Consider the following 71,922-nt stretch of genomic DNA (forward strand, 5'->3'; position numbering starts at 1 on the left):
AGGTAATGCCCCTCTGGGTGCCAGCGCGACGCCGCGCTAAGCCGAGCAGGCCCTCCAACTGTCCCTGTCTTCTTCTGCCCTGAGGGTGGCATCACGACGAGGTCGGGTGGGACTTCTGCCCTAATCACCTGGGAGCTCTCTGCTGTGTCCAGTGTGGGGAGAGAGCTGGGGATTCTCCCTCTGCCATAGCCCAACCCTGTCTTAACACTTTATGAGTAATGGTTAAGCTTTGGGGGCCTAGGTATGTGAGGTATTGGAATTCGGGTGTGTCTTTAGATCTTTCCACTCTTCTCAGGTCGGATATTAAGGAGGTTGGATACCACTTCATTCTCTCTCTTACAGCTCCTGACTATGATAAAAGCCAGTGGCTGGATATGAAATTCAAACTAGACCTGGACTTTCCTAACGTAGGTGGCTTTAGGAGAAGAGGGTACAGAAGGGAAGGCCTTCAAGTATATCCTTGCTCTTTTCCTCTCTATTCTAGGGGGATCTAGAATATGGGCTCTTAACCTGGATAGAATAGATAGAATTCAGGGGTCCTTGAACTTGGATGGAGAAAAAATTACATTTTTATTTCCACTAACTACTAACTAAAAGTTAACAATTCCTTCTGTTGTGAGTATAGGCAATCAGTGACCTTGATTATTAGCCATGCCTGTGACTTTGTCACTAGTAGAAAATGGATATTTTTGTATTATATTAATGTGTTGTAGATATTATAAATATTACTTGCACTTATCATAATTTGAAAGTATGATAGTTATTATCTCTTGTTATTTAATGCATTCATAGACACATATTGCTCTTACAATTTTGTTCTTTTAATATTATATAAATCGTGTAAATATATGTAATTTGCTTTATGCATTTAAAAACCTTATTCTAAGAAAGGGTCCAGGGCTTCCCAGGTGGCGCAGTGGTTAAGAATCCGCCTGTCAATGCAGGGGACATGGGTTCGAGCCCTGGTCTGGGAAGATCCCACATGCCGCGGAGCAACTAAGCGCGTGGGCCACAACTACTGAGCCTGTGCTCTAGAGCCCATGTGCCACAACTACCGAAGCCCGCATGCCTAGAGCCCGTGCTCCAAAACAAGAGAAGCCACCGCAATGAGAAGCCCACACACTGCAACGAAGAGTAGCCCCCGCTAGACACAACTAAGGGAAGCCCGCGTGCAGCAACGAAGACCCAATACAGCCAAAAATAAATAATTTAAAAAAAAAAAAAAGAAAGTGTCCATGGCGTGCACATACGCATACACACTCACACACATACACACACAGATTAAGCACCCCTGTCTAGAATCAGGTGCGGACCCAGTTACTAACTTTTACTTACTCTCTTCTTTCTCCTGACACAGCATCTTCTCTCTACTGTTCACTTCCCTGCAAGTCTTATCTTTCCTAGGAGAGAGAGGCAGGTAGGCAAGAGAGAGTCGGGTCGTTCATTTGGCCTGTCCTTTTCCTTCCAGCTGCCCTATCTCATGGACGGTAAGAACAAGATCACCCAGAGCAACGCCATCTTGCGCTATATCGCCCGCAAGCACAATATGTGTGAGTGGGGTAGGGCTGGTGAGGTGAGGGCTGCTCACCTGGGGGTGGATAAGGCCACATGACAGTTTGGCCTACAGGTGGTGAGACTGAAGAAGAAAAGATTCGAGTGGACATGATGGAGAACCAAATAATGGATTTTCGCATGCAACTGATACAACTCTGCTACAACCCTGACCACGTGAGTTTCCTTAGCAGGAAGGCATCAAGAAAAAGGAGCATTTAGGAACCCAAGGGTTAATTCTGCTCCATTCGCATACAGATGATGACAGCTAGTCTCACTTTCCCTTTTACCTCTCTCCCAGGAAAAACTGAAGCCTCGGTACTTGGAACAGCTACCTGGACAACTGAAACAGTTCTCCTTGTTCCTGGGAAAATACTCATGGTTTGCAGGGGAAAAGGTAGGAAGAAAGGAAAAGGAGGGGATCCCTTTCTATCTCTGCAGGTGTTAATGAACTCCCCAGACCTGATGATCTTATCGTCCCTCTAGCTCACCTTTGTGGATTTCCTCACCTATGATGTGTTAGATCAGAACCATATCTTTGAGCCCAAGTGCCTGGATGAATTTCCAAATCTGAAGGCTTTCATGTGCCGTTTTGAGGTGATGCTCCCTGTACCTTTCTCTTACAAAAACAGACTCCCCCGGGCCCCGAGGGACCCCATTGTGGTAGATTCTTGCCCAACACCAGCTTTTGCCTAAAGGGATCAAGGTTGGACACCTCTAAGCCTTTAAGTCTTGGGAAGGCCCTGGCTTCTATACCTTGAAGGCACTGTCTACAAGAAATGGCAGGGGTGAGCGGCTTGGGGGTGGAGTCAGGCAGCATGTGAGTGTTGCTGTTTTGGAATGGGTCTTTTGGCTGGGTTAGAGTCTTTATAAGGTTTGGTGTGCTTTTCCTTCAGGCCTTGGAGAAAATAGCTGCCTACATGCAGTCTGACCGCTTCCTTAAGATGCCCATCAACAACAAGATGGCCCAGTGGGGCAACAAGAGAATATGCTGAGCAGGAGGCATACTTGCACTGCTTGTTTTGTTCCATCCTGTCCCTAGGGGACCTGTACTTTCTCTTCTCTGCTCTTTTCAATAAATAGCACTGAGGCTACTGGTGTCCAGCTGGATGTCTCTTGGGAGTAAAGGCCAAAGGAGAGTAAGGACATGTTATTTCAATCACTGCAACGTTGACATTCCCCCACCCCACACCTGAGTTTAAGGGCTAGAGGTTCTTGCCCAGCCCTTCAGAGTACTAGAAATAAAGGTGAGATTGCACAGCTGTAGATGACAAGTGTGTTAAATGAGACTAGAGCCCCTGTGAAGACCTGGTGAAGATAAGTAAAACTGTGTGGTACTATGAACTCAACAGAACTGGAGTTCAGAAACAGACCCTTATATATGTGATAAAGATGATATTTCAAACTGGTAGACTAACCAATGTATAGGAGTGGGACAGTTACTTAGCAATTAAAAATAATAGACCCTGGGCTTCCCTGGTGGCGCAGTGGTTAAGAATCCGCCTGCCAATACAGGGGACATGGGTCCGAGCCCTGGTCCGGGAAGATCCCACATTCCACGGAGCAACTAAGCCCGTGTGCCACAACTACTGAGCCTGCGCTCTAGAGCCCGTGAGCCACGACTACTGAGCTCACACACTGCATCTACTGAAGCCTGTGCGTTCTAGAGCCCGTGCTCCGCAACAAGAGAAGCCACCGCAATGAGAAGCCTGCGCACCGCAACAAAGAGTAGCCCCCGCTCACCACAACTAGAGAAAGGTCGCACGCAGCAACGAAGACCCAACACAGCCAAAAATAATAAATAAAAATAAATAAATTTATTAAAAATAATAATAATAGACCCATACTTCATACCATTCACTAAAATTAAGTCATCTGGAGTTTAAGGCCCAATGTTAAACACAAAGCTCTAGAAGTATTAATGAAAATGTATGAATGTTTGTGATCATAGGGTAGGAAACATTTCTCTAAGACATTTTAAAAAGCTATAAAAGGAAAGATTTACAAATTCAACATTATTCCACGTAAAAATTTTTTGGGACAAAATGAAATGACAAGTGAGATAAAGGACCAGTATAGAGACTATATAAAGAACTCAAATCATTAAGGCAACTCAGGGTTTTTTTTTTTAATTGAATATAGTTCCCTATGCTATACAGTAAGTCCTTACTGTTTATTTTATATATACTAGTGAGTGTCTGTTAATCCCAAACTCCTAATTTATCCCCTGCCACCGCCTTTCCACTTTGGTAACCATAAGTTTATTTTCTCTGTCTGTGAGTCTGTTGCTGTTTTGTAAATATGTTCATTTGTATCTTTTTTTAGATTCCACATATAAATGATATACATGTCTTTGTCTGACTTACTTCACTTCGTATGATAATCTCTAGGTCCATCCATGTTGCTGCAAATGGTATTATTTCATTCTTTTTTATGGCTGAGTAATATTCTATTGTGTCTGTATTACCACATCTTCTTTATCCATTCATCTTTCAGTGGACATTTAGGTTGCTTCCATGTCTTAGGTGTTGTAAATAGTGCTGCTATGAACATTGGGGTGCATGTATCTTTTTGAATTAGAGTTTTCGTCTTTTCTGGATATATGCGCAGGAGTGGGATTGCTGGATCATATGGTAACTTTATTTTTAGTTTTTTGAGGAACCTTCGTACTGTTCTCCATAGAGGCTGCACCAATTTACATTCCCACCTTCAGTGTAGGAGGGTTCCCTCTTCCTCACATCCTCGCCAGCGTTTATTATTTGTAGACTTTTTGATCATGGCCATTATGACTGGTGTGAGGTGATACCTCATTTGGAGGCAACTCAGTTTTTTAAAAATGGACAAAAATCTATGAACAGATGATTTATGGAAATAGAAATATTGATGGCCAAAGAAAGTTTAAAAAATGTTTATAATCCAATAAACTGCAAATTATACCAGTAAGAGGACCATTTTTCAGCTGAACAAATTTAAAGTTTGTGAAGTGTTGGCAAAGCTTGGGAAATTGATAAGGATTTCTTGCTGGTGAACTTGTGAATTGGTATAGCTACTTTGGAGGACAATTTGTCAATATCTTCTAAAATTCAAATATCCTGTGGCCCAACAAAGATGACCTTGCTTTCCCAAACCCAGTAAGGTAGAAGGAGTCTCCTGGAAAGAGGGACACTACAGTCCTATGTAATATAATCAAGGAAATGACATCCCATTACTTCTGCTGCAGTTTATTAGAAGAAATCATAGGTCCTGCCTACACTCAGGGAGAGGATTTCACAAGATTGTGAGTACCAGAAGGTGGGATTATGAGGGCCATTTTAGAGTCTGTTCACCACAGGGAAGAGGCAAGGAAATGAGAAATTGGCCTTGCAGTCCCCTGAGAAAAGAACCCTGGGAAAAAGTGATGACAGAAGAGAGCACCATGGCAATTGTAAAGGAGAGCTTTTAAAAGCATAGGTCCATATTGCACCTGAATTACAGATAGACTGTAGAAAAATCACATGTTCCAAATTTTTCTAGTTATTATGTTTGTTAGGGAAAATCCATTTAACGGTTATCCAAAACCAAGAAAGCAGAGAAGGTCACTGAGGAACAGATGCATTCCACAGGAGATGTGGCTCCCCCAGGTCCCAACTGTCCCTAACTAATTCTAAGACGGACAAGAAGAGAACACTCTCGCAGTGGTTGCCTTCAAGGAAAGAAGGGAAGTGGATGCCCTATCATCCCAGAGGCACAGAGATCGCACAAGTGTGAAACTAGTAGACTAGTGATGGGATTGTGCAAGTAGCATCAATAAGAACTTTTTAAAACAAAAAACTTGTGATAGCTGAATTGAATTTGGTGGAGGAGTTCCCCAGAAAGTATTAGGGAAATTCATTTGTATTCATTGTTGAGCAACTGGATTAAGGCATTTCCAGTTCAGAAGGAAATAACTTATGTGATTCAAGAAAAATTTGTAGAGTTATTTCGTTGATGGGACGGGTGGAGTGAGGAACTCTGATGTGTATGGGCATGGATCTGCCTTTAAAGACAGTTTAAGGGCTTATGAAAACACCTGGACTTGGTACAGAAATTGCATTTTCCTTATCCTTCAGCTGCAGGACTAGGTGGCACAATGAGCCATGTGGATACAAAGGGATTTAAGGAGTTCAGGTGGATGGTAGGGGGGAGGGAAGGAAGTGACATTTAGCCAGTGATTTTTCTAATGTGCAAGCTTGCTTATGTCACTCCCCTGCTTGAATATGGCTAATGGCTTCTTAGGCCTCGGGAAAAAGACAATCTCCTCCAGTTTACAAAATTCTTCATAATCTGACCTCTGCTTCCTTTCCAGCTACATCTCTTGGCAGGCGCCCGCCCCTTTCCCTACCCTGGAGCACTGGGTTCTAGCTTTTCTGAATTCCCTAGACTCTAGAGTCAGGCTACCTGGGTTCGGGTCCTGGCTCTGCTACAGTAAACTCTGGCCTCCTGTGCCTCTGTACCTTCTCTGACAAATGAACCCTCCGTCACTGGGACCTTGTAAGGAGTAAGCCAGTGTTTTTAAAACATTTAGAATGGATGGATGCTATATAAATTTGTAAATATAAATTATCCAGAAGCACCATGTTCTCTTTTATCTTCACGCTTTTGGACTTGCTGTGCCCCCTGCCTGGAATGCTTTTGCTCTGGCCAACTAAGCCTGCCTAATGCCTATTCATTGTGTAAGGTAAGCTGAGAAGCCCCTGCCTAGAGGAGCCACAGCTGATAACCCTTGTGGGAAGCATTAGTGATGGTCACCAAAGATTTCTGATTGTTTTCCTTTTAGGGAAGCTTCATTACCCTCTTGAATTTACGTGTAACATTCTGACTTGCTTTGGCCAATTAAATGCAGTGGAAATTACACACGTTTTCCAGGCAGAAGCTTTAAAAGCCAGTGTGGGAGTGGCCATATCTGCTTCCGACTGCTGTCACGACTGAGAGCAGGTGCCAAGCAGAAGCCTCTATCAGTTTGGGTCTCTGACAGACCACAAAAACCAGGGCCTGTTGACCACAGTGGACGTGAAGCATAAGCAAGAAATAAATACTCATTAAGCCACTGGGGTGTGGTTTATCCTGCCCGACATTCCTCCACCTCCCCCCGCTAATTTAAATGCACTGACTTTTAAAATCCCTGTTCCTACAGGATTCAATGTTCTCCTCCATCAGCACTTTCCACACTGAACTCTAATTGCTGGTTTAAATGTCTGTCTCTGCCGCTAAACTGTACGTTGCCTGAGAGCAGGGACTGTGACAAGCCTTTTTTTTTTTTTAATTTGGAGCTTGTATAGAGCCTGACACAAAGTAGACACAACAATGCATTGATTCCCTTCCTTCTAATGAGAATGGAAGGAGAAAAGAAGAGGTTGCTTCAGAAAAGTGCTTCATGCTCTCAAGGAGCTTTAAAAATTTCTCTCTGTTCTGGTTGGGAGACAACACGAAATGCCCTGTTCTTGAAGCAGATGGCCGAAGTGTTTGGAGTCAGCACAGAAGTTCAGGCTCAGGTAGGTCCCGGGGATCTGCAAAGAACTCTGAGTCTGGAGGGTGGGTGATGAGATTTCGTGGTCTGGCATGCTCCTTGCTTAGGCCAAATTGTAATGAAACATTGCTGAGGACCAACAGGCATGAGCTCTTAGTGTTTTTTGGGGATTTTCAATAGAAATAACTATAGGTGCTTCACACGTGAGATTTAAATCCAGAAGGAAAGATTATATAGATGTGAGTATGTTTGAATTTCAAATGAATAGGTGCTGCGGTGCAGAGGACACATGGAGACCCAGGGCCAACCTGAGGTTACTGTCATTAGAGCGGGTGTTTACAGTGGTGGCAAGGGGTGGGAATAGAATAAAAAGGATAATGTTCATGCTGTGTGAGAAGTTGGAGGGAAAATGAGGAGAGATCTGTATCTTCTGTGGTGTAATGTTTCCAGCTGTATTAACAAATTTTTTTTTTTTGAACTGTGACTGAAACCGTATCTGCTTCCTTCCAAAGTTATGTTTAAAATGGGAAGAAAAGTAGAAGAATGTAGGAAATGCAGAGTGGTTGTTGGGCCTTTTAGACAGGACTATGCTTTTTCAGGAGGTGTGGCTACCCCACCAAGGGGAGTCTGGGAAAAGCCAGATCTCATTAAATAGGAATAGGACAATGGGCATGTTCTGGAATCCACCAGGACTGGACCCTCTTCTTTGCTTCCAAGTCTTGAGTTACCATGTAGAGCAGGCTGGTCTCTGTGTCTGTCATCAGTCAGGTGGTAGACTAATGAAGTGGGACGATCATGAACCTGGAAGTGGGGTCACCAGAGGGATGGACACAAGAGCCGATCCAGGGAGTAATTTTAGTTTGCAGGTATCAATGTTTAGTATAAAAGCCTTATTATGCATCTCTTTGGAATCCTCTCACCAAAGGGCGTCCTATAAGCATTGTAGATAAATGCAAAACAGCTTATCTGCAAATCTGAGTGAAGGCTGTTTTCTATTAAATTATAGAGCTCGCTTAATTTTCCCTGTTTTACACCTCCCATTCCTTTACTATTTCATATGGGATGAACTGGAAGTCACTGACGTTATGCTTTAGTCTGTCATTTTCAAAATATCAATCTGAATGTCACCCCGAGATGCCAAACTTGGAACTGGATGCAGTAGTTGATGACACTTTGGGTGGTTCCTGTTTTGGGTGAAAGAGGGTGCACGTGTTTTTGTTTGTACAGGGATGGTTGCATGAGTGTCTTGTGGTGGCTGTAGGGATGATTGTTTGGAAATGCACGTGTGGAAAAGGTTATGTTTCTGTTAGGCATCTATCCTCTGCATCTTTTAAACATCATTCTTATAGGCGGGGAATTTCTCACATTATAGGTCCCAACTCCCCAAGGTAAAAGATTGCTAGTTGACACTCGATATCCCATCTCCCCATCTTCTGTTGTCACAGAATCTCCACTTCTGCTGGGCATGTTACTTCCCAGGCGGAAGACGTCATTTCCAAAATGATTAAGTTCTAGCCAATGAGATATAAATAGAAGTGTTATACGTTACTTCCAGGAAGTTTCTTTAAGAGGGAAAGAGCAAGCCTCATTCCTCTTTCTCCCTCCTGCTGTCTGGAACACAGATGTGACAGGGCTTTAGCAGCCGTTTTGTGTCTATGAGGTGACATAGAGAATGGAAAACACCTGCTGAGGATGACGAAGCATAAAGTTAAGAAACTCATTAAACCTACTATGAAGCCAACATTCTCAGTGCTTAACTATCTACCTCCAGATCTTTTTTCACATGAGAAATAAACTTCTGTCCTATTTAAGCCACTGTTATTATTTAGTTATATACAGCAGAACTTAACCCTAACTAATTCACTTGCTCTTCCAGCCTCCCTTGTGGCTGAGTCATGGGCCTGTGACCCAGGCTCTGTTAACTGCACACGGTGGTACGGGACCTCAGTTCCAAAGAGGCAGGCCCTGAGAATTTATCTGGCATGGGTAGTGGTGGAGGGATCAGGATTTTGGAGGCAACAGTGGTGACGCATTCGCCTCCAGTGCCACATATCAGGGTTAGGAGCCCCAGTGTCTGTGCCCAGCAATGGCTGTGGGGTTGTCTCTAGGACAGTCCCACTTGTGGTTAGGCACACTTCCTAGCTACCCAGCTTCCAATGCCAACTCCTTGGCCCTCCCAGGGATTCAGTGAGCTACCTGATACCTCTAAAAAATTATTTTCCTGTTTCAGCAACAAGGAACACTAAAGGATATGCCACTCCCCTTAGGTCTATCTGAAGATAAACATCTTTAATACCTTAGTCTCTATCCTACCTGCTTGAAACCACTGGCTTAAACCCAAGGTTTCTCCTTGTCTTGAGTTTAACCTTTAATCCTCACTCTCCTGGGTGTGGGAGAAACTGCACCTGTCCACCAAATCTATTCTTCTGTTGAAATATGTGTCTACCCTTGTGACTAGGTAAAGCCACACAACTGATCACAAATGGAATGTGATCAGTTGTGATGTTTGCAACTTCTGCCTCACTTGTATAATGGGAAGTTGCTTCCTTGGGTTTGTTCTATTTTCTTTCCCATACTCATCATATACCTGCAACCAAGGAAATGAGGAAGCAACCTTACGAATGGCAGAGCCACAGGATGGAAGGAGCCTGAGTTCCTGAATAACTTCATGGAGCAAAACTGCCTCAACAGCCTGGACTATTCCCCATGGGACATGAAGGAAGACTAAACTTCCATTTTCTGTAGGCTGCTGGCTTGGGGTCTCTGTATCAGCTTCATCTTTCTCTGCTGATACAATGATAATGGAGGAATACTAGGCATGAAACTTGTAATTAACAGCAGGTAATTACAGGTCAATGCAGGAGACCCCAATGCAGGCAGCCATGTTCTCAGAATGTGTCTTATTTTCTCGTTCTAGAGGGAAAGGTGCACATTGAATGGTGTCGGAGCACTGCCATGAGGTGCCAAAGAATCCCAAGTCTTGAGAACTCTGCCAGATCCCAACCACAAGAAAATTCATCTTTTTTGGTTGCCTCAGTTTGAAGTACATACATTCTACTGCTTCTACCCCAGACTTTAAAATGTATGTCTTTACCTTTTATAATTTTGACCACAATGATTAGAAAAACTTCATTTGCAACTGACTTCATTATCACATATTCTCTCTTTTTTAAGGATTGAGTTATGTTTCTCCTTTTTTCCTTGATAATCACCTTTTACATTTCAAATCTAAGATTTAAGCTTTAACGTAGCTATGCCCTTTTAACTTGAGCTTCTAAATCATGAGTAGGGAAATTAAGGCCACCTGTTTTTGAAGTTCTATTGGAATACAGCTCCATCCATTCATTTATGTATTGTCTATGGCTGCTAAGGGGACCAACTGTCACAGAGACCATATGGCCTGCAAAGCCAAAAACATTTATTGACTTATCTTACCAGTTTCATTAACTTTTAGCTCTACTAGACTTTTTTTTCTTCATGTCAGATTTATTTTTGATCTGGGCATTTTTTCCCGCTCTCTCATGTCTTTTTTTAAAAATTGAAGTATAGTTGATTTACGGTGTTGTGTTAGTTTCAGGTGTACAGCAAAGTGATTCAATTATACACGAACACACATTCTTTTTTTTCAATTATTTTCCATTATAGGTTATAAAAAGATAATGAATATAGTTCCCTGTGCTATACAGTAGGTCCTTGTTGTTTATCTATTTTATATACGTAGTGTGTATCTGTTAATCCCAAACTCCCTAATTTATCCCTCCCTGCCCCCACCCTTACCCCTTTGGTAACCATAAGTTTGTTTTCTATGCCTGCGTGTCTGTTTCTCTTTTGTAAATAAGTTCGTTTGTATCATTTTTTAGATCCCACATATAAGTGATATGTGGTATTTATCTTTCCCTGTCTTACTTCACTTAGTATGATAATCTCTAGGTCCATCCACATTGCTGAAAATGACATTATTTCCTATTTTATGGCTCAGTAATATTCCATTGTGTGTGTGTGCGTGTGTGTGTGTGTGTGTGTCACATCTTCTTTATCCATTCATCTGTTGGTGGACATTTAAGTTGCTTTCATATCTTGGCTGTTGTAAATAGTGCTGCTATGAACATTGGGGTGCATGTATCTTTTTGAATTAGAGCTTTCATCTTTTCTGGATATATGCCCAGGAGTGGGATTGCTGGATCATATGGTAGCTCTATTTTTAGTTTTTTAAGGAACCTGCATACTGTTCTCCATAGAGGCTGCACCAATTTACATTCACAACAACAGTGTAGGAGGGTTTCCTTCTCTCCACACCCTCTCAAGCACTTAATATTTGTAGATTTTTTTGATAGTGGGCATTCTGACTGGTGTGAGATGATACCTTATTGCAATTTTGATTTCCATTTCTCTAATAATTAGTGATGTTGAACATTTTTTCATGTGCCTGTTGGCCATCTGTATGTCTTCTTTGGAGAAATATCTACTTAGGTCTTCTGCCCATTTTTTGATGGGGTTGTTTGTTTTTTTATATTGAGCTGTATGAGCTATTTGTATATTTTGGAAATTAATCCCTTGTCAGTCTCAACGTTTGCAAATATTTTCTCCCCTCCCATAGGTTGTCTTTTCGTTTTGTTTATGGTTTCCTCTGCTGTGCAAAAGCTTTTAAGTTTAATTAGGTCCCATTTGTTTATTTTTTCTTTTGTTTCTTTTACTCTAGGAGATGGATCCAAAAAGTATTGCTGCAATTTATGTCAAAGAGTGTTCTGCCTATGTTTTCTTCTAAGAGTTTTATAATATCTGGTTTTGTATTTATGTCTTTAATCCATTTTGAGTTTATTTTTATATATAGTGTTAGAGAATGTTCTAATTTTATTCTTTTACGTGGAGCTGTCCAGTTTTCCCGGCACCACTTATTGAAGAGACTGTCTTTTCTCCTTTGTATATTCTTGCCTCCTTTGTCATAGATTAATTGACCATAAATGGTTTATTTCTGGGCTCTCTCTCCTGTTCCATTGATCTGTATTTCTGTTTTTGTGCCGGTACCACACTGTTTTGATTACTGTTGCTTTGTAGTGTAATCTGAAGTCAGGGAGCCTGATTCCTCCAGCTCCATTCTTCTTTCTCAATATTGTTTTGGCTTTTTGGGGTCTTTTGTGTTTCCATACCAATTTAAAAATTTTTTGTTCCAGTTCTGTGCAACGTGCCATTGATTATTTGATAGGGATTGCATTGAATCTGTAGATTGCCATGGGTAGTATGATCATTTTAACAGTATTGATTCTTCCAATCCAAGAACATGGCATATCTTTCCATCCATTTGTGTCATCTTCAATTTCTTTCATCAGTGTCTTAGAGTTTTTGGAGTCCAGGTCTTTTGCCTCCTTAGGCAGGTTTATTCCTAGGTATTTTATTCTTTTCTATGTGATGGTAAGTGAGATTGTTTCCTTAATTTCTCTTTCTGATTGTTGTTAGTGTATAGAAATGCAAGCAATTTCTGTGTATTAATTTTGTATCCTGCAACTTTACCAAATTCATTGATGAGCCCTACTAGCTTTCTGGTGGCGTCTTTAAGATTTTCTACGTATAGTATCATGTAATCTGCAAACAGTGAAAGTTTTACTTCTTCCTTTCCAACTTGGATTCCTTTTATTTCTTTTTCTTGTCTGATTGCTGTGGTTAGGACTTCCAAAGCTATGTTGAATAGAAGTGGCGAGAGTGGGCATCCTTGTCTTGTTCCTGATCTTAGAGGGCATGCTTTCAGCTTTTCATCATTGAGTATGATGTTAGGTGTGGGTTTGTCATATATGGCCTTTATTATGTTGGGGTATGTTCCCTCTGTGCCCACTTTCTGGAGAATTTTTACCATAAATGGATGTTGAATTTTATCAAAAGCTTTTTCTTCATCTATTGAGATGGTCATATGGCCTTCAGTTTGTTAATGTGGTGTATCACATTAATTGATTTGCAGATATTGAAAAATCCTTGTATCCCTGGGGTAAATCCCACTTTTTCATGGTGTGTGACCCTTTTAATGTATTATTGGATTCAGATTGATAGTATTTTATTGAGAATTTTTGCATCTATGTTCATAGTGATATTAGCCTGTTATTTTCTTTTTTTGTGATGTTTTTGGTTTTGGCATCAGGGTGATGGTGGCCTCATAGAAAGAGTTCAGAAGTGTTCCTTCCTCTGCCATTTTTTGGAATAGTTTCAGAAGGATAGGTGTTAAGTCTTCTATAAATGTTTAGTAGAAAAAACCCTGCATTTTACTCTCCTCCCCTCACAATTACTGTTTTCAATATCATATATTTTACATCTAATTGTTTTGTGTATCTCTTAACGGCTTATTGTGGATACAAATGATTTTATTATTTTTGTCTTTAACCTCCCTACTAGCCTTGTGTATGGATGATTTCCTACCTTTACTGTATGTTTGCCTTTATCAGTGAGCTTTTTCATTTCATAATTTTCATGTTTCTATTTGTGGCCTTTCTTTTTTCACCTAGAGAAGTTTCCTTTAACAATTGTTGTAAAGGTGGTTTGGTGGTGCTGAATTCTTTTAGCTTTTGCTTGTCTTAAAGCTTTTGATTTCTCCATCAAATCTGAACAAGAGCCTTGCTGGGTAGAGTATTTTTGGTTGTAGGTTTTTCCCTTTCATCAGTTTAAATATATCATTCTACTCCCTTCTGGCCTGTAGAGTTTCTGCTGAAAAATCAGCTGATAGGCTTATGGGAGTTCCCTTGCATGTTATCTGTTACTTTTACTCTTGCTGCTTTTAATATTCCCTCTTTATCTTTAATTTTTGTCATTTTGATTACAGTGTGTCTTGGTGTGTTTGTCTTTGGCTTAATCCTGTATGGGACTCCCTGTGCTTCCTGGACTTGGGTGAATGTTTCCTTTCCCAGGTTAGGAAAGTTTTCAGCTATTATCTCTTCAAATATTTTCTCAGGCCCTTTCTCTCTCTCTCTTCTCCTTCTGGGTCCCCTATAATGCACATATTAGTGTGCTTGATGTTGTCCCAGAGGTCTCTTAAACTGTCCTCATTTCTTTTCTTTCTTTTTTGTGTTCAGTGGCAGTGATTTACACTACTCCATCTTCCAGCTCACTGATCCATTCTTCTGTATCATTTAGACTACTATTGATTCCTTCTAGTGTATTTTTCATTTCAGTTATGGTATTCTTCATCTCTGTTTGGTTGTCCTTTATATTTTCTAACTCTTTGTTAACAAATTCTAACTTCTCACTCTGTACATCCATTCTCCTCCTGGAGAGAATGATATCTTTACTTAGTTCTTCTGAGGTCTTATCTCATTCTTCCATCTGTAACATATCCCTGTGTCACCTCATTTTGTCTAAGTTGCTCTTTGTATTTTTATGTATGTGGTAGGTTAGTTACATTTCTCAAACTTGGAGAAGTGGCCTTCTGCAGGAGATGTCCTACGCATCCCAGCAGTGCACTCCCCTCTAATCATCCAAGCTATATACTCTAGGGGTTCCCCCTAAGAGGGCTGCATGGGTCCTTTTGTTGTGTCAGGCTATGTGGGTGGTCTGGTAGGCTTGGTTGTTGCCAGGTCCTGCCTTATGCAGATGCTCCAACTGCAGTTTAGCAGAGCCTGGCCATGAGGCAGCTGGTTACAGAAGCCTAGGGGGCCAAGGAGCTAGTGCTGTCTCACTGGTTGGTAGAGCCAAGTTTCTGAGCACTCCAGGGCTGTTGCCAGATCCTGGGGTTAGTGCCAGACTACTGGCAGGCAGAGCTGGTTCCTGGAGTCTGCCTGCAGGGCCCAGGGGTCCAAGACCTCATTTCAGATCATTGGGGTGGGGGTGGGAGCAGTTCCTGATACAGTTGGGTATGGGGTCCAGGGTGTCCTGAAGGTTGCATTGGCCAGCTAGTGGGCAGGGCCAGGGCCCAGCTGGTCCCAAGGTAGGGTATGGGCTGCTATTGGTGGACTCTGTGTGCAGGATGCAAGATCATAGTTTTCTTGATTCTGGTGTCTACCCCCTGATAGATGGAGCTGGTCTAGAGGCTAGTGCAGACTTCCTGGCAGGAAGGGCTGGTGCCTGCCCACTGGTGGATGGAGCTGAATCTTGGCCTTCTGCTGGGCAGGGCCATGTCTAGGGGCATGTCTAGAGGTGGCTATGGGCTCAGGAGTCTTTAGGAAGCCTGTCTGCTGATGGACGGAACACTGCCCCTGCTTAGTTAGTTGTTTGGACTGAGGCATCCCAGCACTGGTGCCTACAGGCTGTTGGTGGGGGGCCAGGGCTTGGTACTACTGAGCTAAGATGGCAGCAACCAGCAGGAGTGTTTACTTTGGTTGAATGTTCCTAAATATGTCTGCCACTAGTATCTGTGTCCCCAGGGTAAGCCACAGCCACCCCCCACCTCTTCAGGAGGCTCTGCAAGACCAGCAGGTAGGTCTGGCTCAGGATCCTATCAAATTATTGCTTTTGCTCTGGGTCCCAGTATGTGTGATATTTTGTGTACACCCTTTAATTCTTCTAGGTCTTTGTTAAACATTTCTTGCAGCTTCTCGATCCTTGCCTCCATTCTTTTTCTGAGATCCTGGATCATCTTCACTATCATTATTCTGAATTCTTTTTCCAGAAGGTTGCCTATCTCTACTTCACTTAGTTGTTTTTCTGGGTTTTTATCTTGTTCCTTCACCTGGGACATATTCCTCTGCCATTTCATTTTGTCTAACTTTGTGTGATTGTGGTTTCCATTCCACAGGCTGCAGGACTGTAGTTCTTCTTGCTTCTGCTCTGTACTTCTTTCTTGAGATTCCTTTCAAAACAGGTGAAATTTTCACACCCTGTGTCACCTTTCACTGTTTCTCAGAGATCACCGAGGTCTCTGTTCGCCCTCTTAACAGCTTCCTTGGTTCTGACAGGCTCAGGCCTTTCTTGTCTTTCTGTGGTGTTGAGAAAACACAGGGGACAGCAGGGCTGAAAGATGAAGGGCAGCTCTGGTCTCTGCTGAGTAGGGACAGTCAACCAGAAGGAGATCACAGCAGCAACTTTACCTGCTGCCAATCAGCCTTTTGCCTGATCCACATGCCCAATTTCTCCAGCCACATGATGGTCAGGATCCAGGGGTAAGCCAAGAACTTCTTGTAGTGCAGCCCAGCCCCTTGACGCGGCACAGACCACCTCCTAACTGTGCCCCTCGTTCCGGTCTAAGGGTGCTTGGTGCCTGTGATAGTGCAGGTCCCGAACTCTTTAGTTGGCTGAGGCCAGCACTTCAGGGGGTCCCTCCAGTTCATGTGCACCCTTTAAGAGTGAAATCTCTTTCCCCCTTCAGTTAATCCCCACTGGCCTTCAAAGCCAGGTGCTCTGGGGGTTCATCTTCCCAGTGCTGAACCCCCAGACTGGGGAGCCTGATGCAGGGCTCAGAACTCTCACTCATGGTTTGCAAGCAGTTCCCTGACCCCAACTACAGAGCCATGCCACAGCTCTGGGGACCTCACACACCTCAGCTAGGTGAGCTAGAGCTCAAGGTGTCTACCACTACATCACATTTTAGGATCTTTATTAACTCTTTAATAATGCCATACATTTGTATAAGGTTAGACTGTTTGTTTGAAAACATGTTTACATTCCATACTCCAATAAAATTGTATTGGTATTGGTAGAAAAAAAAGGGTCATCCACATAGGGGGTGTGGGATTTCATTATATCGGGAGTCCTCCCCTCTTACCCATCTTGTTGTGGTTCCTTCTTTGTGTCTTTTAGTTATAGAAGATCTTTTCTGGTAGGTCCCAGTCTTTTTGATTGATGGGTTCTTCTGCAGAGAGTTGTGATTTTGGTGTGCTCATGAGAGGGGGTGAACTCAGAGTCTTAACTACTCCACCATCTTGGCTGCTCTCCTTTACTGGACTTTTTTTTAGCATACCACTTTTATCTTTAATCACTTAATTCTTAAAGACCTTTAACATTATTTTTACTGCTGTTTATGTAATAACTGCAAGAAATGGTCATCTGGACAAATGTTCAACAGGATACTTCTCTAAAGCTACTGCCTGTTTTGAGCTAAGACTTGAGGCCGTGCCTTAAGATGGCCCAACTCCACTATCCAGCCACTGTTTGAGGAACCTGCTAATAAGATGGTATTCTAAAGAGTCCTACACTTTGCAGGTATCCTAACATAAAATGGCCACACGACCTCCTGACTGCACAGAGTGGCTACACTTGATCCAGCCCACTAGGCCTGCCCATTTCAGATCAAGATATCCAAGGGGCAGCTACAGCCTACTAAATGCTTAAGTTAGAGAGAGCTAATGGCTTTCCCCCAGACCTGTAGATTTTAAATCTTCTGAAATTTATTCTTTATCTCAGGTGGCTGAGATAACTATATCCAAGGCTCTAAATCCATATAATGGCTGTAGAGTTTGCCAGGGCTTTAACTAGAGATAATTCTTTCAAATTTCCAAATTTCATTAAATATTTATTGTGCGCCAGGCAGTATGATAGATATAAGTATAAAGTCAAATAAGACATGGATTCTCTCCTCAATGACTTTATGGTTGAGTTGGAGAGGAAAACAAGGAAAACAACAATTATAATACAGTGGGGGTATGTTTTATTGAGGTGTTATAAGAACACAGATGAAGGGTATCTAAAGCAGGGAAAGCCTCCAGGAAAGGGTGACAGAAGGTAGGTCACCAGGATCCCACACTATCAGTAGACTATTCAAATCCCTTCCCCAGCACCCAAGAGCCCCCTGAACCATGACACAGAGTACCACAAGCTGACAGGAGGCATCCCATGAATGCTGAATTAAGGAGGGAACCAGGCACAGAAGGGCCCCCCTTCTGTAGAGACCCCATGCTAAGGAACAGAGGTACATGAAGTAGCGATAGAAAGGAGCAAGCAATAGTATAATCCCACCTGTCCCCAACCCGCCACCACACACACACGTGCAGGCCCATCCACGGAGCCTCTGCAGTGGACAACAGAAGGAAAAATGGACACCCACACACACCCAACAGTCAGTCGTGACTCCAGGAAGCCAGGAGGGAATAAGACAAGACACAGCAGGTATCATTAAGGCTTTACTGGGGATCAGACAGGGCTGGGCAGGAACCACACTGGGAAGCAGGGCCTGTACACCAGGCCAATTCTGATCTTCAGGGCAGTGATGGGAGCTCAGAGCAGAGCTCTATGGGCCAGGGGTCTGGTTGGGCTCCTCACAGCAGAAGCAACCATGGAAGGGAAGGATAGTCTGGTTGGCTTTAGTGCAGGAGGGATAATGTGGGGTGGGGGAGGAACTTTGCTGAAGAGAAGTGGGGAACTGAATAAAGGATGGATGAAAAGGGGGTTGGGAGGGAGACAAAGGGGGCTAAGATGGCATCTAGTGTGAAAAGAAGGAGAAAGAAAAAGACAGATGGTTCTGTGCACAGGGAGGTCCACCTGGTCTCTAGGGCAATGGCTCCTCACTCCTGTCTCCTGGTTACAGGGCAGTACTTGTTGCCCCACACGGCAGTCTTTAGAAACAGAGGGCCTGGGAGGAAGCGACTGGACTTCATGTAGGCAGAGATCTTCTTCAAGCCCTGAGGGTGGGAAAAAGAAGGCCAGGCCTCAGGTCTGCTGCCCCACTGGGGCTCATGCAGCTCTCCCCAAGTTTGGTACCCTGGTACAGCCCTTCCATGTGGGGTCAAATGTTGGGGCAAAAGACAGTCTTTTGGGATGCTCAGCTCTGGAAAGTTGACTCTTCCAATTTCCTGTAATTCATTTGATTTCTTAACAAGACTTACCACATATGGAGATTCTACACTGTATAAGGTGCTGTATATCCACTAGAGATGATAATATAGGTTTAGAATCTCTACACGACTACCTGACAAGATAGGTTCTACTGTCACCATTTATCAGAAGGGAAACTGAGGCACACAGAGGATAAGCACCTCCCTCCTGCTCACACAGCTCATAGGTAATATGTCTAGAATGCAGCCTGGCTCGCTCTCGCTCTCCATTCTGAGCTCTTTCTGCTGCACTCCCTTCCTCGCAGCTGAAAACAAAAAGAACAAGGAGGTTCATTCATCATCCACTTATACAAAGAGCTAAAAGTCACCACTCAGGGCAGTTGCCCACCAACAGTGTGCCTGGAGGGGTATTCAGGATGGAAAAAAACAAGATGAAACATTCTGTGTTTTGGATACGTGGCCCCTAGATAGTTAAGATGCATAACTAAAGAAAAACTCCAATCACCTCAGATTTGTGCATCTTTCCATACACAGAAAAGCACTAAAATCACTAACTTGAGATACCTGTTTTTTGGTGATTAGCAGTGATCTTTTACCAAGACTTAGAGTTGATTATTCCTATTTCCCAAACCTCCTCCCCTACTTCTTGAGAGCAGTTCCTCAGAGCTATCTGAGAGGCTGTCTCCTGGGATACAGTCCTCAGTAAGTTCCCCCAAAAAAGGGAAACTCACTGCTCTTACGTTGTGTGGGTTTTACTTTCCAGTGGACAGTTTTGGTGACCACAAAGGGGCCCAGAGGAGACTTCTTCCCCTCACCGGAACTTTACAAGGATCTGGAGCCTTGGTACCAGCAAGGCCCCTTGTGCCAGTCCACCTCTCTACATGTCCATACGAATTTGGGTGAGTCTCTCCTGATCTCAGTTTTACCATCTTGGTTGACAATCCTGAGTTTTATTCAGTGGTAGATGAAAAAGGTACCTGACTTCTCAGTTCAGAGATACTGAGAAAGTACCCAGTCGAGAGCCACTGGGAAGGTTCAGGCTGGGTGAGTAGGTAAGGGGCTGGATGGCATCTTTCCTTGAATTGACTACTTTAACAGAGTTGGTTGGAATATAGTGTAGATACCATATAAGAGCTCTTAACTCCAAATATAAGGGACAGAGCTCTTCCTGGCCAGGTATGGCTTTCTCAGGCAACTGAGAAACTTGCAGGAGTGGTGGAGGCCAGTCCTTCATACCACACAGCAGTCCCATAGGGAAACCCATTCTTTAATTTACAGAAAGTGGCCCATCCGGGGACACACAAAAAGATTTGGCCATCCAGTGTTCCCAGTGCCCAGCGAGGTTTTAGACTGTCAGAGGGAGAAACCGAGACGTGTAAAAGACCTGAAATGACTCTAGGGTGACAACTAGGAGAGTTAAGCTCACAAATAGCACACTGGCCTACCACAGACAGTTATCAATAGTAATTTATCCTGACAAACAGACTCTGAAATGGGAAACAAAGCTTTCTAAACAAAAGAAAGAAGGGTGACAGATTGCTAACCTATGACTAACACCACAGCCAGGTTTAGGTACATTACATATGGAGCTTATACTTGCAAATACTTAATTGGGGAAACTATACCAAAGGAGATCTCATCCTAAAAATGGCCAAAACGGGGTTCTTTGGACATTCCAATACTGGGTTTTTTGGGTGTACACAGCTAGAGAAAGCGGGCTATAAGATCAAACAGACTGAATGGAATGCTCATTTCAATTGGTATTTAGAAGCTTCTAAAAGAGGAAATGAGAAAGTAACTTCTTGCAGGAAAGCAACAAAAAAATGGCTTGAAATTATACCAGAATTTTTAAAAGGCCCCTGAAGCTGGACCTGCTCTCCACTGCTCCTCCCTGTTCCTCTAAGTGTCCACTGCAATGCTCTCCTTCACGCTATTCATCTCTCTCTCAACTTCATTCTTATAACACCAAAATTGATTCCCCACAGAAAGCAACAATAATTCAAAAGCCTTGGTAAAATTGTGATTATTTTGGTCAAAAAGTTTTTAAAACTTTTTTTTTTCAAAATTCTGACCTTAAGGAAACAAATGCCCTTCTAGGAGGAACTTGCGTCATCTCCCCATGCCTTTGAGATATAAATGTTCTTCCTGATCTTAGGCATCTTCTACTGTGTTTTGGTAGCTTAGTCTCTGCAACTGAGAAGGTACACATATGGAGTACATTTGGCAGAAAGTTGCATAGACTGGGATTCCAAGCAGTCTTTTTGTCCAGCTATGCCAGCTTTAGGGAAATGTGTCATAAGGGGTCCCAGTCCATAAAGAGCCTTTGTTGTCTCAACCTTCCTTGTGTCCCTGTACAACAAAGGCCTTTACTTTCTTACACTATATTTGGGAGTAAACTTTCTGGTTCTTGTGAAGGCTGCATCCTTTGCACTCTCTTTTGGGGATGCCTCTTGCATCTTATTGGTTTGAATCACAACTAAGAATCCTAACAGTGGATCCTTTAAATTGGAAAAACTTCTAAATTGGTAAATTTTTAGCGACCTCTCATTGTAAACAGTTGTTTTATTGGCACCTATGGAAACACCAAACTAGAAAGTGGATACAAAGAAATATAATGGCTAACCTTAAGAACTCCCTTAGTTTATAAGATGGAAATCTTTAGATGGTTATTAAGAGATGGGATAAACGAAACAAACTTTGACAGCATTAAAACAAAGGTTTTGATACAACACTACCAAAAAGGATGTTTTGGAGAGGCCAAAAAGACCCCTTATTGGTCCTCCTAATGTTAAAAGGCCCCAAACAAGTCCACTCTATTTACCCCAGTTTAGAAAAATTTTAAAGGCAAGAAGGTACAAAAAATTACACTCAGATACCTGACCAGCAATTGCTCGGGGCAACGTGCCAATCAGTCAAGTTAAAGATTGACAAAAAGCCCTGGGTCCCTTGGCTCAACCCCTCACTGGAGACCCCAAAGCCTTTTATACAGAAATAGGTAAAATGGCCAGGGAATACAAAGGAAAGTTTCTGGGACTCCTTATAAGACCAAGACTGGTTAATAGGGTCCTAATGAGGGCTACAGTTAAAGGTATAAGAGTTGATAGAATTGAGATGAAAGTTTATTAAAAATTGGTGTATTTGTTTTTTTAATATATTTATTTATTTATTTATTTTTGGCTGCGCTGGGTCCTTGTTGCTGCGCGCGGGCTTTCTCTAGTTGCAGCGAGTGGGGGCTACTCTTCGTTGCGGTGCGCGGGCTTCTCATTGCAGTGGCTTCTCTTGTTGCGGAGCACGGGCTCTAGGCACGCAGGCTTCAGTAGTTGTGGCACGTAGGCTCAGTAGTTGTGGCGCACGGGCTTAGTTGCTCCGCTGCCTGTGGGATCTTCCCGAACCAAGGCTCGAACCCGTTTCCCCTGCACTGGCAGGCGGATTCTTAACCACTGAACCACCAGGGAAGTCCCAAAAACTTGGTGTATTTGAACAGGCTTTATGTAAGATGGTTCATCTCTTTTACCTGATATATTGTGGGGATGTACAATATGTCTCACTGGGGAATGCTCCCCTGCCTGGTATAAGACAGGGCATATAATCTGTGTCTCAGGCAATGTTAATTAAACATGATAAAGGAAACCAGTAGGGTTACATGAGCCCACAGAGTATAAGGTGAAAGCTGGGGTCTAATATTCAGGGGCTAACAAAAGCAATAATGGAGTTTGGTTTGGGGGTTTTGTTTGTTTGTTTTGTTTTGTTTGTCCCTAGGGTAAATTGGTCTGAGTTTGACTTGTGCACTCAGAAAGAGGACCTTCTGCAAACATTTGAAGGCATGATACACTGATCCCTAAAGTTCTGGAATATGGAAATCTTTTGATTTCCAGTTTAGTTGGAAATTTTCCTTCTGATATAAAAAAACAAATTAAAGAAAATGTAGTTGGGCAAATCAGTCTTTTGATATCATTTAGGTGGCAGCCCAGTTCTTTGGGGAATTAAAAGCAACTGTGGGGACCTCCCTGGTGGTGCAGTGGTTAAGACTCCACACTCCCAATGCAGGGGGTCCAGGTTCAATCCCCGGTCAGGGAATTAGATCCCACATGCATGCTGCAACTAAGAGTTCACATGCCACAACTAAGGAGCCCATGAGCCGCAACTAAGGAGCCCACCTGCCACAACTAAGACCTGGTGCAACCAAATAAATAAATAAATAAATAAATATTTTTTTAAAATAAAAAAATAAAAGCAACTATGTTTGTCTTGCAAATCCCCACATTTCAGAAATGTAAATACAGCCCACAATGACCTGAGACTGAGCCTGATTAACTTAATAAGGTAGAACCTGAAACCAAAGGGAAAAAATAAAGGAAAAGATGCCGTTTTAAATTCAAATGGTTAGAAAGGCTCCTTCACCCAAAATCTAATTCACAGCCTCTTTTAAGGATTTGTGAAGAATGAATGCAAATCTTAAGTCTTTTTCATGAATAGTAAAAAGCCTAAAGAGTCTCCCTCATTACCGGTTTTAGAAAGGAGTAAGCTGCAACCCACTGCAGTCACCCACTGACAGTGTGCCCTGAGGGGAATTCAGGATGGAGAAAACCAGGATGAAACATTCTGTGTTTTGGATATGGACCTTAGAGAGTTAGGATGCATATCGAACAAAGAATTTCAGTCACCCCAGATTCATGCATCTTCCTACACACAGAAAAGCACTAAAATCATTAACTTGAGATATTTGTTTTTCGATAATTAGCACTAATCTTTTACCAAGATGCATGCTTGACTACATGTACTTCCCAGCCAAAAATTCATATACCTACTGTCTCCTCCTACCTTAACTCTTGAGAGCAGTTCCTCCGAGCTCTCTGAGAGTCTGTCTCCCGGGCTACAGTCCTCAGTAAGGTCCCCAAATAAAACTGAAACTCACTGCTCTTAAGTTGTGAGGGTTTTTTTTTCCAGTCAACATCTTGTTATAGGAGTACTTGTTCTTCTCATTCTGCAAAAACATTCTCTTTTTCAGAAAAGACTTCTAGGTTCCCAGGGTTTGCCCACAGAGGGATGGACGCCTAGCAAAACAAAGGGGCTCAGAAAGTGCCCAAGCAACTTGCAGAAGAGACCAGATCTCACTCAGCAAAACCTGGATGAAAGGTGATAGTGAGGCAGGAGATAGATGGGACCCAGGCCAAACAGCTGAAGTTTGTCCCCTGTGGACAGAAACGCCATAATAGCAGAAACTCCATAAAAGCAGGATGATGGAGGAGGCTGGGCCCTGCCCAGATAAGAGATAAAAGACCACATATTCCTCATTCTCGAAGTCAAGGAGACCTCCCCGACTACACATGCACAGAAAGCCTCCTTGGAGGTCAAAAAGGGAGGGGGTGCCACCTCATAGTAAGTGATGTCAACTACCCATAGGCCTCTTCGCTAGAATCCATCTTGGCTAAGAGACGCACACGCACATAGGGGAGGACCCTGAGATATACCAAATATGGACTCAGAACCAGGCAAAGCAAGATGACTGGTCAAAGGAAACCTGGAAGAAATGCCCCATAAAAGTGATTCAAACTACCACAAGGGCGTGACTCTCTCTCTGAGCCCACCAGTGTCTATCCACACGTACTGTACTTTTTGTTTCTCCTAATAGACACTATACTTGTTTCACTACTTTCCATCTTTGTGGGAATTCTTTTCCGCAAAGCCAAAGGGCCAGGGCCTTGTCACTGACCACTGTTCTATTGGCTAGGATTTGGTGCTCTCACCGCCGCGACCCGACCTCAGTCTCTGGCCGGGAACCAAAATCCTGCTTCAAGCCGCTGCAGGCCGAGGCCACCTGAGATCATATTTGGTGCCGAAGCCAGGGAATTTAAGGTAAATTGCAGGCTTTGCCAAGCTGCGGCTTGAGGCCTCTGACTTTCACTCTTGCCCTCTTTCTCTTGCTCTCTGCTTCACTTTCTTTTCAAGTCCCACCCCTCAGGCCCTCAGGTCCCGACCCCCATGGCATTTTCCATTGCGGCCTACTCCAATTCCTCCGGAGTTCCCCCTTCACTCCAGGCGTTGGCAGTCCATACACTGCAACGGACAGCCTATTGGGCTGGCCACCTTCAAGAAGACTGCGATGCTCAAGGAGAGCCCTGGCAATGCACCAGCAGTGGTTCAAGGAACCCCTCACTCGAGGGACTGGGTAGACCAGAGATGTCTGGTCAGGGATCAATGGGAGAGTAGAGGACACTCAAAATCCCACCAAGCACAGGATTTGAAGGAAATTCAGAGGACGCTCTGAATCTCCTTCAGGTACCTCCTAGTAATGTTTCCAGGACGCTGGACTTCATTTCTAGGAGCGCAGTTAAGCCAGACGGGCTGAGAAAGGAAAGCTTAGGTCCTGCTGTAACATTGCCTGGCCTTTATTTAAGTTGGGGGATGAAAAAAATGGCCTGAAAATGGGTGTCTTACAATTAGATCTTTACTGCCATAGTATGGGAAAATGGACTGAGGAAAACTCTCCTGACATTCTAAATGATCCCTTCTAACTTCTCCCAACTCTCAGGGGGGAAACCAAGCTTCCCCCACTCCTGCAAGTTCCCTTACTCCTTCAGATTCTTCTGATCAAACTAAGACCCCACCTCCCTGGAGGGTCAATCCCTGCTGGGACAACATTTTATCAGCCAGTCTGCCCCTGTTATCCAGGCCAATCTGAGCATTAAATTGGTCTAAATTTTAGCTATGACCTATGGAAAAAGAAAGATGATTTTTGACAGTGTGGCCACAATATTCTTTAGACTCTGGAGAAAACTGGTTAAGAAAAAAACTTTTTTTTTTTTTTAAATTCCAAAACTGGTTCTTTTTTCATGTGCAATTAGAGAAAGCTAGCTTGTTACTTTTTTTCAGAATTCTCACACTGAGGAATAAGTCCTACTAGGAGAACTTGATTTTCTCTCCCTGTGCCTTGAGACCGGGGCTCTCAGGAACACTTATCTTATCTAGACCATCTCTAATTCCTGAAGCTGAGAAAAAAAACTGGAATGAAGCCTTTTAAAATTTTTCTTATTCCAACTGTTATTTATAAACTAGTGAGTTTTACATTGTGATATCTAATTCATGACTAAGTTTAGAAAATGAAGTTAGATCTCTCGTTGTGTCTGGATATATGTATGTCTCAGTGTATGTCTTTGTCTTTGGATAATATTGCTGAGGTTAATTTGTAAATGAGCTCTATTTAATTGGCTTAAAGAAAAGTAAGCGCTTACAAATCAGGCAATTCTAAACACAAGAGAAATTAAGCTAAATGAATTTCAGGTTCACATGAACTGGGAAATATTCAGTATTAAGTTAATACCTGGTATTAATGTTTAAGTTTGTTGATCTAATTAATATAGACATGTCTTCAGAGTCATCAACATTAAGTATAACACTTTTATTGCATCTAGGTTTAATATAAGCTGAATAAAATCTTGTTATATCCATTGTAAATTTGTCAGCAAGGAAAGTAACTCAATGTGAAGAAATTTTAAGGAAAAAAATTCAAATGAGATAAGAGCTTCGGGTGAACTTTTTAGGAATAAAATAAGATACTGAAACATTAATTACTGAACACTGGCTTCATTTTACAGAGAAACAAAAGGTCTAGAACTATTAATAAATATGTTTGGTGCCACACTGAGATATTTTCTGTAAGAAAGCACATTTTTCAAGAAATTATTATTTGGATTTATGTTTACCAATCTACAGAGTGCTGATATAAAGGACAGTTCATGGTTGCTTAAAGAAAGTAGGACGTGTGTTTTTAGTAAAGAAGGTATGAGGAATGGAATTGCATTTTATTAAGGGAAAAAGAAGTAGGTCTGACTTACAGGTGGCTGTTTCTAGATGGAAAAATAAAGTAATGGATACAGAAACTGATAAAAAGGTTTGTGGAAAGTGGACCCCAAGAAAAGAGTTTTGAGCATGGTCAGGATTGACTAAGCTTAAAATAAATTTAACTGAGTAAATGAATTTTAGAAGTAAGCTGGTGCAAAACTTGAATTTGGGGACTTCCCTGGTGGCACAGTGGTTAAGAATCCACCTGCCAACACATCCTCAATGGTGAAAAACTGAAACCATTTCCACTAAGATCAGGAACAAGACAAGGTTGCCCACTCTCACCACTATTATTCAACATAGTTTTGGAAGTTTTAGCCACAGCAATCAGAGAAGAAAAAGAAATAAAAGGAATCCAAATCGGAAAAGAAGAAGTAAAGCTGTCACTGTTTGCAGATGACATGATACTATACATAGAGAATCCTAAAGATGCTACCAGAAAACTACTAGAGCTAATCAATGAATTTGGTAAAGTAGCAGGATACAAAATTAATGCACAGAAATCTCTTGCATTCCTATACACTAATGATGAAAAATCTGAAAGTGAAATTAAGAAAACACTCCCGTTTACCATTGCAACAAAAAGAATAAAATATCTAGGAATAAACCTACCTAAGGAGACAAAAGACCTGTATGCAGAAAATTATACGACACTGATGAAAGAAATTAAAGATGATACAAATAGATGGAGAGATATACCATGTTCTTGGATTGGAAGAATCAACATTGTGAAAATGACTCTACTACCCAAAGCAGTCTACAGATTCAATGCAATCCCTATCAAACTACCACTGGCATTTTTCACAGAACTAGAACAAAAAATTGCACAATTTGTATGGAAACACAAAAGACCCCGAATAGCCAAAGCAATCTTGAGAAAGAAAAACGGAGCTGGAGGAATCAGGATCCCTGACTTCAGACTATACTACAAAGCTACAGTAATCAAGACAGTTTGGTACTGGCACAAAAACAGAAATATAGATCAATGGAACAGGATAGAAAGCCCAGAGATAAACCCACGCACATATGGTCACCTTATCTTTGATAAAGGAGGCAAGCATATACAGTGGAGAAAAGACAGCCTCTTCAATAAGTGGTGCTGGGAAAATTGGACAGGTACATGTAAAAGTATGAAATTAGAACACTCCCTGACACCATACACAAAAATAAAGTCAAAATGGATTAAAGACCTAAGTGTAAGGCCAGACACTATCAAACTCTTAGAGGAAAACATAGGCAGAACACTCTATGACATAAATCACAGCAAGATCCTTTTTGACCCAGCTCCTAGAGAAATGGAAATAAAAACACAAACAAATGGGACCTAATGAAACTTAAAAGCTTTTGCACAGCAAAGGAAACCATAAACAAGACCAAAATACAACCCTCAGAATGGGAGAAAATATTTGCAAATGAAGCAACTGACAAAGGATTAATCTCCAAGATTTACAAGCAGCTCATGCAGCTCAATAACAAAAAAACAAACAACCCAATCCAAAAATGGGCAGAAGACCTAAATAGACATTTCTCCAAAGAAGATATACAGATTGCCAACAGACACATGAAAGAATGCTCAACATCATTAATCATTAGAGAAATGCAAATCAAAACTACAATGAGATATCATCTCACACCGGTCAGAATGGCCATCATCAAAAAATCTAGAAACAATAAATGCTGGAGAGGGTATGGAGAAAAGGGAACACTCTTGCACTGTTGGTGGCAATGTAAATTGATACAGCCACTATGGAGAACAGTATGGAGGTTCCTTAAAAAACTAAAAATAGAACTACCATACGACCCAGCAATCCCACTACTGGGCATATACCCTGAGAAAACCATAATTCAAAACGAGTCATGTACCACAATGTTCACTGCAGCTCTATTTACAATAGCCAGGACATGGAAGCAACCTAAGTGTCCATCATCAGATGAATGGATGAAGAAGATGTGGCACATATATACAATGGAATATTACTCAGCCATAAAAAGAAATGAAATGGAGGTATTTGTAGTGAGGTGGATGGAGTTAGAGTCTGTCATACAGAGTGAAGTAAGTCAGAAAGAGAAAAACCAATACAGTATGCTAACACATATATATGGAATCTAAGGGGAAAAAAAGGTGGTCATGAAGAACCTAGTGGCAAGACGGGAATAAAGACACAGACCTACTAGAGAATGGACTTGAGGATATGGGGAGGGGGAGGGGTAAGATGTGACAGGGTGAGAGAGTGGCATGGACATATATACACTACCAAATGTAAAATAGCTAGTGGGAAGCAGCCGCATAGCACAGGGAGATCAGCTTGGTGCTTTGTGACCACCTAGAGGGGTGGGATAGGGAGGGTGGGAGGGAGGGAGATGCAAGAGGGAAGAGATATGGGAACATATGTATATGTATAACTGATTCACTTTGTTATAAAGCAGAAACTAACACATCATTGTAAAGCAATTATACTACAATAAAGATGTTTAAAAAAAAAAAAAATGATTCAAACTACCACGACGGCGCGAATCTCTCTCTGAGCCCCCCCGGGTGTCTATCCACACGTACTGTACTCTTTTTTTTCTCCTAATAAACACTTCACTTGTTTCACTACTTTCCATCTTCGTGGGAATTCTTTTCTGCAAAGCCAAAGGGCCAGAGCCTTGTCACTGACCACTGTTCTAGTGGCTAGGATTTGGTGCTCTCACCGCTGCGACCCGACCTCAGTCTCTGGCCGGGAATCAAAGTCCTGCTTCAAGCCGCTGCAGGCCGAGGCCACCCGAGATCAGTACGAGGGTGTGGAGCACAAGGCCAGGCCAAGCCAGACTCTAATTATTCCACTTAAAGGACAGAGTCCACCCACCTGGCCTGGGACTTGAGCCCAGTCTCACTGGGCCCCAACGTACCACATCCCCAGTACTGCTGCAGCCAACTAGGCAGTGAGACACTCAGGTGTATCTGTGCACAGTCGTCCCAAGACAGACAATGCCCAATAAGTTCCAAGGATTCAAAGTTCCTGGGGCTGCCTGTACCCAACAGCCCAGGCCCCAACAGGCCACACACTGCAGCCCACATCTGTCCCCATCCTCCCTGCCGGGCAGTCATCCCAGCTCTTGCAAAATTCTCAAGGCCAATAAGCCTGGACCAGAACCAGAGCTGATGAGAACTAGCTAAGAAAGCAGATTTGATGATGGGGCCGGGTGGGGAGTGGGGGTGGGAATAGAGAACAGACTGTAGTCTGAAAAACCTATTGGATTAGAGCTTCAAATTCCCAAATCTGACATAAAGCAGACTTTGTTGCTCTCCCACTGGTTGACTGAGGGTGACCGATGATGAGCTGGGAGGTGAGGTCAGGCTGTGCTCCTCCAGCACCAAGTGGTTCCACGCACACCACACAGCTCGGGGTTCCTGTAGTTCTCCAGCTGCACTGAGCCCCAGAGGGTGGGCGCCAGGACTGTATTACTTCTTCATCCCCACTGTGCCTGACACAGTGCCTCATACAGAGGAGAGGGTCAGATCAGTGAATGTTACTAAAAAATAAATGTACTATCCCACCTCTGAGATCGGAATCTTGGGTAACTGGAAGGAAAAAGGAAGGAAGACGAGGGAAGGAAAGTGCCCACTATAAGAGGTGTCGAGATAAAATCCTTCCAAAGGACACCTATGTATGTACTCAAATCCCAGCACCAACTACAGTCCTGAGAATCTCAGTACAACTGGCGGCGACTCACTTGTGCAGACCCCTCTGGAGATCCAGAGAAGATATTGTCTGTGTTTTTAGTACTTGATATCAGTCCTACTGTGTCTCAACTCTACTAATGCCAGCTGCAGGCAAACTCCTGAAGGTTCTGCTTCCTCCACACTTTGCAGAACTGTGAACCCAGACAAGAAAAGGACCTGAGCTTTCTTTTCCATACAGGAAAGGGAGAGCCACTGACTGCTGCCCATAGAAGCCAGATGCTCTGACTGGGAGCCCAGCACAGCCTGTACTGGCTCTGTGACCTTCAGAAATTACTTATCCTTTCAGCTTAATTCCTTATCTGTAAAATGGAGAGGATAATTCTTTTACCATGGAGGAATGTTATAAAGATTAAATTTGACACAATATATGTTAGATGCTGAGCAGAGATTCTGGCATGAACCAAGTCCTCATTAAATGTTGTTCTTCATCTGGGTTCCAACTAAGAAAGCATCAGTGAAGAGAGGGAAGAGAAGAGAGATATAAATACTAGAGGGATCAGGAGAATCACCTCAAAACGGGAAATGAAGTCTTTCAGGTTTGGGAATTCATCCAGGCACTTGGGCTCAAATATGCGGTGCATGTCAAGGACGTCGTAAGCCAGGAAATCCACATAGGTGAGCTGCAGAAAGGCAAAGCATGAATGGGCACCAAACTCTGAACGTGGGAAAAATGACAGCTCTCCATCCCCCAAAGCCGTCCCCCTTACCTTGTCCCCTGCAAACCAGGGCCTCTTCCCCAGGAAATCTGAGAAGAGCTTCATCGTTTTAGGGATCTCCTTCAAGTAATCAGGCTTTAGTTTCTCCTGAGGCACAAAACAGCTGTCACTGCCCTCAGATAGAGACTCCCTGGGCAGAGACCAGGCTTCCCAGGGCTGTGCCTGATCCCAGCTGCCAAGTGAGCCGCCATGTCCCCTGACTACACCCGGGTCGGTGCCCAGGCTGCGATTTAACCCACTTGTGTTCATTAGACTCCTACGAGGTACCACCTGCCATCTGTGAGAGGAGATGGGAAGGCAAAGGGCAAAACCACACTGTGCCTGAACCTGTCACCACTCAGCTCCAAACACCTGCCATGGGTCAGACCAGCAGTGCTGTGAGACCTGGCAGAGCTCGGGCCTCAGACCTCAGGAAGATCAACACTCAAATGACTCAGGAAAGACGTCCTAAGTTCCAGCGTGGGTGACAGAAAGGGTGTGAATGCCGATGCAGTCTCTGAACAGATGAGGAGAATCTGAGAGGCTGAAAGGAAGGAGGGAGAGGAACAAATTCTGACCCCAGGCTGCCTACTGGGCACATGTGTTTATGCATGAGATGCCGAGGAGGAGGTGCTGGGCTAACGAGGAAAACACCCTGTCTAGGAACTGAATTTCCACCCAAGGATGTCTGGACTCTATCCTAAGATTGGTGGGAACTAAGTCAGAGTTTCCAAGGGAATGTCTTGGTGGATCAGTAGCTCCAAGGAGTTCAAAGGCAAAAGACCAGTGTAGACGCGACCCTGACCAGCATTTCAAACCCTGTCCAGCCCAGTGGGAGGGGACTCACAAAGTCAGAGCTGTAGCAGATCATGGCCATGCACAAGCGGACATCCATAACCTGGTTCTCCAATACGTCCACGCGAATCTTCTCTTCCTCTGTCTCCCCACCTGTGGCCACACAACAGGGACTCACCCTCAGGATCCCACCCCAGACAAGCCCAGGGCATGGCCACCTGTGCCCCTCCCCCACCCACAGCTCCACTCACACATGTTGTGCTTGCGAGCAATGTAGCGAAGGATGGCGTTGCTCTGGGTGAGCTTGTGAGCCCCATCAATTAAGTAGGGCAGCTGGAAGAACAACAGTCCAGGTCGGTTGGGCCACCAGGCTCCCCTGCACCCACTCCCTTGAGCAAGGGCAGAGATGAAACCTGGCACTCACAGAGCCTGGCCCATGGTAGACACTAAATAATATACTGTAAAATGAAGGGATGAGCTGGGACATACAGCATTATGGAAAGGCAGTGAAGAGAACCAGGAAGCTGAGAGGCTGAGCAGAGGCACCGGATCCTGAAACCTCTAAGCTGGGTAAGGAGATGGACAGGGACACCGTCCACTTTCCCCCAGAGCACCCCAGCCCCTGCACCTACATTGGGGAAGTCCAGGTCCAGCTTGGATTTTTCATTCAGCCACTGGCTTCTGTCATAGTTGGGAGCTGTGGTAAAGAAGATTCAGTGAAACAAACCACCCTGGAGTCCAACCCTCCTTCTCGGGGGACCTACCAAGGAGTCAGAGACAAGAGCCCCTGAACAGGTGGATCTGGAATCTGAACCTCTAAATCTCACATGGAGTTTTGGGGGAAAGCACAATTACACGGCTCTGGAACCCACATGAGTAAGGCTTACAAAGGGTTAGTGCAAGAAATAAAGGGAGCCCGTGCCAATGGCTGATACAGGGGCCCGGCTATCGGCTCTCATGGCCTGCCTTGGAGGCCAGCTAGACCCTCAAAGAGTTCGGGTAGGGTTAGACCTCTCTCCAGCTGCTGGAGGGCAGCAGATAGAAATAACAGGGGCCAGGACATGGGTTGTTTGGTACCAAATCAGCATGAGTTGAGCAGAAGCCAGGACATGACAAGGATGCCATTACCGTCCCCCATCGGGTACTTCTTCTCCTCATAGTTTGAGTCTGTGTACTCCAGGAGCAGGCGGATGGCGTGAGCCAGCTGGGAGAGATGGCCGGGACAAAGGACAGACATGAGGTTTAACCGCGCGACTTTCGGTGCTCCGGGTCCCCTCCCACACGCCCAACTCTCTCCCCGACCTGGGAAGGAGAGGCGGAGGGAAGGGACTGGGCTGCAGCGGGCCCCACAAACGAAGTTTCTGGCGAACCGGTCCCCAGCTGCGCAGCATTTCCCCGCCCGCCCTGGTGGACCCCCGCTCACCCCGCGGATGTCCCAGTAACCCAGGGTCATTGCCATGGTCAGGGTTCGTGGCTCGGGGTACTCTCTTCGCACCGCTGTGGACGTTCATCCGGGTGCCTGGATCAAGCTTGGGTGTGGCCTGAGTGAGGCCACGCCCCCTCGCGTCTCCACCCCGCCCCCAACTACTACCCAATCTCCGAGGCCTCCTGCGACCCGGGGCACCCGGGGTCCTCAGCGCGGTATCTGAACCCAGAGCAGTGGAAATAGTCCGTGTCCCCCTCCAGCCGCGGGGACTCGGGAGCCGAGCTCTGGGCGCCAGGACGCTGAGGACAGCCTGGTTCCCGTCCCCAGTCAGATCTCAGCTAAATCGGGGGAGTTGGCAGTGCGCTCGGGGAACAAGCCTGAATCACAACAAGAGCACGAATCTTCCACCTCCCCTGCCCTCCCAGGAATCGCTCAGGCTTGCTCCTGGGCTGCCGAGTTCCCCCGGGCTCTGGGAGGCTCCGACTGCCAAGTTAAGTCCGAAGAGTGGTGCCCCTCAAATCGAAACTTTAAACGAGCCACTAGCACAGGAAGCTCAGGACTCCAAGCAATCCTAACGCTCCCCCGACTCTTTATAATCCCTGACAGCAGCATATCTTCTAGAACAGACTATCAATGGGATACAAGAAACACCCACGACAAGGTGCAGAAAAAGTAAATGTGGTCAGTGCTTTCCTTTCAGGGACTGTGGAGGACTCGTCCCTTCAGTCGTATGCCTAAAAGTGATAATGACCAACTGTTAATTAATCGAGTAGCTTTATGGCCTAAATAGTGACTCTAAATTCAGAACCAGGCCCAGCAAAGAAGATATCCAGGTGCAGTCCAGAGATGTCCCGACACCCAGCTAGATGACCCTCACGTTGACTGGGTTGACTGGGTCAGTGACCTGGATTGTGGTGGTCACAGAGGGATCTGAGTGGGGGGAAGAGGGCTGTCCTTTGAGCCGCTAGGAGCCTCTCCTGCTGCAAGGGGGGCCAGAGGGGGGACCAGCAAGAAGCCTGGAGGACTGGCATAGGACCACAGGCGGAGTGGGCCCAGCACACCTTGGCTGCCCAGGTCCACGGATTCCTGCCCTGATCCTGGCTCCTGACCCACGTGTGGTTTTGTGTAGGAGAGGGTGGCTCAGGTGGCCTTTGATGACACTCTGTGATACAACCTCCTGAAGAACAATGTCCTACCTGCCAACTTTCCTCTTTGAAGCTTGAACGTTATTTCAAAATGAGGAGAATAGGACAAGGTTGGTCTGGGTTCACTTTTGCCTTGTTTAAAGTATATTACAAGGTAATGGATATATGAAAAGAGATGAGAGGAACTTTTAAAAACAAATGGATTTTACAAGTTAAAATGCAAGGTTGGTACACTACAGAAAAATAAGTTTAAAATTAGCTAACAATTTACAAGGATAGAAAGGTATGAACCCAGCATTCAATAAAGGTTTCTGACCACCAAGATAGAGTGTGGAGTGGGGGTTTGAGGAAAGCAGATATATTCTATCTAATCCCTGTTAAATCAGAGTCAGAGTCTGCACATCTCTGCTAAGTTGGGGAGCTGGGAGACTGTGTCACCAGAGACCAGCAGAGCTCAGTCCCCATGGCAGATGCTTCCAGCCATTCTGACCTTGCCAGTCCTCAGGGCTCCAGGTTGAGGTCCAGACTCAGGATGCAGCTCAGGGTCAGGTGGATTCCTAGTTCGGTTTGCCCACAGGGAGGCGATGGTGGCCATGCACACACAAAAGTGCTGGCCCTCAATAGTTACATTTTTCACAATATAAAGAAGTTGCCATTCTGAGTTTTACACATCTTGAGCTTGGAAAAGAAACATGACCAGATTCCACTGAGAAAATGACTTTCTTAAACTAACATTAAACAGATTCATAATATTTAAAATATGTAGAACAGATATTATTACATTAGCATTCATCCATTCATTTTTTTTTTTTTTTAAGGCTGGAAGTCAGCTGGAAAATACAAGGACAGATTTTAAAATATGGAAGAGATTTTAAGTGTTCAAACACTGAGAGGGACTAAGAGGGAGGGAGGTTGAAGGCAGGAGAAAGAGGCAGTGCCTGGTAGGACAAGGAACTGCAGACATAGGGACGGCCCAGAGCACAGGTGGCCCCTTCAGGAGGAAGAGGACAATTCTGCAGGAGGATGAGGAGGGCTGGCCAAGCAGGCTGTCAGACTCAGCCCCCAGGCCCAGGGGTCACACCCATAGGTGCAGTGTGTGTGAGAAAGGCAGTAGCGGGCAGTGGGGACTCGGGAAACTGGAGAGTGGGCTGAAGGGCGTGATGCAGCCAGTGGTTGCCTCGCTGAAATTCAGTGCCAATGTGGCCACATCTTCTGGATTTACATGTGCTCTCTCTTGATTGTAACGTGTTGATAAGTTCTAATATTTTAGAGAACACTGTGCAGGACATCAAAACATGTTGTGTCCAATATTCAGTTGAGAATTTGGTCTCTAGTCTGACTCTGCACTGCATTCCATCCTTCCAGCTCTACTGCTGACATTATGAACTCTCAAAGTAAATTAAAAATTCTGTATAAAATAGCCACAGAATACAAAACAACACACTAAATAAATACCAACAGTAGTATTAAAATGTGTCCTACCATATAGCAATTTTTTTAAAGGTTTTCAAAATATTGTCTGGGTAAACTTTGGTAATCCAGGATATAAAGAATATTTTTTAATCTGAATAAAAAATAAAAATCATTATTTATTAGCTTCTGTGATAGTGGAATATAGAAAATAAATGTTCTACATGTCTATAGTTTTAAGAATAAATAAATACAAACCAAGGCTTCAAGAATTTAGAAAGGAATTAAATTTAAAATAAATAACATGTGGAATTCTTTCTACATGTTTCAGTCCTGTTAGGTTTTGTGTTTCTAGGAACATATTTATTTTATTCAGATTATCCAATTTGTTGGCATATGGTTGTTTGTAGTATTCTGCTGTGATATTTTTACTTCTGCAGAATCAGTAGTCCTGTCCCATCTTTCATTTCTGATTTTAGTAATTTGCATCTTCTCCCTTTTTTCTTAGTCAGTCTAGCTAAAGGTGTGTCAATTTTGTTAAACATTTCAAAGAAATTTCCTGAACCTTTTCATTGATATTCTCTGCTGTTTTTCTATTCCCTTTTTTATTTATCCCTGCCATAATCTTTATTATTTCCTTTCTTCTGCTAGATTTGGGTTTAATTCTTTCCCTAGTTCCTTAATTTATAAAGTTAGCATGTTTACTTGAGATTCTCTTATTTTTAATGTGGGCATTTCTGGCTGTAAATTTCCCCCTTAGCAGTGCTTTTGCTGTGTTCCATAAGTGTTGGCTTTCTGTGTTTTCATTTTCACTCATCTCTCAGTATTTTCTAATTTCCCCTGTGATTTCTTATTTGACTCATTATTTTAAATGTTTTGTTTAATTTCCACAAATTTGTGGATTTTCCAGTTTCCTTCTGTTATTGATTTCTAACTTCATCCCATTGTGGCTGAAGTAGATAGTTGATATGATATCTGTTTTTTAAATTCTTGATGCTTTATTTGTGTCCCCACATATCTTGGAGATTGTGCCATGTGCACTTGAGAAGAATGTGTACACTATTGTTGTTGGGTTGAATGTTCTAATATGTCTGCTGAATCTAGTTCATTTATTATGTTGTTCAAGTCCTCTATTTCCTTACTTTTCTTCTGTCTGGTTGTCCTGTCCATTATTGAAAGCATGGTGGCATGGTGTTTAAGTCTCCAACTATTGTTGTAGAACTATTTCTCTCTTCCATTCTGTTTTTGATCAGTTATTAGGTGTGTAAATGTTTATAATTTTTATATCTTCTTGCTTTATTGAACACGCTGTAATAGATAATGTTCTTATTTCTGTCTTATAACATTTTTTGATTTAAAGCCTATTTTGTCTGATATTAGTATAGCCCTGCTCTCTTTTGGTTACTGTTTGCTTGGAATATCTTTTTCCATCCTTTCACTTTCAACCTATCTATGCCTTTGATCTAAAGTCTGTCTCTTGTAGATATCATGTAGTTCAATCATGTTTTTTTAAGGCATTCTGCCTATCTCTGCCTTTGATTAGAGAGTTTAATTCATTTACATTTAAATAAATTATTGATGAGAGACTTACTTCTATCATTTTGCTATTTGTCCTCTATTTGCCTTATAGTTTTTTCTCCCTCATTTCTTGCATGAGTGTCTTTTATGTGTAGTTGATGTTTTGTCATGAAACTTTTCATTTTCCTTCTCATTTTTATTTGTGTATATTCTATAGCTATTTTTCCTTGTAGTTACCATTGGGGATTATATTCAACATCCTATAATTACAACACTCTAATTTGAATATCTACCAGCTTAATTCGAATACCATTCAAATACTTTGCTCTTATACAGCTCTGTCCCTTCTCTTTGATTTTTTTTTAAGTATTTGTTTTATTTTTATATTTATTTATGGCTGTGTTGGGTCTTCATTTCTGTGCGAGGGCTTTCTCTAGTTGTGGCAAGCGGGGGCCACTCTTCATCGCGGTGCGTGGGCCTCTCACTATGCGGCCTCTCTTGTTGCGGATCACAGGCTCCAGACACGCAGGCTCAGTAATTGTGGCTCACGGGCCCAGCTGCTCCGCGGCATGTGGGATCTTCCCAGACCAGGGCTCGAACCCGTGTCCCCTGCATTGGCAGGCAGATTCTCAACCACTGCGCCACCAGGGAAGCCCCTCTCTTTGATTATTGATGTCAGAAAATAACATCTTTATACATGTGTGTCAAAAAACATAGACTAATAATTACTTTCTAATGGACTAATCTCAAATTATGTAGAAAACAAAAAGAGAGTTATAAAACAAAGTTATAATAGTACTAGCTTTTATCATTATCCATGTATTTACCTTTTCCAGGAGTCTTTATTTCTTCACATGGCTTCACATAACTCTCTAGTCTCTCTTCATTGCAACCTGAAGGACTCCTTTTAGCATTTCTTGTAGGGGAGGTCTAGTGATAATAAACTCTCTCAGCTTTCACTTATCTGGGAATGTCTTAATTTCTACTTAATAGTTGAAGGACAGTTTTGTCAGATATAGAATTCTTGGTTGACAGGTTTTTCTTTCCTTTATCACTTTGAATATGTCAACCCACTGCTTCTGGCTTCCAAGGTTTCTAAGAGAAACCTGATAATAATCTTTTTGGAGAGCTCTTGTATGTGATGAATTACTTCCTTCTTGTTGCTTTTAAGATCGTCTCTTTGTCTTTGTCTTTCAATAGTCTGATTATAATGTGTCTTAGTGTGCATCTCTTTGAATTTATCCTACTTGGAATTCCCTGACTCTTTCTTCTTCCTTCTTGAAACCTCCTTTGAATCCTTCCAGTGAATTTTTCATTTCAGTTATTGTAATTTTCAGTTCTAAAATTTATTTTTGGTCCCTTTTTTATGTTTTCTATATCTTTTTTGATATTTCCATTTTGTGCACTCTTTTTTTTTTTTTTTACATCGTTATTGGAGTACAATTGCTTTACAATGTTGTGTTAGTTTCTGCTGTATAACAAAGTGAATCAGCTATATGTATACATATATCTCCATATCCCCTCCCTCTTGCGTCTCCCTCCCACCCTCCCTATCACACCCCTCTAAGTGGTCACAAAGCACCGAGCTGATCTCCCTGTGCTATGCAGCTGCTTCCCACTAGCTATCTATTTTACATTTGGTAGTGTATATATGTCCATGCCACTCTCTCACTTTGTCCCAGCTTACCCTTCCCCCTCCGTGTCCTCAAGTCCATTCTCTACGTCTGCGTCTTTATTCCTGTCCTGCCCCTAGGTTCTTCAGAACCATTTTTTTTAGATTTCACATATATGTGTTTGCATATGGTATTTGTTTTCCTCTTTCTGACTTATTTCACTCTGTATGACAGACTCTAGGTCCATCCACCTCACTACAAATAACTCAATTTCATTTCTTTTTATGGCTGAGTAATATTCCATTGTATATATGTGCCACATCTTCTTTAACCATTCATCTGTCGATATGGACACTTAGGTTGCTTCCATGTCCTGGCTAAGTGCTGCAATGAACATTGTGGTACATGTCTCTTTTTGAATTATGGTTTTCTCAGGGTATATGCCCAGTAGTGGGATTGCTGGGTCATATGGTAGTTCCACTCATTGTTTTCCTAACTTTGTCCACATCTTTTAGCTCTTCGAGCATCTTTAAGACTGTTTACTTAAAGTCTAGTAAGTCCACCATCTGGTCTTTCTCAGAAATAGTTTCCACTGATTTACCACCCCCCTCCCCTTGGAATGGGCCATACTTTCCTGTTTCTTGTATGTCTTGTGATTTTTTTAAAAAATGGATATTTGAATCTTATAATGTGGTAACTCTGGAGATCAGATTCTCGCCCTTCTCCAGACGTTGCTGTAGTGTATGTGTGTGTGTGTGTTTCAATTGTTATATGGTGTCTTTGTGTCAGGGATCAGTCTGAGATGTGCATGTAAGGTCTGTGTGGTGCCTTTCTAAATTCCCCCATATATATGGTTGCTTTTGAATGTCCTAGACCTCAAATGTCTGGCTTCCAAAAGGAGAAAAAGTGAAACATGGAGAAGGGAAAAACCATGGCACTGGCCCTTTAAATCTCCTGGCAGCAGCAGGGCCAGTTGGTGAGTCCAGGTAGCCAGGAGGGAAAAAGACAAGACACAGCAGGTGTTGGCCAGCCTTTACCTGGCAATCAGACATATCTGGGGCTGGGACCAGGCCAGCTGCTGCAGCTGAGAGCAGTAAGGGGCCCAGCTGGCCATGAGGCCTCCATACCAGGCTGGTACTTTCCTGGCAGGGCAGTGGAGAGCAACCTCAGGGTTAGGTATAGCAGGTGAGAGGTCTAGTTGAGCTCTTCAAAGCAGAGGTAATCACAGCATTTGCCCCGACTTCCCTCCTAAGTTGGGGACCTATTTACTGGACAAGGGTACTACCCTTCAGTGACCCTGACAGCAGAAGGGAACATCCAATTGGGGCAAGTGCAAGGAAACTTACTGAAGAGAAGTGGGCAGCTGAGGCCTTAAAGGACACCTGGAACTCTCCAGGGCTCCGGGGTCAGTTCTGCCCTGGGCTGGAAGGAGCAGCTGGCTTTCTGCAGGCAGAGATTCTCCTTTAGGCCCTGAGTGTGGGGAAGAAGAGCCTGACTCAAGGTCTGGAATCCATCAGAGCACAGGCACTGAAGACACGGACTGCCCAGGGAGGCCAGTGACAGCTGTGCTCTGTGGGGTTAATAGTGACAAAGAAGACAGCATCTGTGAACTAAATCTCAGCTTTTCTTCCAACGTCTTTGCAACAAAAAGGGGAAACTGAGGCACACTGAGGTTAAGCAACTTTCTCATGCTCACTTAGCTAGGAAAGACTGGAATGCAGCCTGGCCCTGGCTCTCCCCAAGGTCTATGCTCTTTCCGCTGCACTCCCCTCACTGCCACCCAACCACCCCTGTCCCTCAGGAGGCCCCATCATTCACTCTGTCTCTACAATATCCTTCTGTTTCAGAAGGAGGCCCACAGCTCCCTAAGGGCTGCAAACTCAGGAGGGACCCTAGAAGAACAAAGGAGCTCAGAAGGTACCTGTGCAACTTACAGGAGATGCTGAATGACTCAGCAAAACTGGATAAAGCTGGATGAGGGAGGTGCCGGGCCAGGCTCTAATTATTCCTCTTAGAGGAGAGAGTATTTAAAATTCCTTAGCCTGGTTTTGGGACCCTCTCGAATTTCCTAACTTTCTCCTGTAACTTTGTCTCCTGGTCTCTGAGACAGGATGGCCCTCAGGTGCGTAACATGAGCAGGGGATTCAAGGATTAATAATTCCCTCAGAACCTGGAGAGATTAATGTGACCTCGTCTTCTAACACTAAAACCTTCACGCTGCTTCCTCCCACACTGACCTTGATGGAGTTAACGATCCTCCCGTCTTCGTGTCTTTGGCTGTCCTCCACCCACCTTCCAAGAAGAACCTTCTGGCTTGGAAGAAAGGACCTAAACATCCACTGGGCTCCCATCTACAGAGACTGACCCGGAGGACATGTCCCCCTGGTCTTCTCTGCTCCCTTGTCCCTGAGGGCCATCGTTGACAGGATGGATGCTTCCACTGGCCTTAGCTGCAGCTGGAGCACAGAACTCCTCCTGGACGGCCCTTCAAGGGGCTGCCAGGGTGGCTCCACCCACTCCTGCCCACCTGGCCTGCCAGGTGCTCTGAGACCTGGGAAATGCAGAGCCTCTAGCTGGAAACATCTGGGGAAGAAGTGAAATCTGTTTCTACCTCTCAGCCCCAGGGATCTGAAAAACCAAGCTCTGGAAGCTCTTAGAAGCCAAATGAGAGGGTGGAAACAAGAGCTGGGTTGGTGCTGGGGAGAAGGTTCTCTAAAATCTAAAAGGATTTAGGTGAAGGAGCTGTATTCCAGAGAAATGCCCTGGTGAACTGAACTGATCCAGGCAGCCTTTGATCTATAAATACGTTGTTATCCTCTTGCTTTTCCCTTTCTTAGAAGTCCCAACTCTGTTAGTCACTCATTCAACAAACATTTCGTTACCTCTATGTGCTAGGCTCCATGTACGACTCTGAGAATGCAAAGAAACAATCCCTACCCTCAGGAAGCCTATGGTTGAGAATTGCACTGTGCCATATGGGATCCACCAGCCACATGTGGCCACAGAGAACCTGAAGTGCGGCCAGGGCAGCTGAGAAACTCAAATCTTCATTTTATTTCATTTTAATTAGCTTAATTTTTTCAACTGATACTCAATTCAGTCATTGAAATCTTTCAGGTATATTTGGGATGATTTGGGTATGTGAATCAATTTTTTCAACTGTAAATGTTTTGAAATCTAGATACAGGTTAAGTATTTCTAGTGAAAACTTAGGACCTGAATTGAGACATGCTCTAAGTATAAAGTATACATCAGATTTCAAAGACTTAGTAGGGACAGAAAAGCTTGTAAAATATCTCATTAATCATTTTAAGTTGATGTACATGTTGAAATTATAATATTTTGGATATATTGGGTTAAATAAAACATATTACTAAAGTTACTTGTTACTTTTTAATGCGGCTATTAGAACAATTAAAATTAAACAGGTGGCTAGCATTATACTAGTCTTCCTCGACTTTGGAGAGATTATGTCCCCATAAACTCACTGTAAGTTGAAAATGCATTTAATACACCTAGCCTACCTTAAATATGCTCAGAGCAATTACATTAGCCTACAGTTGGGCGAAATCATCTAACACAAAACCCATTTTATAATTAAGTGTTGACTACCTCATGTAATGTACTGAATACTGTACTGAAAGTGAAACACAGAATGGTTGTCTGACACCGAATGGTGGTAGTGCATCGGTTGTTTACCCCCGGAGACTGCACGTCTGGCTGAGAGCTGCTGACTGGCTGCCCAGCCCAGCATCAGGAGAGGGTGTCATACCACGTATCACTAGCCCGAGAAGAGAGCAAAATTCAATATTCAAAGCAGGTTTCCACTGGATGAGTAGGGGTTTCGCACCATCATAAAGTCAAACCATCGTTAAGTTAGGGACCATCTGTATTTCCACTCCATGGTGCTGGTGGAGAGTATGAGGAAATCCACAAAGAAGGGCCACCCGGCGTGGCAGCGTCCGGAGGACAGTCTGAAGGTGGGAGAGAATGGTCAGGAAAGTCTGAGGGAGCCAAGTATGAGCGGCACCTTGGAAGGTGCACTCAGATGTGGGTGTCACCATTCTGAGCAGAGGGAGGACACAGAAACAGGATGCAATGGGCACTTTCCAGCAACTGCAGGGGCGTGGGAGTGATGGTCGAGAGGAGGCACGTCTCTTCAGCTCACCCCGCCCTGGCGGCCACAGCCCATGGTCAAGGAGACAGCTGAGGACAGCAAAGGCAACGGCAGGTGCTGGGCTGGGGGAGGGGGGAGCTGCCCCTCTTCCCCCACACTTAGGCCTCCCTCGATTTGAGGGTATGTTTGTGCTGCTTTCTTTGGGCTGCAGAATCGAGAGACTACTGGGTCCTGAAGTCCATCTATACATTTCAACATGCACTTAAAGATGTGAGCTACACCCTATACCTACAGGTAGTGCAGGGATCCCGGCTTGAGTTAAAGAAAATCCAAAACCTTGCCTTAGTCAGCATGGCGATGTCCTTTCTTACTGTTGATGGCAGGGGGAGAGGGAGTGATGGTGAATTCGACTTCTCAGATGTGGCGTTTGAAATGAGCACTGAAAAGTCCCCTGGTGTGAGCCTTCCAGGGACTGCCGGCAAGCTGAGCTAAAGCGCTCTCAGAGGCTGCCTGGGGAGGGCATCCCTCAGAACCGCAGCAGCCTCACAGGAGGGGCTGCAACAAAGCCAAGTGGGAAGGCCGAGGTGTTGTGGAGACTCCCAGGAATGACGGAGATGAGGAGGGAGCAGGCCTCCTAAAATGCAGGTACTTGGAGTCGCAGAAACCCGGTTTTAACTCTGGGCTGTTGGGTCCTGGGAAAATATGGATCACATTCTTTATGGAGCATAAAAAGAGGAGATGGGGAGAAGTACCCATTTTATTGATTCTAAGATGCCCTTATTTTTTCCACATTCTAACATCTCTAAAATCAGGATGTCCTTGTACACACTGTATTTAAAAAGGATAACCAACAAGGACCTACTGTATAGCACAGGGAACTCTGCTCAATGTTATGTGGCAGCCTGGACGGGAGGGGAGTCTGGGAGAGAACGGACACATGTATATGTATGTCTGAGTCACTTTGCTGTGCACCTGAAACTATCACAACATTCTTAATTGGCTATACTCCAGTATAAAAGAAAAAGTTAAAAAAAATAAGAAGATAAAATCAGGATGTCTTACAGTCAACAGCGCTTTGTTGTTTACATGATAGGGTTTCTAAAACTTATTTGTCCATAAAATAAAAGTGCACCTCACAACTGACGAAATAGAGTCTGTATGCTTTTTTCCTCCACTCTGACTTTTTTTGGGTTACAGTCTGTTTCTCAGAGCAGACTTGTATATACCATTAATATTTTGTTATGCAAAGTGTGTGCAGGGCCTAAAAGAATACTCCAGCACACCCATGGAACGACACTGGTTCCTTTAGTGGACCAAATGGCCAAGGGCCACTGTGATGTGGGGAACACCCACCCAAGCTAGTGACAGTGGGCTGTGTCACAGGATTTTAGGATATGGGCCATCAGTGAGGCATCTCTGTCTCGTTCCTCACCCATACTAGGTGGCTAGTTGGTTAATTGGTGCCTTCAGGCTGAATGAAGGAGATTTTCTTCGCCTAGAAAATAAGGATTATTATACCCATCCTATCTCACAAGGTGGCTATGCAAATCAAGTGACAGTGATCTGCAAACTCTAAAGTGTTATACCCAATTACAGTATAAGCAAAGAAAGTTGTCATTTAAGAGGATTCAACTAAGAACAAGAAGATGGAAACTATATCAGAGAGACAGGCAATCCCTTGTCCTCTAATCCATGCCCTGGTTCTGTTTCTTAACTTTTATTAAAAAAAAAAAAAAATCAGCCTTTCCTCAAGCTCTGCTGACTCAAAAGCAATAATTCTCAACCTTATCTGCACAAGAATCACCTGAAGAACTTTTAAAACAATACTGGGCCCCGTCACAGACCAGTGAAGTACGAATCCCTGAATGTGGTAGCATCTGTAGTTTTAAAAGTTCCCTGGGTGATTCTCTCGTGGACCAGGGTTGAATAATTGCTTCACAGAATATGCTGTCTTCTTATCAGAAACACGGAATATCCGTACTCCAGGATTTGGTCAGAAGACGTCAGTCTGAACTCTCTGCCACTTGATAATTATCAAATGCTCCGCTGCAAGAAATAATATTCTTTATATTATTTCTGCAGTTCATTCATTCCTTTAGATACTTTAGGTTGTAACACTGGATTAAAACAGACTTTCAGAAAGTGAGTCTTTAGACCACCTTTTTTTTTTTAATTGAGATAAAGTACACATAACATAAAATTCACCATCTTAACCTTGACCACACTTCTGGGGCCACTCATAAAGCGTCTTTAACAGAATAGAGCTTTGGCATTTCGACTTCTGCCTGCTGTTTTGGGAGAGCCTGGTGAAAGTCCCCTTTATGGGACTGGAGACCCTCTGACATCACCATGAAACAGGTGCTCCTGCTGTGACCTGCAGCTATGGGTTACTGTTCTTACGAAAGGTACTCAAAGTCTTATGTGTCCCTTCCCAGATTGCTTACTATAGATACTTGACAAAGAAACAACCTGAAGTGTTTTAAGTCCCTCTATTTTTGTGTGTTTCCATCAAAGAAGAGGGCGAACACTGTAGCTCGGAGCCCAGGAAGAAGTGAGGGATGTGGGTCTGGCTGTCGCCTGCAGCCCACAGTACCTGCTAAGGGAAGCAACAGTCCTCTGTCTCCGTTGAGCTGCCCAGGGTGTCCTGCGGAGGCCTGGACACGACGGGGCCCAGCCACCCCTCAAAGCCCAGTGGATGGTACCGGCCTGGATCATCCAGATGGTGGAAGAACTGCACCTCCGGGAGAGGGCAAAGTGGCACTGGCCCTCGTGGCAGGGAGCCCCGTGATGCCCCACACGGTGTGATCACGAGAGGCCACGTACAGCCTGGCCAGGAGGGGAAGACAGTCCTCAGCTCGGTGGATCCTAAACCAGTTCTTTAGAAGAATGTTGCAAGAAATAGCCTCCTGAAACCTGTCATTGGATTTTCCCTTGTGAATAATGTGGATAGTATTCACTGTAACAGGATCCTGCAGGAAACATTCCTCTAAGGGATCATTACCAGAACAGGGGCAATTTCCCCAAGCCACTTGTTCATTTTCAAAATGTTATAGGTACAGAATTGCATAACAAATTGTACTTCACTCCTTGCCTTTACTTCTAGGAAGTTTACCGCCAAATTTTGTCATTTGGAAAGAACACAAGGTCTCACAATGTTCATTCTGTGTTAATCTGGCCTCTGACTCAGCACTATTTCTCTTCCTTTTATGGTACTTTTCTCCCAATTACCTCGGTTTTTAAAACTTTGTATGTCTTTTTATGTCTCTTGAAATGCCTCTTGCAAAAAGGGAGAGACCAGAGTGGGCAAGAGAGAGACATGGGCACCTGAGAAGTACAACTGTTATAAAAGAAAGCAACACTGAACAACATACATCGCCAGACACAGAACTGTTTTGCTATATGGGCCAAGAATTTTAAATGGTGGGCACTGTCGCTGCCCTCCAGCCAGAGGCCACCAGGAACGCAGCTGCGGTGGCCAGGCGGGTTTATTGACCTTTGCAGCCAGGGAGAACACTCAGGGACCCACAGAGTGTCTCAGGAAGAGTGTTAGAAAGACTCTATCAGGGCATTTGGGTGCTGGTTGGCTAATCTGGGAAAAGTCCAAGGAAGCAGGGCCTACATCTAGATTTAATGCTGTCAGAAATTTGCAGAGGGTGGGGAACGGGGGGGCGATTCTGTGATTGGGTATTTTGTGAGTAACACAATGACCTTGTTTTTGTCTGTGATTAGGTAAAATTATGGAGTGATCTTGTTTTGTTTCATTTTATCATGATCTCAGAGTAACTGTGAGGTTTTTACTCTGTGGGATTATTGGTTGAAGAAGAGAACAGGGTCCTGCTGTCAGCATCAGAGCAGCTTGCAATAACTTTGAGGTCTTGCTCTGAATGTCAGATCAGTTCCGGACACCAGGGACTGCTTTCTTTCTTTCTCAGCACCACCCCCAGCCCCAATCTTTGGGCCAAGGACAGACAAAGTCAGACCACAGGACGTTAATTCAGGAAATCCAGATTTCCTCCAGAGATTTTGCTAAGAGCAGAAGAGTGTGCATTGAGTGTAGTCTGCAGTTAAAATGAAGTTAATCTTTTCCTCTCCTTCTGTTGCAGGATGAATGGTTGAACTATCTGATGTGACAATGGCTGTGCAGTCATATTTAAGACTCAGGACGTGGGGACTTCCCTAGGGGTACAGTGGTAAAGAATCTGCCTTGCAATGCAGGGGACACGGGTTCGATCCCTGGTCAGGGAACTAAGATCCCACATGCCGCGGGGCAACTAAGCCCGTGTGCCACAACTACTGAGCTTGCACGCCTCAACTAGAGCCCGTGTGCCGCAAACTACAGAGCCTACGCGCTCTGGAACCCACACGCCACATCTAGAGAGAAGCCCGCGTGCCACAACGAAAAGCCTGTGGGCCTCAACGAAGAGTCTGCGTGCCTCAACTAAGACCCGACGCAGCCAAAAATAAATATAATAAATAATAATAATAAAACAAATAAATAACACATCTAAGTCTTTTTTTAAAAGACTCAGGGGCTTCCCTGGTGGTGCAGTGGTTGAGAATCTGCCTGCCAATGCAGGGGACACGGGTTCGAGCCCTGGTCTGGGAGGATCCCACATGCCGCGGAGCAACTGGGCCCGTGAGCCGCAATTACTGAGCCTGCGCGTCTGGAGCCTGTGCTCCGCAATAAGAGAGGCTGCGATAGTGAGAGGCCCGCGCACCGCGATGAAGAGTGGCCCCCGCTTGCCCCAACTAGAGAAAGCCCTCGCACAGAAATGAAGACCCAACACAGCCATAAATAAAAATAAATAAATAAAAGACTCAGGACATGATACATTAGCCAACTGTAAAATAGGCAATTATCAGAAACAAAATGACTTTCAATCCTTGTAATACATCTCCAAACCAAAAGGTAAAGTGCTACTTTCCTTTTCAGGAAAACAAAGTAATTAAATTATCCTCTTAAATAGAATCGATGCTATTAGTTGTTTAATTGACATAAGTTGATAAATTGATATCAGAATGTTAATCTTTTTTTTTTTTTTTGGCTGGGCGGCATGCAGGATCTTAGTTCCCTGACCAGGTATCAAACCCACACCCCCTGCAGTGGAAGCGTGCAGTCTTAACCACTGGACCACCAGGGAAGTCCCAATATCAGAGTATTAATTTTGATCTGAAGTCTTGAGCAGAAGCTGTCCACTTCTGAAGCCAGCAACTTCTGGAAGATTCCTAAGAATCTCAGTTTAAGATTTCCAGTGGAATGGACATCAGTAGTCAGAAGGAAGTGTTTATCTTTTGAGCTGGGAAATATTAACCTAAGGATCAATACTTTGGAGTTTTGTTGGTCTGTTTTTAACTGTACCTTAATAGGTCATTTTTATCGAAGTTCAAGGGCAGTTTATCTCAGGTATCTTTTCCAGAACACTTAATCTCCTGTTGCAAATGATAAGTGAGTGGTTTGGAAATGTAGCTGGTAACCATTGATGATAAAGCTGGAGGTACTGTATGTGTTCCTTGTAGTACTTGATCCTATTTCATTGCAGTAGGATAGAATTTATATTGAGGGTGAAATTTTCAAAGGCATGGACCAGAAATTTATTAATTCATAAGGAGATAAACTGTGAGTCCCAGAGGGGGTTGATCTTATACACCTTAAAGCCAATGGCAATATTTTAGGCCATGGAAGTTTAAGGGACCTTATTAATTTCAGTATTTAGAATTCCATTAGTTCTATTTTTCTTAAGGACTGTGGATGATAAAAACAGTAAGATTTGGAGTTAAAAGGCAAACATTATAGATTTCCTTAATAATGGTACCAGTAAAATGAGTGTCTGTCATTAGAGAGATAAGTGGGAATTCCCCAGGCCAGAAAACAAAATCAAGCAAAAAAAAAATTTTTTTTTTTACAGTTAGAGCCACAGCTTTCTGGCAAGGGAAAGCTTTAATCTATTCTGAGAAGAAACCAGAAAATAACCAGAACATAGTATTTATAATCCATTGCAAGAGACATTTGTATAAAGTCCATTTGGAGGATTGGAATTTGGTCCTTGTCCGTATCCTACCTTTACAATTTACCAGGATCACATCGTTGGCAGTAGGACCTGTTTTAAAAACATCTTTGTCAATACCTTTAAAGTTACCACACCACTGTTTGTTTAGTGTTGTTAGTGTACCTGCTACTATAAGTAATACCATGAAGCATTTTTGCTAAGCTCCATTTTAAATTATTTGATGTTATGAGTCAGCCATTCTGAGAGCATCAAAAGTTATCCTTATGCAACTTTCCCCACTTCTGAATTTTCCCACTTTCCATTTTTCCAAATTAGGGATTTGTCTCTGACAGTTAAGAATAGCCTCTTTGAATGCCTCCAAGGCCTCTCTTTTCTTTACAATTACAGGAGCAATTGTCTTGGTTACCACTGCTTATGTAGCAGAATGGTCAGCTAAAGCATTACCAGGAGGTTGTGGGTCTTGGTGCTTTGAATGAAGTTCTACTTTTATTATATTTCTTTAGGTAACAGCAAATCAGCTAAAAGGTTTTTTTTAACTTGTCCAATTTTTATGTTTTGTCAAAATTAGAAAACTCTTCATGTCTAAAGAATTGCAAATTTGCAGACTACCCCAAAAGCACATCTACTATTAGTATACGTGCTTGTTCTTTTACTTTTTAACCAGCTGGCAGGCCAAGGTGAGGGCAATTATTTTAGCCTTTGGAGCTGATTTAATTTCTGGACTGGTCTATATTTTAAGGGTGAATTTAGGTCTGTGATAGCATTTTAAAATACAAACAAAATTAGGTAAGGGCTAACCAAGAGAATTTCTAACAAAATGATTTAAGAGTATAAGAAAAGCACTGAAAGTTATGAGAATCATTTGGTTAAAAAAATAAAAGGAACCTCTGCTAATCTGGGCATAAAATAATTTAGTCATTTTACATGAAAGATCGAATTCTAATTTTACTCCTTGGTACATTATTTATTCCTTTATTTGTATGTATTTAGGCATATGTAGATATATAAATATAAAATAGATAATTTAAAGCTTTTAAATATAGCTTTAAAATATACTTAACTTCCCAGTATATTAAATAAAACAATATGTGTCATATTAAATTTATCATTTGAATAAATTATAATAATTTTTCTAAATAAACAGAAAATCACCTCTTATTCTGTATATATACCTATATCTCTCTGCAATTACTATATCTAGGACAATTAACTATCTACACCAATTATTATCTTTAATTAGAGTAACCAATGTTTCCTCTTGTTTTTAGACACAAGAGAAACTCAGAGGAAAGAAAGTTTAGAAGCCATCCAGCTGTTTTTTATGAGCATTTATTTCACAGCATGTAAACATTTTGAGACGGCCAAAACAAATATACATGCATTAGCATCCATATTCTGTTACTTTACTGGCATTTTAAGAAATAAGGACAAATTAAAATTATGTTTAGTAACCCGTGTTTTTGTATCTTTCCCCTCCTCTTAGAAACCACCTTCGTTCTGTCTGCCTGGAATCAGGAGCTCTTGTCCGACTCCAGTTGGGTGATGCTTGGTCTTTGACCAAGTCCCAGAGATGCAGGTCACACTGAATGTTTTTATGGATGGTCACACTACAGTTCTCATGTTGGCTTTTCCATCTGAAACTGCGCCCCCCTCCAAGGCAAACACCAGCCCCATTCATTCTTTCCCACTATAATGCTCATTCCTGTGTATCTTTCTAACTGGCACAGTTTCACCAGACAATTTGAAATTACACTGGCCACTTTTGGGGAACTTTACGATGGACAAATTGTTCATTTGAGAGGCACCTTAAAATAAAACAAACAAAAGCCCCAACTGTCCACAAGTCAGCTTTCTTTAATTGGTGTTAGGAAGCTAGCTTCTAAACGTAATTCAGACTCAAAAATTTCCTCCCTGAAATATTCTTTAGCTAGCACAATTACAAAACGTGAGAAACTGTCTCCCTAATCATCCCCTTTAGACATTAATCAGAATTAGCTCCTGATGTTATTCTAATTCCCTTCCCACTTTTTTGTTGATAGTTTAACATCAAAATGTAAACCAAAATTGGAAAATCACTCCATTGCATGAACAGCTTTTGGTTAAGCATTTTAAAGAGATTTTGAAGACCAAAAACAAAAGAACTGCCATAAGAAATTGTTTGTCCTATTTGTCTAAAGAGATCACTTTGTTTAACGTGGGATGCATGCCCTCCTTCATTTGCATACTTCGGGGGTTAGTAGGTGCTTATGCTTTAATCTTATGGCTACTTTTTTTTTTTTTTTTTTTTTTTTTTTTTAAACATCTTTATTGAAGTATAATTGCTTTACAATGGTGTGCTAGCTTCTGCTTTACAACAAAGTGAATCAGTTACACATATACATATGTTGCCATATCTCTTCCCTCTTGCATCTCCCTCCCTCCCACCCTCCCTATCCCACCCCTCTAGGTGGTCACAAAGCACCGAGCTGATCTCCCTGTGCTATGCGGCTGCTTCCCACTAGTTATCTATTTTACATTTGGTAGTGTATATATGTCCATGACACTCTCTCACCCTGTCACATCTCACCCCTCCCCCTCCCCATATCCTCAAGTCCATTCTCTAGTAGGTCTGTGTCTTTATTCCCATCTTGCCACTAGGTTCTTCATGACCTCTTTTTTTTTTTTTTTTTTTCCCTTAGATTCCATATATATGTGTTAGCATACTGTATTTGTTTTTCTCTTTCTGACTTACTTCACTCTGTATGACAGACTCTAACTCCATCCACCTCATTACAAACACCTCCATTTCATTTCTTTTTATGGCTGAGTAATATTCCATTGTATATATGTGCCACATCTTCTTTATCCATTCATCCGATGATGGACACCTAGGTTGCTTCCATGTCCTGGCTATTGTAAACAGAGCTGCAATGAATATTTTGGTACATGACTCTTTCTGAATTATGGTTTTCTCAGGGTATATGCCCAGTAGTGGGATTGCTGGGTCATATGGTAGTTCTATTTTTAGTTTTTTAAGGAACCTCCATACTGTTCTCCATAGTGGCTGTATCAATTTACATTCCCACCAACAGTGCAAGAGTGTTCCCTTTTCTCCACACCCTCTCCAGCATTTATTGTTTCTAGATTTTTTGATGATGGCCATTCTGACCGGTGTGAGATGATACCTCATTGTAGTTTTGATTTGCATTTCTCTAATGATTAATGATGTTGAGCATTCTTTCATGTGTCTGTTGGCAATCTGTATCTCTTCTTTGGAGAAATGTCTATTTAGGTCTTCTGCCCATTTTTGGATTGGGTTGTTTGTTTTTTTGTTATTGAGCTGCATGAGCTGCTTGTAAATCTTGGAGATTAATCCTTTGTCCGTTGCTTCATTTGCAAATATTTTCTCCCGTTCTGAGGGTTGTCTTTTGGTCTTGTTTATGGTTTCCTTTGCTGTGCAAAAGCTTTTAAGTTTCATTAGGTCCCATTTGTTTATTTGTGTTTTTATTTCCATTTCTCTAGGACCTGGGTCAAAAAGGATCTTGCTGTGACTTATGTCATACAGTGTTCTGCCTATGTTTTCCTCTAAGAGTTTGATAGTGTCTGGCCTTACACTTAGGTCTTTAATCCATTTTGAGTTTATTTTTGTGTATGGTGTTAGGGAGTGTTCTAATTTCATACTTTTACATGTACCTGTCCAATTTTCCCAGCACCACTTATTGAAGAGGCTGTCTTTTCTCCACTGTATATGCTTGCCTCCTTTATCAAAGATAAGGTGACCATATGTGCGTGGGCTTATCTCTGGGCTTTCTATCCTGTTCCATTGATCTATATTTCTGTTTTTGTGCCAGTACCAAACTGTCTTGATTACTGTAGCTTTGTAATATAGTCTGAAGTCAGGGAGCCTGATTCCTCCAGCTCCATTTTTCGTTCTCAAGATTGCTTTGGCTATTCGGGGTCTTTTGTGTTTCCATACAAATTGTGAAATTTTTTGTTCTAGTTCTGTGAAAAATGCCAGTGGTAGTTTGATAGGGATTGCATTGAATCTGTAGATTGCTTTGGGTAGCAGAGTCATTTTCACAATGTTGATTCTTCCAATCCAAGAACATGGTATATCTCTCCATCTGTTTGTATCATCTTTAATTTCTTTCATCAGTGCCCTATAATTTTCTGCATACAGGTCTTTTGTCTCCTTAGGTAGGTTTATTCCTAGGTATTTTATTCTTTTTGTTGCAATGGTAAACGGGAGTGTTTTCTTAATTTCACTTTCAGATTTTTCATCATTAGTATACAGGAATGCAAGAGATTTCTGTGCATTAATTTTGTATCCTGCTACTTTACCAAATTCATTGATTAGCTCTAGTAGTTTTCTGGTAGCATCTTTTGGATTCTCTATGTATAGTATCATGTCATCTGCAAACAGTGACAGCTTTACTTCTTCTTTTCCGATTTGGATTCCTTTTATTTCTTTTTCGTCTCTGATTGCTGTGGCTAACACTTCCAAAACTATGTTGAATAATAGTGGTGAGAGTGGGCAACCTTGTCTTGTTCCTGATCTTAGTGGAAATGGTTTCAGTTTTTCACCATTGAGGACAATGTTGGCTGTGGGTTTGTCATATACGGCCTTTATTATGTTGAGGAAAGTTCCCTCTATGCCTACTTTCTGCAGGACTTTTATCATAAATGGGTGTTGAATTTTGTCGAAAGCTTTCTCTGCATCTATTGAGATGATCATATGGTTTTTCTCCTTCAATTTGTTAATATGATGTATCACGTTGATTGATTTGCGTATATTGAAGAATCCTTGCATTCCTGGAATAAACCCCACTTGATCATGGTGTATGATCCTTTTAATGTGCTGTTGGATTCTGTTTGCTAGTATTTTGTTGAGGATTTTTGCATCTATGTTCATCAGTGATATTGGCCTGTAGTTTTCTTTCTTTGTGACATCTTTGCCTGGTTTTGGTATCAGGGTGATGGTGGCCTCGTAGAATGAGTTGGGGAGTGTTCCTCCCTCTGCAATATTTTGGAAGAGTTTGAGAAGGATAGGTGTTAGCTCTTCTCTAAATGTTTGATAGAATTCGCCTGTGAAGCCATCTGGTCCTAGGCTTTTGTGTGTTGGAAGATTTTTAATCACAGTTTCAATTTCAGTGCTTGTGATTGGTCTGTTCATATTTTCTATTTCTTCCTGGTTCAGTCTCGGCAGGTTGTGCATTTCTAAGAATCTGTCCATTTCTTCCAGGTTGTCCATTTTATTAGCATAGAGTTGCTTGTAGTAATCTCTTATGATCGTTTGTATTTCTGCAGTGTCAGTGGTTACTTCTCCTTTTTCATTTCTAATTCTATTAATTTGAGTCTTCTCCTTTTTTCTCTTGATGAGTCTGGCTAATGGTTTATCAATTTTGTTTATCTTCTCAAAGAACCAGCTTTTAGTTTCATTGATTTTTGCTATTGTTTCCTTCATTTCTTTTTCATTTATTTCTGATCTGATCTTTATGATTTCTTTCCTTCTGCTAGCTTTGGGGTTTTTTTGTTCTTCTTTCTCTAATTGCTTTAGGTGCAAGGTTAGGTTGTTTATTCGAGATGTTTCCTGTTTCTTGATGTAGGCTTGTATTGCTATAAACTTCCCTCTTAGAACTGCTTTTGCTGCATCCCATAGGTTTTGGATCGTCGTGTCTCCATTGTCATTTGTTTCTAGGTATTTTTTGATTTCCCCTTTGATTTCTTCAGTGATCACTTCGTTATTAAGTAGTGTATTGTGTAGCCTCCATGTGTTTGTATTTTTTACAGATCTTTTCCTGTAATTGATATCTAGTCTCATAGCGTTGTGGTCGGAAAAGATACTTGATACGATTTCAATTTTTTTAAATTTACCAAGGCTTGATTTGTGACCCAAGATATGATCTATCCTGGAGAATGTTCCATGAGCACTTGAGAAAAATGTGTATTCTGTTGTTTTTGGGTGGAATGTCCTATAAATATCAATTAAGTCCATCTTGTTTAATGTATCATTTAAAGCTTGTGTTTCCTTATTTATTTTCATTTTGGATGATCTGTCCATTGGTGAAAGTGGGGTGTTAAAGTCCCCTACTATGATTGTGTTACTGTCGATTTCCCCTTTTATGGCTGTTAGTATTTGCCTTATGTATTGAGGTGCTCCTATGTTGGGTGCATAAATATTTACAATTGTTATACCTTCCTCTTGGATCGATCCCTTGATCATTATATAGTGTCCGTCTTTGTCTCTTGTAATTGTCTTTATTTTAAAGTCTATTTTGTCTGATATGAGAATTGCTACTCCAGCTTTCTTTTGATTTCCATTTGCATGGAATATCTTTTTCCATCCCCTCACTTTCAGTCTGTATGTGTCTCTAGGTCTGAAGTGGGTCTCTTGTAGACAGCATATATATGGGTCTTGTTTTTGTATCCATTCAGCCAGTCTGTGTCTTTTGGTGGGAGCATTTAATCCATTTACATTTAAGGTAATTATCGATATGTATGTTCCTATTCCCATTTTCTTAAATGTTTTGGGTTTGTTATTGTAGGTGTTTTCCTTCTCTTGTGTTTCTTGCCTAGAGAAGTTCCTTTAGCATTTGTTGTAAAGCTGGTTTGGTGGTGCTGAACTCTCTCAGCTTTTGCTTGTCTGTAAAGGTTTTAATTTCTCCATCAAATCTGAATGAGATCCTTGCTGGGTAGAGTAATCTTGGTTGTAGGTTTTTCTCCTTCATCACTTTAAGTATATCCTGCCACTCCCTTCTGGCTTGCAGCGTTTCTGCTGAAAGATCAGCTGTTAACCTTATGGGGATGCCCTTGTGTGTTATCTGTTGTTTTTCCCTTGCTGCTTTTAATATGTTTTCTTTATATTTAATTTTTGATAGTTTGATTAATATGTGTCTTGGTGTGTTTCTCCTTGGATTTATCCTGTATGGGACTCTCTGTGCTTCCAGGACTTGATTAACTATTTCCTTTCCCATATTAGGGAAGTTTTCAACTATAATCTCTTCAAATATTTTCTCAGTCCCTTTCTTTTTCTCTTCTTCTTCTGGGACCCCTATAATTCGAATGTTGGTGCGTTTAATGTTGTCCCAGAGGTCTCTGAGACTGTCCTCAGTTCTTTTCATTCTTTTTTCTTTATTCTGGTCTGCAGTAGTTATTTCCACCATTTTATCTTCCAGGTCACTTATCCGTTCTTCTGCCTCAGTTATTCTGCTATTGATCCCATCTAGAGTATTTTTAATTTCATTTATTGTGCTTGTCATCGTTTCTTGATTCCTCTTTAGTTCTTCTACGTCCTTGTTAAATGTTTCTTGCATTTTGTCTATTCTATTTCCAAGACTTTGGATCATCCTTACTATCATTATTCTGAATTCTTTTTCAGGTAGACTACCTATTTCCTCTTCATTTGTTAGGTCTGGTGTGTTTTGACCCTGCTCCTTCATCTGCTGTGTGTTTTTCTGTCTTCTCATTTTGCTTATCTTACTGTGTTTGGGGTCTCCTTTTCACAGGCTGCAGGTTCGTAGTTCCCGTTGTTTTTGGTATCTGTCCCCAGTGGCTAAGGTTGGTTCAGTGGGTTGTGTAGGTTTCCTGGTGGAGGGAACTAGTGCCTGTGTTCTGGTGGATGAGGCTGGATGTTGTCTTTCTGGTGGGTTCGTCCACGTCTGGTGGTGTGTTTTGGGGTGTCTGTGGCCTTATTATGATTTTAGGCAGCCTCTCTGTTAATGGATGGGGCTGTGTTCCTCTCTTGCTAGTTGTTTGGCATAGGGTGTCCAGCACTGTAGCTTGCTGGTCGTTGAGTGAAGCTGGGTCTTGATGTTGAGATGGAGATCTGTGAGAGATTTTCGCCGTTTGGTATTACGTGGAGCTGGGAGGTCTCTTGTGGACCAGTGTCCTGAAGTTGGCTCTCCCACCTCAGAGGCACAGCCCTGATGCCTGGCTGGAGCACCAAGAGCCTTTCATCCACACGGCTCAGAATAAAAGGGAGAAAAAATGGAAAGAAAGAAAAAAAGAGGATAAAATAAAATAAAATAAAGCAATTATAATAAAAAATAAGAAAAAAAATTATTAAGAGTAAATTTATTAAGAAAAAAAAATTTTTTTTAATTTTTAAAAATAGATTTATTAATTTTTTATACTAAAAATAAGAAAAAAATTATTTAGAAAAAATTTTTTTAATTTTTTAAAATAAAAAATATGAAAAAACTTATTAAAAATTTTTTTAAAAATAGAAAATAAGGAAAAAATTATTAAGAAAACATTTATTAGGGAAAAAAAATTTTTTTAAGCCAAAAAAAAAAAACAAAAAAAAAACAAAAAACGGACGGACCTAACCCTAGGACTAACGGTGAGAGCAAAGCTATACAGACAAAATCTCACCCAGAAGCATACACATCTACACTCACAAAAAAAAGGAAAAGGGGAAAAGTTAATATATCCTGCTCCCAAAGTCCATCTCCTAAATTTGGGATGATTCGTTGTCTATTCAGGTATTCAACAGATGCAGGCACATCAAGTTGTTTGTGGAGCTTTAATCCGCTGCTTCTGAGGCTGCTGGGAGAGATTTCCCTTTCTCTTCTTTGTTCGTACAGCTCCCGGGGTTCAGCTTTGGATTTGGACCCGCCTCTGCATGTAGGTCCCCTGAGGGCGTCTGTTCCCCGCCCAGACAGAACGGGGTTAAAGGAGCAGCTGATTCGGGGGCTCTGGCTCAGTCAGGCCGGGGGGAGGGAGCGGTACGGAGGAGGTGGGGCGAGCCTGCGGCGGCAGAAGCCGGCGTGACGTTGCAGCAGCCCGAGGCGCGCCGTGCGCTCTCCCGGGGAAGTTGTCGCCGGATTACAGGAGCCTGGCCGTGGCGGGCTGCACAGGCTCCCGGGAGGGGCGGTGTGGAGAATGACCTGTGCTCGCCCACAGGCTGTTTGGTGGCGGCAGCAGCAGCCTTAGCGTCTCATGCCCGTCTCTGGAGTTCGTTTAAGTGGCGCTCTGAATCCCCTCTCCTTGCACGCCGCGAAACAAAGAGGCAAGAAAAAGTCTCTTGCCTCTTCGGCAGCTGCAGACTTTTTCTCGTGCACCCTCCCGGCTAGTTGTGGTGCGCTAGACCCTTCAGGCTGTGTTCACGCAGCCAACCCCAGTCCTCTCCCTGGGATCCGACCGAAGCCCGCGCCTCAGCTCCCAGCCCCCGCCCGCCCCGGCGGGTGAGCAGACAAGCCTCTCGGGCTGGTGAGTGCTGCTCGGCGCCGAGCCTCTGTGCGGGAATCTCTCCGTTTTTCCCTCTGCGTCCCTGTTGCTGTGGGATCCGCGCTGATAGCCGCGGCTCGCGCCCGTCTCTGGAGCTCGTTTAGGCGGCGCTCTGAATCCCCTCTCCTTGCGCGCCGCGAAACAAAGAGGCAAGAAAAATTCTCTTGCCTCTTTGGCAGCTGCAGTCTTTTTCCCGGACTCCCTCCCGGCTAGCACCGAAGCCCGAGCCCCAGCTCCCAGGCCCCGCCCGCCCCGGCGGCTGAGCAGACAAGCCTCTCGGGCTGGTGAGTGCTGGTCGGCACCGCTCCTCTGTGCGGGAATCTCCGCTTTGCCCTCCGCACCAATGTGGGTGCGCTCTCCTCCGTGGCTCCGAAGCTTCCCCCCTCTGCTACCCACAGTCTCTGCCCACGAAGGGGCTTCCTAGTGTGTGGAAACCTTTCCTCCTTCACAGCTCCCTCCCACTGGTGCAGGTCCCGTCCCTATTCTTTTGTCTCTGTTATTTCTTTTTTCTTTTGCCCTACCCAAGTACGTGGGGATTTTCTTGCCTTTTGGGAGGTCTGACGTCTTCTGCCAGCGTTCAGTGGGTGTTCTGTAGGAGCAGTTCCACGTGTAGATGTATTTCTCATGTATCTGTGGGGAGGAAGGTGATCTCCGTGTCTTACTCTTCCGCCATCTTGCCCCTCCCTTCCTATGGCTACTTTTTGTGTCCCAGACAAGGTGAGGGCCTCAGAGCTGGGCTGGGATGTCCCTCTTCAGTGCTTATTTAAGCCCCAACCCAAACCTTGAGAAAAGTAATGGTGAACGGTGACACCTGTCAAATACGAGTTTCTGGAGTCAGACCACACCTTGAAGTGGGGGAGGGAGAGGATTTCCCCCAAGGGGATATTTGTTCCCCATTTGTTCCACTAATGGTCAGAGGACTGGAAGAGAAGGATGGGGGAGGGATGGAGTGGGGAGTGAGGCAATTTGACCTGGAATCCCAGGTGCGGGGAGCCATGCTGATAGAGGCTGAATTTGCATCTCCTGTTTAAAGTCTTCTGAGAGTTAACATGGGACTCTCAGTAAGGTTTGTGCCTGTGGCTGCTACCCGTAAACCCTCCTAGAGACACACTAGCTTCTTTGGCTTAGCTGCCTGAGGTTGAGAGATTAGTTTCCTCATCTGTTCAGTGGGAATAATAACAGTACCTACCTCACTGGGTTGCCGTGAGGATGAAATGAAGCAGTTGGAGCTGCCTGGCACACAGTGTTAGCTGTGAAGATGATGGTGATGATAGCAATGATGATAATTCCTTCCATTATTCTCACACCTGGAGGAAGGTCTTGTTAACTGCTTTCCACCTGCTTTCAGTTCCAGGTTCTGAAGTGGAAACACAGGGGTATGAAGGATGTCACCACAGGAGACAGCTGTGCCCGGCTCGAGGCCATCACACTGGAGTCAGAGCAGGGGAACAGGGGACACACATAGAGCAGTGCTCTGGGCAACTAGCAGAAAGAGAATATATATGAGCTGGCACTTGGGTCAAAGAGGCTCCTGCCATTCACAAATCAGTGTAAAAATGAAACGTTATCTCAACATAGATTGGGAACATACAGGTTACAATATCCCAAGTAGTTCTCCACAGCAAAAGAAACAATCAATAAAATGAAAATGCAACCCACAGAATGGGAGAAAACATTTCTAAACCATATATCCGATAAGAGGGTAACATCCAAAACATATAGGGAACTCATACAACTCAATAGCAAAACCCCCAAAAACCTGATTAAAAACTGGGTAAAGGACCCAAATAGACATTTTTTCCAAAGACGATATACAAATGACTAACAGGTGCATGAGAAGGTGCTCAACATCACTAATCACTAATCAGGGAAATACGTATTAACACCACAATGAAATATCACCTCACACCTGTTAAAATGGTTATCAAAAAGATAAGATATAGCAAATGCTGGTGAGGATATAGAGAAAAGGGAACACTTGTGCACTGTTGGTGGGAATGTAAATTGGTATAGCTGCTATGGAAAACAATATGGAGGCTCCTCAAAAACTTTAAAATAGAACTAGCATATGATCCAGCAATCCCACTTCTGGGTATTTATCTGAAGGAAATGAGATCACTACCTCAAGGAGATACCTATGCTCCCATGTTGATTGTAGCATTATGCACAACAATCAAGACATGGAAACAACCTAAGTGTCGACAGATGACTAGATAAAGAAAATATGGTGTATATATATATATATATATATATATATACACACACACACACACACACACGGGAATAATATTCAGCCTTGAAAAATTAAGGAAAAGGAAATCCTGCCATTTGTGACAACATGGACGGACCTTGACCATTATGCTAATTGAAATAAGTCAGACAAAGAAAGACAAATACTGTATGATCTCACTTATATGTGGAATCTAAAAACACCAAACTCAGAGAAACAGAATAGATCGGTGGTTGCCAGGAGCTTGGAGGTGGAGAAAGTGAGGATATGTTGGTCGAAGGGTACAAACTTATAGCTGTACGAGGAACAAATTCCCGGGACCTAATGTACAGCATGGGGACCATACTAAACAATATTGCATCGTGCGCTCGAAAGTTGCGAAGTGAGTAGATCTTAGATGTTCTCACCACACACTGCGTGGAAATGGTAACTATGTGAGGGGATGGATTTGTTAACTAACCTTGCTTTGGTAATCATTTCACAACATATACATACATCAAATCATCACATTGTATGCCTTAAACTTATTCAATGGTATGTGTCAATTATATCTACTTCAATAAAGCTGGGGGAAAAAATCCCAAGTAAGCCTCCTGAGCACATTAGTTCTTTTCACAGAATCAGCACAGTAACTCTAAATACATCCTTTCATCTCTTTGTCATATAATCCCAAGTTAAGGAAACCTGGCAAGATAGAAGAGCAGTTTGTTAATCAAGGCCCGCATCAGAATCACCGGTGGACAGAGTCTGTGAATGCACATCCCTCAACTCTCCCCCAGACCTGCTGAATTCGAATCTGGGGAGGGTGGTGGTACAGGGCACTTGCATATATTTATTCCAGACTCACAAGTGCTGCTGATGGGCAGCGAGGGTTGAGAGCCCCAGACTGGAGAGAACATCCCCAGGCTGGGCAGGGCAATGCTCAAAGCCCTCCAGGCTCCAGAACCAGAGAATGAGCGGTTCTGGGGCTGAGGCGGGAGGGGAAATGGTGAGAAGTGGGTAGAGGGAGAGGAGGGACGACGCAGAGAGGTGGGGAGCAGAAGAGCCCCCAAAGTGAGGTGGAGACCCAGCCACACCGGTGGCTACTCTCTTGCTAGCTTATCCTTGATTTCTTTCCAAGTTAGTTTCTTCTCTAACAGATGACCCCTTGTAATAGGGAAGAAACTTTGCTATTACAAGTTAATCACTAAAGGGATGTCACCTGCAAGCTTAAATTATACATAATGGCCCATCTCTGGGAACCCTGCCTCCCAGGTAATGAGCATTAAGCTAAAATACCTTTGTTTAGCTCGCAGGAAACATACTGACCAGGCCCACCTGTGAATGACTGCAGGGAGGAAGAAACTAACACATCCCCTCCAGCTGACCGGAACCAGGACTTTACTCCTCAACCTTTTAGCATAAAAGAAGGCTGAATTCTAACTCAGGCAAGATGGTTCTTCGAGACTATCTTCTTGGTCTGCCAGCTTTCCGAATAAAGTCGCTATTCCTTGCCCAACAACTCGTCTCTCGATTCATTGGCCTGTCGTGCGGTGAGCAGTACAAGCTTGGATTCGATAACACCCTCACAGGCTGCCCAGAAGGAAGGGCAGGTTCAGACACCATCACACCCATTTCTCACATCCTCACTGAACGTGCAGAACACGCTTGGACAGTCCAGAAGGATTTCCAACTGGGTGCAAATCCACCAGCCTTCAACCCTGGAGATCTAATTCCCTGCAACACCCTTGTCGTCAGGAAAAACTAGAGTTTGCAAACTTGTAAACCAGACCTTCTATTGAAATATAGGACAGTTGTATTCTGTGAGAATGGGAAATGAAGGGTAGGTGAAGCTAAGTGCCCCAAAGGTAACTCTCCTGAGGTTACAAATATCTACAGATAGCCAAGGTAGGAAAAGCTCCAAGTAAGCAGGTCACAAGAAGGAAAAGAAACTGGTCAGACGTTCTGTGAAAACAGGCAGTGGGGAGACTGGAAATCCAGAGGCTTGCAGACAGCTTCTCACCGTGGCCTGGGTTCCAGTCCTGACTTGGCCCTTTAACAGCTGGGGAATCTTGGGCAAGTTACTTAATCTCTCTGCATACTCGAATTTCCTCTGGCAAACCTCACAGGGTTTGTTCATTCACCGAATTTGTGGCAGGTATCAACTATGTGGCAGGAACTCTTGTGAAATTCAACAGTGAACAAAATAGACAAAGTTCAGATTTCACAAAAGCCATTCATGGGGGGTGGCTTGGGAAACTGAATCTCCTAACATGTGAAAAGCACTTTGATCAGCGCCTTGCATCTGGCAAATGTTCTGTGAGTATGTGTCATCCTCAGGCCGGGCCTGGCTCACTGCCTGTGGGGTCTGCAGCCACTCTCCTAAGACTGGGGCCTGAGTTCTCATCTAAGGTCCCTCAAAGCTCTGTCGTTCTCTGAGGTTTGATCCCATGTTTGGCTGCGGGCCTTTTACCTAATTCCTCAGAACAATGCTGCCTCTGCCTCACCCAGCCCAGATGGAGGGCCCAGCTCTTCGAACCAGCAGAAGTTGGAAATGGCCTTTCTCCTACTTTTGTCTGAGGGTGCAGGTCCCTAGCACCACGTGGCAACGCCTCTCCCCTGTACCCTGAAACACCCCTCTCCCTGACCTCTGCTCCTGGATGTCTTGGGGAACAATAACTTCTTGGCAGCCAAAGATGTTTAGAAAAAAGCTGTCTTCCTCTGTAAAGGAGAGGTCTGTTTGCATTGGCTAATAATCCCAGCCAATATTTCTGAGTGCCAATCACATCTACCACATATACTTTCTCACTGAAGTCTCAAAACATCTTTTTAAATTACATATTTCTCCCCCCTTTTTATAGATGGGGAAACTAAGGCTCAGAGAAATTAAGTAACTTGCCCAAGGACACACAGCTAGTAAGTCACTGAAATGTTTTTGATTCAGTCCAGCCAACCCCAAGGCCCATTGCTACCCAGGACACCGCACTGCCTGAAAAGCCTGCAGAGTGAAACCACAGGACCGGAAGATCTGACAACAATCCAAGACTGTTTCCAAACACTGTGGGAGCTGATACTAGACAAACTTGGCAGTAAGCAAAGGACCCTCACTCACCAAGCACAGTGGGTGTTTCTTAGAACGCTTTGTGTCCCTTGTATTCCTTATCGGCAAGAAACGCAACTTCACAAGGCCAGAATATTTCAGTGTAAGTAGATCTTATAAACACTTGAAGTGGTCTCAGCAAGGTAACTGATACACCCGAGAGAGACCATAAGCCAGAAAGAATGTGCTGGAAAGATTCAAAGCAGTGGATTGGGGCGCAAAAACCTCATTGGGCTGCAGAAGACCCGTTGTATCAAACCTTTGGGCTTTTGCATACCATGATAAGATTAGTGAAGTAAACTTCTAAGTACAAAGAAAGTGTCAGAGGAAGGCTGGGACCAGGTGGAGGGAGGTGTAAACAAAGAATAGAGAGCATTGCTCATCACCCAGTTCTGCAAGGATTGACCCTCTGCAGTTGCTGACTGATGGTGCATTCTGTGCTCCAGACAGAGGAAATGACTATAATAACAGGATGCCCTGTGCTTTGGACAAGCAGACCTCTTAGATGTATATCTCAAGAAGAATTTTAATGACCCCATATTCTTGCACCTTTCCATACATAGGAAAACACTTAAATCATTAACTTGAGATATCTGTCCTTTGTGACTAGCAGTAATCTTTTGCCAAGATGTATGCTTGACTGCACATATTCCCCAGCTAAAAATCACATATAAACTGGCTTCTCCCTCTACCTCTTTGGATTAGTTTACTCCAAGCTACTGAGCGACTGTCTTCTGGGCTATAGTCCTCAGCAAGACGCTGAATAAAACTTAAACTCACAGCTCTTACACTGTGCATCTTTCTTTTGGTTAACAGTTTTGGTGACCACAAAGGGACCCAGAGCAAACTTCTCTCCTTCACCTGAACTCTACAAGGATCCAGAGCCTTGGTACCAGCAAAGTCTCCTTGTGCCCATCCACCTCATCAGCAAGTCCAGTCAACTGGGTAAGTCTCTCCTGGCTTCAGATCTCACATCTTGGTTGATGATCCTGAGTTTTATTTGATGGTTGGTAAACTCCTTGCTATGAGGAGGTTTCTCTGAACTTAAGGCAGTTCAGGAAGAGGTACCTGGATTCTCAGTTGAAAGACAGTCGGAAAGTTGCTCAGTTGAAAGACACTGAGAGGGTTTGGACTGGGTGACTAGGTAGGGGCCTGGCCTGGTGTTTTTCTTTAATTAGCTACTTTAACAGAGTTTGTTGGAATAAAAGTGAAGATATCATATAAGAGCTTTCAGCTCCGAAGATAAGGGACAGAGCTCCTACTGGCCGGGTACGGCCTTCTAAGGCAACTGAGAAATTTACAGGAGTGGTGGAGGTGAGTCCACATACTGTGCAGTGGTCCCATAAAGAAAACCACTCAGTAATTTAAAAACTGCTTGTCTAAAGTGAGAGAGTGGCATGGACATATATACACTACCAAACGTAAAATAGATAGCTAGTGGGAAGCAGCCGCATAGCACAGGGAGATCAGCTCGGTGCTTGGTGACCACCTAGAGGGGTGGGATAGGGAGGGTGGGAGGGAGGGAGACGCAAGAGGGAAGAGATATGGGAACATATGTATATGTATAACTGATTCACTTTATTATAAAGCAGAAACTAACACACCATTGTAAAGCAATTACACGCCAATAAAGATGTTGAAAAATAAATAAATAAATAAATAAATAAATAAAAACTGCTTGTCTGAGAGACACAGAGATAAGGATTGGCCATCCAGTGCTCTGAGAGCCACGGTGGTTTTAGACTGCTGCAGTGAGAAGCCAGACACGTAAAAGAGCTGAAACGACTCTCGGATGACACCTAGAGGAGTTCAGCTCACAAACAGCACACCAGCCTGCCACACAATTTTCAACAGTAATTTTATCCTGACAAACCAACACTGAAATGGGAAACAAAGGCTTCAACTAAAAAGAAAAAGGGGCGCCAGATTGTCAAACCCCGCCTAACACCTCAGCCAGGTTTATGTATGTACAGAGCTTATAATACTTAGAAGTACTTACTTAAATGGGAACTAAAGGAGATCTCGCCCTGAAATGGTCAAGATGGGGCTCCAAACTGTTTGTGTGTGTATGCAGCTAGAGAAAGCCAGCTTGAAAAAACGTCTTTTCAAAGTTCTGACCCTAAGGGAACAAAAGTCCCTCTGGGGGAAATTACATTTATCTCCCTGTTCCTTTGAGATGTGAATGTTTCCCCAGGTTTTCTCAGGACGCTCTTATCTAGACCATCTCCAGTTCCTGAGACTGAGAGGGAAAATAGGCCTTTTTAAACTCAGGCAAGTAGGCTTAATTTATTCCAACTGTTATTTATAAACTAGTGAGTTTTGTATTATACCTGTTTCGTAAACCGTAAAATGAAAGCTATGCGATCTCTGTGTCTATCTATTATGTCTGTGTATAGATATGATATGTCTCTAACTCTGGAGAGTATTGCCAAAATTAATTTGTAAAGCAGCTCTATTTAACTGGCTTAAAAGTAAATGCTTATGAATTAATTTTTTTTTTTTTTTTTTGGCCACACCATGTGGCTCGTGGAACTTCCCTGACCAAGGATCAAACCCATGTCCCCTGCCGTGGAAGTGTGGAGTCTTAACCACTGGACTACCAGGGAAGTCAGAATTAAATATTTCTAAATGTAATAGAAACTAACCCAAATTCTTTTACGATCACATGACCTAGGATTAATTCTTAGTAAATAAAAACAAGTTTGTTGGTTGGTTTAGTTAAATAGGCCTATCTGTCGAGTTATCAACATTAAATGTAAAACTTTTATTCTACCTAGGTTTACCAAAAGTGAAATAAGTTCATGTTATCTCTTTAACAAAATTTGTCAGCAAGAAAACTAAGTTGGTATGAGAATTTTTTCATAAGTAAATTAAATGTAAATGAGATAAGAGCTTTTAGGCAAACTTTCAAGAATAATTATGTTTATGGTTATGTCTACTTAAAAAGAGTTTCTCCAAGATCACTGAAGAAATCAAAGAGGAAATCAAAAAATACCTAGAGACAAATGACAATGAAAACACAACGATCCAAAACCTACGGGATGCAGCAAAAGCAGTTCGAAGAGGGAAGTTTATAGCTATACAAGCCTACCTAAAGAAACAAGAAAAATCTCAGATAAACAATCTAACCTTACACCGAAAGCAACTAGAGAAAGAAGAACAAACAAAACCCAAAGTTAGCAGAAGGAAAGAAATCATAAAGATCAGAGCAGAAATAAATGAAATAGAAACAAAGAAAACAATAGCAAAGATCAATAAAACTAAAAGCTGGTTCTTTGAGAAGGTAAACAAAATTGATAAGCCATTAGCCAGACTCATCAAGCAAAAGAGGGAGAGGACTCAAATCAATAAAATCAGAAATGAAAAAGGAGAAGTTACAACAGACACCGCAGAAATACAAAGCATCCTAAGAGACTACTACAAGCAACTCTATGCCAATAAAATGGACAACCTGGAAGAAATGGACAAATTCTTTGAAAGGTATAACCTTCCAAGACTGAACCAGGAAGAAATAGAAAATATGAACAGACCAATCACAGGTAATAAAATTGAAACTGTGATTAAAAATCTTCCAACAAACAAAAGTCCAGGACCAGATGGCTTCACAGGTGAATTCTATCAAACATTTAGAGAAGAGCTAACACCCATCCTTCTCAAACTCTTCCAAAAAATTGCAGAGGAAGGAACACTCCCAAACTCATTCTATGAGGCCACCATCACCCTGATACCAAAACCAGACAAAGATACTACAAAAAAAGAAAATTAAAGACCAATATCACTGATGAATATAGATGCAAAAATCCTCAACAAAATACTAGCAAACAGAATCCAACAACACATTAAAAAGATCATACACCACGATCAAGTGGGATTTATCCCAGGGATGCAAGGATTCTTCAATATATGCAAATCAATCAATGTGATACACCATATTAACAAATTGAAGAATAAAAACCATATGATCATCTCAATAGATGCAGAAAAAGCTTTTGACAAAATTCAACACCCATTTATGATAAAAACTGTCCAGAAAGTGGGCATAGAGGGAACCTACCTCAACATAATAAAGGCCATATATGACAAACCCACAGCAAACATCATTCTCAACAGTGAAAAACTGAAAGCATTTCCTCTAAGATCAGGAATGAGACAAGGATGTCCACTCTCACCACTATTATTCAACATAGTTTTGGAAGTCCTAGCCACAGCAATCAGAGAAGAAAAAGAAATAAAAGGAATACAAATTGGAAAAGAAGAAGTAAAACTGTCACTGTTTGCAGATGACATGATACTATACATAGAGAATCCTAAAACTGCCACAGGAAACTACTAGAGCTAATTAATGAATTTAGTAAAGTTGCAGGATACAAAATTAATGCACAGAAATCTCTTGCATTCCTATACACTAATGATGAAAAATCTGAAAGAGAAATTATGGAAACACTCCCGTTTACCATTGCAACAAAAAGAATAAAATACCTAGGAATAAACCTACCTAGGGAGACAAAAGACCTGTATGCAGAAAACTATAAGACACTGATGAAAAAAATTAAAGATGATACCAACAGATGGAGAGATATACCATGTTCTTGGATTGGAAGAATCAATATTGTGAAAATGACTATACTACCCAAAGCAATCTACAGATTCAATGCAATCCCTATCAAATTACCAATGGCATTTTTTTACGGAACTAGAACAAATCATCTTAAAATTTGTATGGAGACACAAAAGACCCCGAATAGCCAAAGCAGTCTTGAGGGAAAAAAACAGAGCTGGAGGAATCAGGATCCCTGACTTCAGACTATACTACAAAGCTACAGTAATCAAGACAATATGGTACTGGCACAAAAACAGAAACATAGATCAATGGAACAAGATAGAAAGCCCAGAGATAAACCCACAGACCTATGGTCAACTAATCTATGACAAAGGAGGCAAAGATATACAATGGAAAAAAGACAGTCTCTTCAATAAGTGGTGCTGGGAAAACTGGACAGCTACATGTAAAAGAATGAAATTAGAATACTCCCTAACATCATACACAAAAATAAACTCAAAATGGATTAGAGACCTAAATGTAAGACTGGACACTATAAAACTCTTAGAGGAAAACATAGGAAGAACACTCTTTGACATAAATCACAGCAAGATCTTTTTTGATCCACCTCCTAGAGTAATGGAAATAAAAACAAAAATAAACAAATGGGACCTAATGAAACTTCAAAGCTTTTGCACAGCAAAGGAAACCATAAACAAGACGAAAAGACAACCCTCAGAATGGGAGAAAATATTTGCAAACGAATCAACGGACAAAGGATTAATCTCCAAAATATATAAACAGCTCATTCAGCTCAATATTAAAGAAACAAACAACCCAGTACAAAAATGGGCAGAAGACCTAAATAGACATTTCTCCAAAGAAGACATACAGACGGCCATGAAGCACATGAAAAGATGCTCAACATCACTAATTATTAGAGAAATGCAAATCAAAACTACAATGCGGTATCACCTCACACCAGTTAGAATGGGCATCATCAGAAAATCTACAAACAACAAATGCTGGAGAGGGTTTGGCGAAAAGGGAACCCTCTTGCACTGTTGGTGGGAATGTAAATTGATACAGCCACTATGGAGAACAATATGGAGGTTCCTTAAAAAACTAAAAATAGAATTAGCATATGACCCAGCAATCCCACTACTGGGCATATACCCAGAGAAAACCGTAATCCAAAAAGACACATGCACCCCAATGTTCATTGCAGCACTATTTACAATAGCCAGGTCATGGAAGCAACCTAAATGCCCATCGACAGATGAATGGATAAAGAAGTTGTGGTACATATATACAATGGAATATTACTCAGCCATAAAAAGGAATGAAATTGAGTCATTTGTTGAGATGTGGATGGATCTAGAGACTGTCATACAAAGTGAAGTAAGTCAGAAAGAGAAAAACAAATATCGTATATTAACGCATGTATGTGGAACCTAGAAAAATGGTACAGATGAACCGGGTTGCAGGGCAGAAGTTGAGACACAGATGTAGAGAACAAACGTATGGACACCAAGGGGGGAAAACTGTGGTGGGGTGGGGATGGTGGTGTGCTGAATTGGGCGATTGGGATTGACATGTACACAGTGATGTGTATAAAATTGATGACTGATTTAAAAAATAAAAAAATAAAATAAGGGCTTCCCTGGTGGCGCAGTGGTTGAGAATCTGCCTGCCAATGCAGGGAACACGGGTTCGAGTCCTGTTCTGGGAAGATCCCACATGCCGCGGAGCGGCTGGGTCCGTGAGCCACAATTACTGAGCCTGCGCGTTTGGAGCCTGTGCTCCGCAACAAGAGAGCCGCGATAGTGAGAGGCCCGCGCACCGCGATGAAGAGTGGCCCCTGCTTGCCGCAGCTAGAGGAAGCCCTCGCACAGAAACGAAGACCCAACACAGCCATAAATAAATTAATTAATTAATTAAAAAAATAAATAAATAAATAAATAAAATAAAATAAAATAAAAAATTTAAAAAAAGAGTTTCTCCAGATCTTTTTAGTAACTTGAAACTTTAGAGTTTTGCTACATTAAATTATGGGAATTCATTGAATGTCTAGATTATTTCCAAAATAAGATAAAATACTTATGCATTAATTGCTAAGCAAGTCTAAGTTTACCTACTTTTGTCTTCTTACTAGAGGAAAAAAAAGAAAGATGTTTGGGTTTATCGGACACACATCTTGTACCACATTGAAGAAATAAATTATGCTGTGAGGAAATGTGTGTTGCTAGAGGCTGTGGAATGTGTTCATAAGTTTGCCAATCTACAGACTGCTAATGTGAAAGTCAGTTTATAATTGCTTCTTAGTTTTCACTAGAAATTAAGTTTTTTAAAGGTTAAGAATTCTAATTAATATGTGTGATTAAAACTACTAAAATTAATAAGGAGAAACATCTTGGTACGCAAGGAAAGAAAGGTATAAAGAATGGAAATGCGTTTTGTTAAGGGGAAAATAGTAATTTTGTCCTAAAGAAAGGTTAAGAGAGAAAGGGAAAACATAGAACAAAATCTGAAGATAACAAAGAAAGTTGTAAAAGGTTTGTGGAAGAAACCCTGAGAAAAGAGTTTTGTGCATGGTCAGGACTGGCTAAGGTTAGACTGGATTTAATTGAATGAATGAATTTTAATATTAAAAGTAAGATGGTACAAAACTAGAAATTGGTTTTCTCTCTATTAAGAGGACAAAGTTTTCTTGGAATATCAATCTGCTTTTGAGAACAGATTGTAAAATTTCTTCATCTTTTAAGTAATCTGTTGAAACTTTGTGTATTTGCCTTTGAAATCTCTATTGTCACTTTGGTTAAGTGAATAAGCATTGTTTCACAGTGACCTATGACTCTATTTGGCCAAGTGTTTTAAAATCTTTTGATATCTTTGACAAACTTTCCAAAATCAAATTCTAAATGAAGTCCTTTTGACTCCTAGCTAACTTTGGAACATTTCAGAGGGGCTCTGAAAATCTCAGAGAAAGATATTAAACTAATTAAGCTTATTTGGTGTATTAAATTACATGAGAAGCATTGTCAAATGAGTGATAATAAACCTTCTTAGGTTATATTGTATGGATAAGTGTTATTAATATAAATGCTCTAGAAATTATATATAAATTTGCATATGCCCTGGTATAATGTTATCAGTCACAATTCTAGTTATTATCTTGAAATGTTGTATGTCACAGAAATAACCAAATTTCTTTGTCAATTGCATCGTGATCAGATCTTTAACCATGCCATTTTAAGTCTTGTCATTTACAGACAGTTATTGTTTTACTCTGATGCTTTTACAAAAGGCCTTATCTTCAAGACAAGTCATAGAAAGAATTTTTTGACAAGTAGAGGTTTCTGATAACTTTTAGATCATACCACTGAACTAGGTTAGAAATTATAGAACTACAGTGGAGAAACTGATGGCTTCCTAAAACTGTTAACAGAAGATCAAGATCAACAAGAATTAGTTACATAGGGCTGAAGGTTTCCTTATGTTGGAAACTGTCAAATCATACTAAGGATAATCAGCCTAATAACAGTAGGAAAGTGGGCTGGGTGCCTTGTGAACAATACAATATATCATTACCCTTAAAGATAGCAGTTGGTACAGAATGGACTGAGTCAGGTAACCGGGGATAAACTGGGCTGCACCTAATGGGAGTTCTTGACTTAAATTTTTACTTGTTATTAGCTATATTGTATTCAGCTTATTTACAAGATTGTTGTTTCTTGTATTTCCCAATGAGTAAGTGAGCCTCCGACAAAGATAATGATGACTAAGTGACTTGAAATGATTGACCAAATATATAGTGCCATGTAAGATTAAAATGATTGTAATAGTGTAACTC

At 42.5% G+C, this 71,922-nt stretch overlaps 2 protein-coding genes across 4 annotated transcripts in view; one reads left to right on the forward strand and one right to left on the reverse strand.

The window, feature by feature from the left end:
- Positions 1–2,875, forward strand: part of LOC133088331 (glutathione S-transferase Mu 3) — a 3,460-nt gene extending 585 nt beyond the window's left edge. The window contains exons 2-8 of one of the 3 annotated variants that reach the window (XM_061186211.1): positions 1–2; positions 343–407; positions 1,469–1,550; positions 1,628–1,728; positions 1,853–1,948; positions 2,038–2,148; positions 2,448–2,867. The exon at positions 1–2 is cut by the window's left edge and continues 74 nt beyond it. In XM_061186211.1, coding sequence (XP_061042194.1) covers positions 1–2; positions 343–407; positions 1,469–1,550; positions 1,628–1,728; positions 1,853–1,948; positions 2,038–2,148; positions 2,448–2,546 — 556 coding nt within the window. In that variant the 3' untranslated portion in view covers positions 2,547–2,867. Of the gene's footprint in view, positions 3–342; positions 408–1,468; positions 1,551–1,627; positions 1,729–1,852; positions 1,949–2,037; positions 2,149–2,447 lie in introns of all 3 variants that reach the window. The other 2 variants (XM_061186212.1, XM_061186213.1) reach the window with 2 other exon arrangements.
- Positions 2,876–17,590: 14,715 nt separating this feature from the next.
- Positions 17,591–33,299, reverse strand: LOC133088332 (glutathione S-transferase Mu 1). The gene is made up of 8 exons (XM_061186214.1): positions 33,200–33,299; positions 32,905–32,980; positions 32,409–32,473; positions 32,028–32,109; positions 31,829–31,929; positions 30,994–31,089; positions 30,796–30,906; positions 17,591–18,564 (listed from the first exon to the last, which is right to left on the reverse strand). Exons 1-8 carry the CDS (start codon positions 33,233–33,235, stop codon positions 18,448–18,450), a joined length of 684 nt encoding a protein of 227 aa, XP_061042197.1. The 5' UTR covers positions 33,236–33,299; the 3' UTR covers positions 17,591–18,447.
- Positions 33,300–71,922: the final 38,623 nt, after the last annotated feature.

This window comes from Eubalaena glacialis, chromosome 3 (genome assembly GCF_028564815.1).
Source record: "Eubalaena glacialis isolate mEubGla1 chromosome 3, mEubGla1.1.hap2.+ XY, whole genome shotgun sequence".
Classification (NCBI taxonomy): Eukaryota; Metazoa; Chordata; class Mammalia; order Artiodactyla; family Balaenidae; genus Eubalaena; species Eubalaena glacialis.

Excerpts from the sequence above, each read along its gene's own strand:
- LOC133088332 (XM_061186214.1), bottom strand. The coding sequence starts at position 33,235 with ATGGCAATGACCCTGGGTTACTGGGACATCCGCGGG. Across the intron at positions 32,474-32,904 it reads GAAGTACCCGATGGGGGACG|CTCCCAACTATGACAGAAGC; the intron begins GTAATGGCATCC and ends TCTTTACCACAG. Across the intron at positions 31,930-32,027 it reads TGCTCGCAAGCACAACATGT|GTGGGGAGACAGAGGAAGAG; the intron begins GTGAGTGGAGCT and ends GTGTGGCCACAG.